The sequence below is a fragment of the Astyanax mexicanus genome, chromosome 22 (genome assembly GCF_023375975.1).
Source record: "Astyanax mexicanus isolate ESR-SI-001 chromosome 22, AstMex3_surface, whole genome shotgun sequence".
NCBI lineage: Eukaryota > Metazoa > Chordata > Actinopteri > Characiformes > Acestrorhamphidae > Astyanax > Astyanax mexicanus.
Window position 1 is genome coordinate 24371032 of NC_064429.1, and position 72089 is coordinate 24443120.

At 38.6% G+C, this 72089-nt stretch overlaps 1 protein-coding gene and 1 long non-coding RNA gene across 2 annotated transcripts in view; one reads left to right on the plus strand and one right to left on the minus strand.

Annotated features, from left to right (window-relative positions):
- Positions 1-39304: 39304 nt before the first annotated feature.
- Positions 39305-43215, minus strand: LOC125786987 (uncharacterized). The gene is made up of 3 exons (XR_007428951.1): positions 43041-43215; positions 42128-42158; positions 39305-39749 (listed from the first exon to the last, which is right to left on the minus strand). It is a non-coding gene; the product is annotated as an uncharacterized LOC125786987 (long non-coding RNA).
- A 22196-nt stretch (positions 43216-65411) lies between these two features.
- Positions 65412-72089, plus strand: part of rgmb (repulsive guidance molecule BMP co-receptor b) — a 25908-nt gene continuing 19230 nt past the window's right edge. The window contains exon 1 of the mRNA XM_007243951.4: positions 65412-65900. Within this exon, the coding sequence (XP_007244013.2) occupies positions 65795-65900 (106 nt within the window). The 5' untranslated portion in view covers positions 65412-65794. The remainder of the gene's footprint in view (positions 65901-72089) is intronic.

A 72089-nucleotide genomic window follows, 5' to 3' on the forward strand; every position in this document is an offset into this window, starting at 1 on the left:
GGCGCATCTGTGACCAAGACAGCAAGTCTTTGTGATGTATCAAGAGCCACGGTATCCAGGGTAATGTCAGCATACCACCAAGAAGGACGAACCACATCCAACAGGATTAACTGTGGACGCTGTAAGAGGAAGCTGTCGGAAAGGGATGTTCGGGTGCTAACCTGGATTGTATCCAAAAAACATAAAACCACGGCTGATCAAATCACGGCAGAATTCAATGTGCACCTCAACTCTCCTGTTTCCACCAGTACTGTCTGTCGGGAAAATAAATTATTGTGGTCGAAAACCAGGTGTTTCAGTTTCATTGTCCAACTCCTGTATGTGTTCACACATGGATGAAAAGTCATCAGTAAACACTTCTTTCGCCAAGCGTTTAGTTTTTGCTTGTCGCTCGTCTTTCGTAAAGCAGTTTGTTCTAACAGCCCTGATGGCTTGGGTTTAATCTGCTGTAATTGGGTTAGCTCAGTACAGTCATATTTGGTTATGTTTCTGAATGCTGCTCTTTGAATAACATGTTGATTGCAGTAGTTTACGATCCCATGTGATTAAACGTGACGTTGTGCAATATCCCCGAGCCTGAATGGGCCGTTTCTTCCGAGCGCAACCCGTCAAATGGGGCCCGTCACGCTCGATACACAAACAAGAGAACATCGGGCCCTGGAATGAAGCTTGACTCATATGACACTTCTCATCCAGTTTCTTTTCAAGTCAGACAGTTATATTAACACCAGAACCGCGGCTCACATCTGCTTCTGATTGCCCAAATTATGAGTAGAAGAGATGGAACGAACCTTCTCCCTGCCTCCAGTGGGTTGAGACGCTAAAGGGGGGGATGGGGAGGTGTTAATCGAATACTGCGCTGAACACAGTGGAACAGATAAAGCTCGCCGCTGAGAGAAAAAGCAGACAGAGTTCCATCCTGTTGACGGTCCAGAGGGTGGGAACTATTGTCATACAGCCACCGTACCCACCGTCGCTATCTGCCCAGTGTTGACTTTACGTAGTTTATCTGCTGTAAGGCCTGGATTAAGTTGTCATCACCGATATTCCGGAATATTCACTCAGCCTCACACAGGGATTCAGGAATGCTGGGATGTTTTGCTAACCATATTAGGCCGGAGGGCCCAGTCAGCAGAGTGCTGGAATACAAGAGTTATACAAGTTATTCTTAATTTGAGCTGGGGAAAAACACTATTGATTCTATTTGTTATTAATGTCATATATTTTATTTCACAAAATAATATACTGTTAGAAATCAGCTATAATAGGCCTAATCAAGGAGGTCATGTCAGCCCAGTTCTATTAGCACTATCAAATTCTGTATTAATTATAATAAAAACTAAATTCCATCAAATGAGTGCCATTTGCTTGTTGAAACTAAATGTATTTTTACACTTAACTCCAAACTAAACTTACTTTTTTTATCTTTTTCAACTCTGAATCTAATCAATAAATAAATTTAACTATTTAAAACATGTACTGGTCAATTTCAGGCAGCTTTACTTAAAAGATGGTCACAATTTTCTCACTCCTGTTACCAAAACTCACGCGACAGTTAAAAAGCATGTTTAAAAGCAAGTCCACTAATACCTTTGATTTTCTCTCAAGAAAGTGCTTATTTAAAAGAAATGGTTGACTGCATGTTCAAATAATTGATATTTAAGGCCAAAAAAAATCCTTTATATGCATACATATATTATATTTTTTTCTACAATATACAAAGCCATGTTTATCTTTCAAGAAGATCCAAGCTTAAAATAGATCAAATTTATTATCATGTAATTTATTAAACAAATGGATAAATGATTTACATTAATAAATAAAAAAAACAGGGGACAATACTCATTCCTGTTACCGGCACTCACTCCTGTTACTGGAACTCACTCCTGTTACTCTTTATGTTATGAGTAACAGGACTGAAAGTAACAGGTCAATAGGACAATGTACAAGACACTATGCTTAGTAATAAAATGTACTTTAAAGTTATTTAGTGTGCACATTTATACGGGACAGAAATTGCACTGATTATGTGGAATATGCCACCTGCAACATATAAATGTTCCCTTCCCCTTTTGAAACATGTTAGATAACAGGTTTCTGGCATCTGATTATTTTCCAGAATTCAGATGTTTTTAGAAAGAGGAGGAGTCTTTTCTTATAAAGCCCACTGATTCTGGAATAACCTTGCAGAAAAGGGTCAAGACTCGGACACAGTCTCAATCTTCAGGTTTAGGCTTAATCATTCCATGGACATAAGGAATTGTAGTAATTGAAGTACAGCATTAAACAGTAGTTTCAGTTTGGTTCTCCAGCACTATTTTTAGCATTAGCTGCTAACACAACTAAGCACTAGCTCTTTCGCCATTCAGAGGTGAGTATTATCGACCGGTAGCTAACTGCTGCTAAACCCAGCTAGCACTGCTGGAGCAATATTAGCATTAGCCGCTAACTGTACTAAGCGATAGCTCTTCCACCATTTAGAGGTGAGTATAGTAGACTGGCGCTTGTGTGTTTACCGTGTTAAAACAAGCTACATGGGATGAACCGCTAGATAATATCACCTTGGCTTACACACAGGGCTCCTCAGTTTACCACCATTGAATGGCACTTACTAGTGCTAACCGCGGCTAGCTATAATGGAAATCTGCAAATCTAAGCTTACTGTAAACAAATGGAATTGCTTTGCTCACCCAAATCAATAGTTTTCAGAAGAGAAATATGTGTGAAATAACATCCAGCGCTTGTTTGACTTTAAAAGAAAATGTTTTTTTTTTAGAATTATAGTTTTGTTTACTTAGCTTAGCTTTACAGGTCTCATTACCAAGCAGAGAGACCTGCTGAATTAGAAGGAAAACATGGCGACACCCATGTTGCTTACTAATGTCGCATAAAGCGATTTATAAATGCAGTGTGCCTTATATATGAAAGTAGATCAGAATATAGACATTATTATTATTATTGTACAAATAGTGCAAAAAATGGTACATGGATTTTAACTACTGTAAATATTATTTTTTTACCACTATCATTATGAGTAGTATTAATATTATTAGTAGCATTATTATATTTACAATATCACCACTATATCAGTTCAGCTGAGCATAACAACAGACTTGTTGTTATGGGATGCTAAATATTAATCAGTAGTTTACATACAAGTAGTCTAACCAAAGGAGGATGGGTCCCCCCTTGTGTGTCTTGGTTCCTTCCAAGGTTTTTTTTTTCTCCTAGAAAGAACATTTTTTTTTGTCAATGACTGACAAGGACATTATTCAGCCAATCAGCTACTTCACAATATCACAAGATCTTACTGAGTGTAAGGTTACTAGGGCAGGAGAAGCTCTAAAATCTGTACACAACAGCAAACAGCAGTGCTGACTGTGATTGTGAGGTTTTTAAAACATGCATGAGGATTTTCCATACTGTGGAGGTGGGTCTGAGCCGCTGAAGGCTAACCGCTAAGCTACAGCCACCCACACTGAGCCCACGGACGCTGTTAATCTTTTATATGAGGCCTCGCCAGCATAAAAAAAAGGTTAATCACATGTTCCTACAGCTTACAGAGATGCCAGCATGAGAAGAGAGCTATTTATAATTGAATCACTTCAGTTAGGATGAGCATTTAAAGGTTAGCTATCATGCTAACACAACATGACATCATACAGCAGGAGTGTGGGCTATTTCAGGAGAGATGTGTACTGGTAATGTACTGTATGTTCATGTTCAGTGATATACTGGACACTAAGCGTTAATGTTAAACAAGGTTTTCTACATTGTCCAAATGTATGTGGACAGTGCATCTAATGGATGTATAGAAGTATTGCCAATAAAATAGACTCTCTGGAGCAGATAAACATGAGTGGTGTGCAGTGAATATAGAGGGTACCTTCTGTAATTTGATTAGATTTTGTCCCCATGCATTTACACTTAGTAGTCTTGAGTTTTCAAATTATATCTGGATCAGACCAAACTTCCTAAAAATACAAGTGTCAACACACCCAAGACTCTTTTTAAACACTCACAAATCCAATCCCTCAAAACCACTTTGTGGTTTGTATCTGGATTGAATTCTGATTAAATTTTGTCCCCATGCATTTACACTTAGTAGTCTTGAGTATTCAAAATATATCTGGATCAGAACAACTACCTAAAAATACAAGTGTAAACACACCCAAGACTCATTTCAAACACTTACAAATTCAATCCCTCAAAACCACTTTGTGGCTTGTATCTGTATTGTATTCTGATTAGATTTTGTCCACATGTATTTACACCTAGTAGTCTTGAGTATTAGAATTATATCTGGATCAGACCAAACTACCCAAAAATACAAGTGTAAACACACCCAATACTTACAAATTCAGTCTCTCACCTTACCCCTGGTTACTTCATGTGACTTGAATCTGGATTGAATCCTGATTATCCTGATTCAGCCACAGGATTTACTCTTGGTGGTCAAACGTACGGGATGGAACATACAAATTTGCTTGTTACACAAAAGTTATCATAGGTATCACTCAAAACCCTTCAGGAGGTGATCTGAGATGAATTTGAGCCATGTTATAGCAGTTTAAACAAATCCATTTTTCCAGATGAATTGAACAAGGAAAGACTCCTCCCATTTCAACTGAAACGCTAGTAGTAATTTATGCTCTACATGATTTTTTTTTTATTTTACATTCAACACAGCAATTGAGTCTTTTAGAGTCTTTTAGTCTGACTAACTGTAAACACATTTGACAAGAAAGATGGTAGGTGGTTAAATTCTTATGAGGATACAATCCAGATACTAGTCATATTAATTGAACAGGTGTAAACAGGATTAAAGTGGTTTGAGTGTTTAGATTTTTATCTGTTTAAAATCTGACATTTTTAGTGACTTGACTTTACTTTAATTTAGATGTAAAATGAAGACACAGCTCAGTGTGTTCATATCTGATGGTGTCACATGCATCCTGCCAAGACACAAACGACAACCAACAGGCACATGATAAGACCAAACCAGACAAGAGTCAAATTCATACTTCCATCCTTCCATGAGCCTTTTTTAAGATCAGGGTTGGGGGTGGGCCTGGAGCTTTCCATAGACAGCGAAACCTGAATTGGACCCAAAACACACTGAGTATTAAACAAGATTCAAATATTTGATTTAACTGTTAATAATTTGTGGTTTCTTCTAAAATTTGCAACACTGCTGTGAGGATCTGATTGTATTCAGCAATTGTCAGGTTGTAGGCTGATTAAAACCCCACCTTATCCCAGGAGGTTTCTAATTTGACTACAGAACAAGTGTTAGATTTACAGATGTTCCACATCTAAACATTCTATTATTACTATCCACTATTAGAGTTACGTAGCAGCAATATATTTATGCTATATTTTCTCTTTTTTCTGTACATAGATGTGTTGAAAACTGTCTGTTATCAGTCTGATACAGAACGCTTTGTTTATTAACCTTTCAGTGCCTTCACAAAGCACCGAGTCTTTTTTCTCATGTATTGAATTTACGATGACCATTCAAGTGCTAAATTGGCAGACATGTAAAACTGAAATTAACATTTTGAAGGCCCTCTCTCAGAGTAATTATATGTAATTTCAAATCTGTGACTCGCCAAACCAGCCCAGCCGGCCTGATTGTTATTAGCATGTCTAATGCCCTGAAGATGTTTCTCTGAGCAGCAGATTTCACTTTCAAATCCAGAGCTCACAATGGAGTCTGCAGAGCAGCCTTTCTTCAGCGATCGGCGTGGAGAGGGTGAAGCCTCGTTCTCGTGCCGCGCTGGAGGTGTGCTGTAGGTGTAGGTCTGAGGTGAGGTCAGTGAAGCGAGCCTCTTACGTGAGCTGAAGTGGACAGCTGGTCTGGTTTAAAGTGGGCTCAGGTATTTGAATATGAAGCAGCGGTGATGGGTTTAAAACGCACTCTGGTCTGAAGAGAGATAGACAAGATAGAGAGACGCTGTGCTTCACGGGCGTCAAGCTAAAGCGCTAAAACGCTAAATGATTGCTTTTGGCAGCTGTTGTTTTCTCTCGCTCTCTGAAACGCAGAAGAATCCATCCATAAAATGATGCGCTTGGCGTTAAACGGTTTGCTCAGTGGCGGGATAATTTTTCGAACAAACAGCCTTCAGGAAAGCATGGCAAACACGGGCGGCGTGACGTAGACGACTGGAGCCAGACTTCTTTACACAGCAAAGATGGAGGAAAGGTCTGATTGGGTTGTGCACAGGGTTGCCAGTTCCAGTAAAAAAAAAAAAGATACTCAATCCAAAGTCTAAAGTGTAAAACCTGCCCTTCAAATGCTTAAACTAACACAAAATCAGAGGTTGTCACAACCTTCAAAAAGCAAATTAACTTTTGCAGGCTTTTGAAAGTACTAGCATTAAAAACCTTTGTTAATCTTACTGTGTTTTTACATTTCTTTTCCAATTTATGCTATTTTAAAAGGTACATATTATACCTCTTTTTACACAAGATAACAAAGGTCTATGGGCTACACAAAACATGTTCAAAACAAGTATTTTGCAGATTCAATCCCTTTCAGAATGAGCCATTTAAGAGCCCCGTCACTTTTATGCAAACAAGCTGTTGCTGGCAGCCCCATCTATACGTTGAGTGTTTACTATGTCTTAGTTTTTGCTTGTGCTAAATAGAAAAACACAAACAGTTTGTGCTTAAATCAAATAGAAGCATAAAAGGTATGAATGGCTTCCTTATTGTGATGTCAGAATAAGGAAACGTGAATAGAACCACCCCTCATCTGTCAACCTCAACCAGATCAAGTCTGCTGATTGAGAACTTCGAGAACAGTACACAGCAAGATTAGCCAGCAGACTTCTTCTGACAGAGGGATCTGTACCTACTGTCCCGTGCAAATCAGCAGTTGAGGGAAATGCAAGTAATCTACTTTTAAATACAGTTTAGCATGAACTAGCTTGTTCATGTTGTATCATTTTGTACAAGCTAACACTAAAGTGTTGTAAACACTGAGTATAAACATGGTGTAGCCAGTTTTATCTTAAAAGTGAATAAAAGTGACAGAGCTCTTAAACGGCTCATTCTGAAAGGGACTGAAAGTGGCAAGAAGAGCAAGAGCTGTTAAGATTTTTTTATGTGAGAGAACGATTCAGGAAGACTTGCACATGCCTCCTCTGATACATGTGAAGTCACCACCGTCTGTTTTTGAACTGCTGCTGATGTAGCATTTCCAAGTAGCATCACAGCACGCTTGGAGCGACTCGGTTCTGATACATCAGCTCACAGACGCCTTGTGCTGATCGTCATCACCCTTTGGAGTGATATGGGGATATGGGGAGCGCCACCTACCCACCCAGACAGAGAGCAAGGCCAATTGTGCTCTCTGAGGGCTCCAGTAGCCAATGGCAAGCTACATGAACAGGATTCGAACTGGCGATCTCCTGATTATTTAAAAAAAAAACAAATGCGGAAGAAACAAACACTTCAAAATGGATTTGGTGGAATTATATTTGGTGAAATATTCTCAAACAAGCCCACTTTGGCAGGAAAACCACGTACCTGGCAACTCTGTGCCTATACTACCTCTCTCTCGCTCTCTTTCTGTCTGGGACTGAGATGGAAAGGGTCTGTTTGCTGATTGGTCGTCTCAGTGAGGATTAATGTGGGAGCGGCTCAGCTGGGCCGAGGGCTTTGTTAAATAGGCACACGTCGAAGCTATCAGCAGCCTAAAAAGCCCTATCCATCCGTAATGAAGGAGCTATTGTGATCCACAACTGTGGTCTATCAAAAGCACCAGGACAAAGGAGCTAGACTGAAGGGAGGGCGGGGGGAATCAATCAGTTCACGTCATTTAATTAACATGGCTGAAATGAAAGCAATTTATTAATTACTGTTTTGCTTTATTGGAGGGAGATGGATGAAACAAAGGCAATTTGCATTGCTGCTCCATGCACCTAATTGAATATTTCTGCCGTGATTAATGAATCGACACGTGCAGATTCGCTCTGAACATCACCAGATGAACAGATTTTTTGTCCTTGTCTGTTCTGCGCTCTATTAAAATCCACCCGCTTATCCGAATAGAGACTCCTGCGCATAAGAGGTCTGTATTGTTGGACTTGGACAGTGACGGGATTATAGGAGATGTTGGCTGTGACCAATAGCAGTGAAGGGAGGAGAGAAGTACGAAAATGTATATAGATATTGTGGTGAGGTGGAAATGGTGAACTCAGTGGAGAGGGGTTTGTTGAGTCTGGATTAAGAAGAAAGCACATGGCAACACATGGAGCTGAACAGCCCACGCTGCCCTCCCCCACTGCTTAATGCTAACAGACGCTCCACGCACATAGAGCATTAAACACAATGTGACGCCAGGCGCATCACGTGTTAAATAAAACTGGTAATTTATAGACGTTAAACACCTGACGGTAACACATCCTATGAAACCTGTATTTGTACTGCATTAGAAATGCACATAAAATGCAATTTATAGCATACATACAGTAATGATCTTAAAATGACTATCATAAGCTTTAATAATATAATAATACACTAGCACAAGTAAGTACTGATATATGTTAGGGTGTTAGGGGTGGGTGATTTGGCCTTAAAATAATATCAAGATATTTTAGGATGTTTTTGGGCAATGATATTCCTGGCAATATGACAAAACACTGAATTTTGTTTTTTATTAATTCAAAGAATATACAGAATATAGACGTTTTGTGGGTTTTTTCCCTGTTTATCACTCTTTAATGTTTTTGATCATCAAACGAATGTAAAAATATTAGTCAGACAACACAAGTAAACACAAAATACTGTTTTTAAATGAAGTTTTTTTTTTTAAGAAATGTATTTTAAAAATTCAATTATTATTATTATTATTTTTTTTTTAATCCAATTCTACACACTGTGAAGGAATTTTGGCTCACTTATTTTTTGCAGAATTGTTGCAATTCCACCACATCGTAGGGTTTTCCAGCAGTTTTCCACCTTTCTAAGGTCATACCACTGCATCTCAATAGGGTTCAAGTCAGTACATTGACTAGGCCACTAAAAAGTCTTCACTTTATTTTTCTGCAGGTGAACTTGCTGGTGTGTTTTGGATCATTGTCCTGCTGCAGAACCCAAGTTCGTTTCAGCTTAAGGTCACGAACATATGGTCGGACATTCTCCTTTAGGAGACAGCGGAATCATGGTTCCAATTATTACAGCAAGTCTTTCAGGTCCTGAAGCAACAAAACAGCCCCAGACCATCACACTACCTCCACCATGTTTTACTGTAGGTATCACATTCTTTTTCTGAAATGCGGTGTTACTTTTATGCCAGACGTAATGGAACACACACCTTCCAAAAAGTTAAAACCTTTGTCTTATCAGTCTCAGTATTTAGTTAAAATTTTAAGGGATCATCAAGCTGTTTTCTGGCAAAATTAAGACAAGCCTTAATGTTTAAGCCTTTTTGCTCAGCAGTTATTTTCGTTTTTTCCCAGTCTCTTAATTATGGTGTTTTAGTGAGTCATGGATGCTGACTATAACTGAAGCCTGAAGTTAGGCCTGCAGTTCTTTAGACGTTGTTGTGGGCCTTTTGTGACCTTTTGGATGAGTCGTCGCTGCGCTCTTGGGGTAATTTTGGTCAGCCAGCCACTTCTTGGAAGGTTCACCACTGTTCCACTTTTTTGCCATTTGTGGATAACTGATCTCACTGTGGTTTGCTTTGTCACACAGGTTGTATTTAAGTGATTTTTGATTGAGAACAGGTGTGGCAGTAATCAGGCCTGGGTGTGGCTAGAGAAATTGAAATCAGGTGGGATAAACCATATATTAAACACCGGCCATGTAGGTTTGGATTTTTTTCCCCCCTTAATAGTAAAAACTTTCATTAAAAAAACAGCATTTTGTGTTTATTTGTGTTGTGTTTGACAATTTTTTAAATGATAACCTTCAAAATTTAAGAGTGATAAACCAAATAAAAAACAATTATGAAGGGGAAAAACACTTTTTTTACATCACTGTACTATTACAACAATATATATATATATATATATATATATATATATATATATATATATATATATATATATATATATTTTTTTTTTTTTTTCTTTTCTTTAAGTATACCAGTGTTGTAGATTAAGTAGAAGATGGCATTGTAAAGCCTGTCTTTAAAACATCACATACATGTTCTTAATTACATGTGTTATAAATATTGCTATAAGGACTGAATGAGTTATTATAGAAGCTTATAATGAGGTATAAGGTATGCTGTATACTGTATATAATGCATTATAAATGCATTCTTAAGGTATTATAAAAACAGGATTCATCAGTCTGTTAGTATATTTATCACCATTATTCTACCTGCAGTCTACTTACCTCCCAATAGCGTGATATACTGACAGTCATGATTCAGACGGACAGACAGACGGACGGTGTGGGCAGTGGGTTTGTGTTTGGGATCTTGGACTGGGTTATCTGGGAGCACAGATGGACGAACATTCCCCCCGAACCCCTTGGAGAAACGGCCTAAAATATGCTGATTTGACTTTCAGGCCCAGCAGCCTCTGCAAATATTTAGCTTGAGCAATTCTTATGGCGCTATTTGGCGGGAGTGTGAGAAAGGATTTAGGGAGATTTAGCAAGGCTTTTGTTTAATAGGCATGCAAATGACTCGCCAGCATGTGAATCCGTTCTGCTGAGCTACATGAGGATGGCCTGTTCTCCCATTGTATGGATTTTGGCATCCAGGCGTCCGTTTGGTGGCTATTATAAGACCCAGACTGCTGTTTCTTTCAGTTGAACATGAACTGGGTTAAAGTTATTGATATTAGCATTGTGGTTAACATTGCTGTCCTTGTTGCGTCTGACTGGGAGTCGAATCCCTGCCTGAGTGACAAAACCATGCTATATATTCAGTCTTGTCTCACATCATGAAACAGGAACTTGTATGGTGTCCCATGACTTTTGCCATGTCCAGTGTAAGCTCAAGAACTCTGCACTGACCTGTAGGATGTGTGTGTGGGGTCTCCTGCATTGAATGTGGATGTGGAGTTGCTTGCCGTCTGTTCTCATAGATGGACAATTCTATCCAGAAGCCGCCGGTCATGATCATTACCACGTTACCACTGCACTGTCCACTGTGGGGGGTAATGCCTTCTAAGATGAATTCCTGATCCACACATGACAAGAAATGTCTGTGAAACTTAAAATGTCTCAATGTAGGAATGTCCCATCCATCTGATTCCCAATTAAGTTTTGCTTAAACTTAAACATGTGAAATAATTCATGTCGCATTACCATAAGCATGAGGGCTAAAGTTCAATCCCACTCACAAGATAACACCTCACAACTTATACACCTACAGGAGTGTTCCCAAGTTGTCCCCTGAGGTAACACTAGATGATGATCAGTTTACATGCATGACTTTTGGCATCTTCGTGTTGTAAGTTGTAAGTTGCACTGAATATGATTCTTTATTGATTCTTTATTAGGAAGCTGAATCAGCTTTTGAATCAGTTTTTGAGTTAGTCTTGAATATAAAGGTGCCTTTTTTAATTAAATTTAGTGTTTTTTTTTTTTTTTTTTTTTTTTGCATTGTAGATTAACACTCAACTAAAACAAAAACTAAAATAAAAACAAAATACTCTGTAAGCATTTAGGTAGATCTTGTCTGGGGTGCTGTATACTTGCAGTTTCTAAGGCTGGTAACTCTGATGATCTTATCCTGTGCAACAGAGAAAACTACTGAGTTCCTTTTCTGGGACAGTCCTGATGAGAGCCAGTTTCATCATAACGTTTTTGAAGGTCTTTGTGCGACTGCACTTAAGAATACTTTCAAAGTTCTAGAAATATTTTGGATTGGCTGACCTTAATTTCTTTGTATTTTTTACAGTGTAGTATTGATCTACAAAGCCAAAAACCCTTTATATAAAAGTGTCTATGATAATAATTGTTTTAAAATAAGCGTACAGGTTACCCCCACTAGAACACACCACTGGCTGTTGCCCCCGGCTTATTGACCTTAGCTAGACCTTCCCACAGCTTTCACCACCAAATTCATCGTAAATGTACTTTAAAGCTGATGCCATCTAAATTCACACCCTGCTGGCTCGGCGGGGTCCCATGTTGTGGTAATTGGTGCCAATGGCGCAGAAAGAGAAAGATAAAGTGCCGTCTTTGCCCGTGCACACAGCCGAGAGGAGAAGCCTTCCTATTGGCCGCCCGTCGCCCCGAGGGGGGTCCGAGACGGCTTATGCAATACTCGATGGACCAATTAGTGCGAAGGAGGGAGGTGCTACCCAGGTGTTGGCCACTCACAAGTGTAATTTGGGTGGCTTTGCTTCATTGGAACAGCACTAATGCATGCGAAACAAGTGAAGGGGAACTCGACTTCAAAGCTCGGAGGGGATGATGTGGAATTATCGTCCTGCTCCAGCGCTGATCCTGTGTGTAAGCCCCCCGTCTCTGGGAGAGGGCCTTTTCAGAAATGCATGCAGATGTATTCCGTTTTATTAGTCAGTCCGGCCCCCCGCTTCAACAGACTTAATGCCTTCCTAACAAAAAAAGGCCATGAGCGCGATGTGTCGAGTTTAAAAAGAAGCTTAATTAAAGTAAAGCTGCATTTTCACGCCCGCAACTTTATGCTAATCCTCTTGCAAATGCGTTTGCCTGCGAGTGTTTGCTCTCAAGGTAAAGCCGGGAAAGCGTCTCCGTCGAAGGATTTCTGTCAGAGCGTTTTAATGAGGTGAAAAAGACCAAACTCTCGAACTTTTAGTCAGGATATTTAGTTTATCAAGGACTGCGTTTGAAGAAAATCTGTGTGAAAACATGCACACGTCTAACAACGCCAACTTTAATCTCCATTCTCTAGTGTGGATACAAAGAAGCGGAGAAGCAGCTTGCTCTTTTGCAAGTGAAATTGATGGCTACTGTAGCCATGGGGCTTTATTAACTTCAGTTCATTTCAGCCCTGCTGTCTTTAAAACATGTGTGTACTTTAGTTATGTTAGCTACACAGTGCAGCACTGACACTGGAAATATTCAGTGGGATATACTGCATATACTAGTGCATCTCAAACAAATGATAGAATATCACTGAAAAGTTCATTTATTTCAGAAATTCAGTTCAAAATGTGAAACTCATAAATGTATTACACACAGAGTGATCTTTTTAAGTGCTTTTTTTATTATTTTATTGTTGTTTATTATGGCTTACAGCCAATGAAACCCCCAAAAAACAGAATCTCTATATATACTATACTATATTAGATAACTTGGTACTTTTGGCAGTGTGGGCAGTGTGCCAAGTCTTGCTGAAAAATGAAATCTGCATCTCCATAATAGTTGTCAGCAGAGGGAAGCATGAAGTGCTGTAAGATTTTCTGGGAAAACACTGCACTGACTTTGAACTTGATAAAACACAGTGGACCAACACCAGCAGATGACATGCCTCTCCAAACCATCACTGATCATCAGTAAATTTTACATTTAATTTAGAAATCAAGGGACCAGAGTCTGGAGGAAGAGTGGAAAGAGTCACAGTTCAAGCTGCTTGAGGTCTAGTGTGAAGTTTCTACAATCAGTGATGTCATCTGTTGGTTTTGGTCCACCATGCGTGTCTTTGATTTTTACAAATTTAAAACCTCTGGAATATAATCAAGAGGAAGATGGATGATCAAAAGCCATCAAACCAAATTGAACTGCTTGAATGTTTGCACCAGGAGTGGCGTAAAATTATCCAAAAGCAGTGTGTAAGACTGGTGGAGGAGAACATGCCAAGATGCATGAAAACTGTGATTAAAAGCCAGAGTTATTGCACCATTTATGATTTCTGAACTCTTAAAACTTTAGGAATATAAACTTGTTTTCTTTGCATTATTTGAGGTCTGAAAGCTCTGCATCTTTTTTGTTATTTCAGCCATTTCTCATTTTCTGCCAATAAATGCTCTAAATGACTATATTTATATTTGAAATTTGGGATAAATGTTGTCCGTAGTTTATAGAATAAAAAAACAATGTTAATTTTACTCAAATATATATCTATAAATAGTAAAATCAGAGAAACTGATTCAGAAACTGAAGTGGTCTCTTATTTTTTTTTTCCAGAGCTGTATATAACGACTTAATATGGTTTAAAGACCACAGTTTGCACAGTTTGCTTACTCATGGTCATGCTCTCATTGCTAATTAGCTACATTAGCCCCCTAGCTCTACTGCAAAGCTACAGTATGTGTATGAATTCAGTAAGTCAGCATACCAGACATACTGTATATAGACTTTCTACCTCTGAGGTCAGGAGAAGGTCACGGTGTGAGGTGATGTGTTTGCCGAACTGTCATTGTAAAATGTGTCAATCCTTCAGAAAACGGCTAAAGTGGCGAGAATAATCGCAGATATGAGAGAGGAAGAGTGAGGGAGAACCGAGCAGAGCACCCTGAACCCAGCACCACCACTCTTGAGATGGCATAAATGCTTCCTTAAAAGTAGCTAGTGAATAATTCATCTACTTCCTGCAGCGCACGCACACACACGCACACACATTTATACACACACACACACCACAAGAAGGTCCCGCAGAGTTCATTGGCTAGTGAATAATGAAGCAGTGCTCTCTGGGATGGCCTGTCGCGGACGGGCTGCTTTTTATTTTTTAAATTTTTAAATGCAATGTTTGTGACATGAATCTAATTTCCTAGCCATTTTGTCTGGGTGAAATCGAGGACAAAGAGCGGCGAAGGCTGATGAGCACACGAGATCTCCTCTCTGCTGCTGCTGCTGGTTTGTGTGCGAGACGACGCTGAACGTCACACAGAGGTCATTCTCGCATCCCCTCATGGAAGCCAGGGGGAAATTGCTTTGCCAGACATTTTGACATGAACAAAAGACCTGTCTTAAGCCCATATGCTCCGTCTGAGAAATGGAAGCCAAATCCGAGCCTGGACGCAGGAGGCCCATCCTTTAAACACATCTATCCCACCATCCTTCCTCAACCTGTTTTCACTGAAGGACTGTACAATTCCAAAATTAAGGCTTAGGCTCAAGAAAAAGGCTTTAAAAGAACATTATGTAGGAATTTTACCTTAAAGTAGCAGCTTCAGTTTTGTTTTAATGCTCTAATGGCTAGAGCTGTGTATTGGCAAGAACTTGGTATCATGATTTGATATAGCTCGGTATATTAAGTAAAAGAAAAAAGTTTTATCCCATCAGAACCGAAATATTCTTACACCTCCACCACTAAGAGCGCTTTCCCATTAGAAGAACTGTGGTGCTTTTCCACAAACCAGCCTGCAATTCCACCAGTTTTAGTAGAACCACCACAACAACACTGGTGAACAGTGAAGAACCTAGTATTCTTCGGGTCCAGCTGGGAACAAATGTTCCTGGTTCTGGTGGAAAAGCGGCAACTGTTTTTACCGGTTTTACGTCAGTGAAAAAGGGCATAATCGCATCTCTGTTATTCCCACACTCTCTGTTAGCCTGAACACTGATTCTGCACTATGTTACTTCATGAGGACTGCATAAAGCTCTATAGCAGTGGCCTGCAATTAAGTTTTGCCGCAGGCCAGATATTTTCCCATATCATTACGTGGTGGCCACAAAAAAAACACTGTTTTGGAAAATGAAGTGTAATGGGATGGAGTGCAACAGACTAGTAGCTCTCCAGCCCAGAGGGTTGTTGAACCCAATTGCAGAACAGCTGATCTCAAAGCAGGTAAACCCAAGAAGAAAGGAAAAAAAACCACTGGTTTGGAAAATGAAGTGTAATGGGATGGAGTGCAATAGACTAGTAGCTATCCAGCCCAGAGGGTTTTAAACCCAATTGCAGACCAGTTGATCTCAAAGCAGGTAAACCCAAGAACAGAGGAAATAAATAAATAAATGAACGAAACACATCCCTCCTCATGCGGGATCGAACCCGTGTTGTCAGGGTCGCGGTCCAATACTCTACCGCTGCACCTGCCCTTATAAAAACGCTCTTATAACGGAGATAGGGACCTCGAGTTCGGGTGAAAAAACGAAAATGGATGGAAACTAAAGTCACGCCGAGCACCACAGAGAGACAAAACAAAAGCTCGCCAAAGTAGCATTTTATTTATTTATTTATTTTCCATTATCGTTCATTATAGTTCAAACAACCAGACAGGCCAGATGTGTCATGCTTGCCTATTTCCGACCCCTGCTCTATAGCATATAAACTAATACACCAACACCTGGGTCTTCAGCTAGAACTAGGTAGAACAAGAAGCCAGCTCAGTGTTCCCAGTGTGAAAGTACTGTTATCCTCTACACTATGCAAAAATTCTATGAGAAAAGGGTTCCTCCTTTTAGAAAAGTTATTTTCCAGAGAAACATTTCACTCTGCATTCCTTTAAAATCTTATTCAGTTAAATGCTTTCCAAACGCTGGATCCTCTACTAATCTCTAATCACACAGCTTCTATAGTCGTGGTAAGAAGTTACAGTATTATAATAGCAGGCTAATGGCAGTTATGGAGTAGATGTTCCTCCTCATCAGTTAAACTCCTCGCTGCAATAATTTGAAAGAGCCTTATAATAATGGTCATTAACATGTGAATGTGTGATCATTCAAGCTGTCTTCCATTAAAACGGCGCTATTATCATTTTGCCATTAGCACTATTTCTAATATGGACTGATCTTTTAATTATGAAACACTGAATAATGGTGGTGATGAATTATTGTTGAAAAAAGAAGAACAGCTGGCGTGGTATTTTGCATGTGCATTATCTTATGCTGAAAAGGTAATGCATGGACTGTTTCTATTTCACTTGAAATACATACATACTTAAAGACTCCACTATCTCACCATCAAAAAAACTAACAAAAAAACAGCAGCACTCTGAAGAAAGTGTCAGATTGAAATACTAAGTGGAAGGAAGATCATTTAAAAGGTTACCAGGAACAATAAATGATCAAATAAAATGGGAAATAGACTGATATAGGCAATATTTATTGAGCTACACATATACAGAGAATGTTGTAGAGGTTCCTAATGGTGTCCTGTTATAATACATCCCATGCAGCTCAAATATTTTCATGAAGTTCTCATAGACTTTGCGGTAGAGGTGTAAGAGGGGTTCATTGTGGCCCCTATAGCATGCATCCAACAATTGGGGCCACCATCAACACTTCCTACACCCCTACCACAAAATCTGCAGGAACTGCATGAGAATATTTGAACTGCATAAGATGTAAATTAGCAGAACACCATCAGGAACCTCTACAACACTCTCTGTAAGTGTAGCTCAATAATGTAGGGAATCCAGTCCTCTAGCTGGTCTCGGTCCAGTCCCAAATTAACTCTGGAGCGGTTCGCTTATGGTGAGAACGGGATTCAACCCAGCTATTAAATATGCTACTTTTATTTGAGCTAAACTACTAATAAGGCGCAGTTTAATCTGATATATTAGCCAGATAACGCTAATTACCACAGCTATGAACAAACTCTGTCTCTGCTCCATGCTGTTTACACATGCAGTCTGTGCTGCGTTCACTGCTCGCAGCCACTGACTCCATTTACTACATGTACATCATCTGCGCTGCACATCCCATTAAAAACGCTGTGTTTGAAAGCATAGCAGCAATTTATTTAGGTTTCTGTGTTTAAAGCAGCTTCAAACTGCACAGATACAGCTCTAAAAAAAAGAAACCACTTAAAAATGATGGGTTGCTTTGTTTTTATCAAATTGAAAACCTCTGAAATATAATTAAGAGGAAGATGGAGGATCACAAGCCATCAAACCAAACTGAACCGTTTGAATTTTTGCACCAGAAGTGGCATGAAGTTATCCAAAAGCAGTGTGTAAGACTGGTGGAGGAGAACATGCCAAGATACATGAAAACTGTGATTAAAATCCAGGGTTATTCCACCAAATATTGAATATTCTGAACTCTTAAAACTTTATAAATATGAACTTGTTTTCTTTGCATTATTTGAGGTCTAAAAGCTCTGCATCTTTTTTATTTCAACCATTTTTCATTTTCTGCAAATAAATGCTCTAAATGATAAAAAAAATATTATTTGGAATTTGGGAAAAATGTCAGTAGTTTATAGAGTAAAACAACAATGTTTATTTTATTCAAATATTTACCTATAAATAGCAAAATCAGAGAAACTGACTCAGAAACTGAAGTGGTCACACAGAATCTTCTCACTATATTTATTTTTTTGCTCTCACACCAGACAGCTCTGGCCAATCAGAGGAGACAACATGCTCACATGGTTTATTGGTGCACATTTTCATGTATTTCAGTTTGTTCCTGTGTGAAAACAAATTAAACCGACGGAAAAAAACACTCCAAGTAAACAAACGTATCAGCTGATCCAGACCATAGAAACCAACAACAGGTGTGTAAATGCCCAAAAGTGCCTGTAATGAAGACCACAGGTGATCTGATATTGTACAAAATTTAATCCTACATGATGAAACCAGGTCTTTTGGATGTGTGATGCAACAATAGTACGGCAATAGTAATTACACCACTGTAATTATTATCTAAAGACATGTTCTTGTCTAAATCTGATATGTTTTATTTATACGGAAATTATGTATTCATCTAAAACAAGTAAAATTCCATTCTTTTTTTTTTGTCCAACGCAGAGCTTTAGTGTTGCCTTGACTGAACCATAAATAAAAGACAACCCCCTAAAAATGCCAAGACAATGGTATAAAACGCACTGTATATGGCTTTCCAGCATGCCTCTCTCATTTTCACAGATATTGGGTCTCACCTTGACCTTAACCCCCATGATCCTTTGCAGCAAGGAGAGCAAGCACCGCCTGCCTTTGCCCTGGGAAATCCTGCCAGCAGCGCTTATTGCCCTGGGTTGATATACAGCGCCTGAAGGAGCCTCAGGGCCCACAGACACAAACCAATGACCTTCTTCTAAACCCCCCCATCAGGAAAACATGCTTTTATTTGGAGAGAGGAAGAGAGAAAAAGAGAAAGTTACTCAGGTTTTCCACTTGAGAACCTGGGCAAAAGTGGAAATGTCAGCGGCCTACAGGTCTCAAACTGTGCTTATTCCTACCAAAAACAAGTTTGGATAGTTATTTAGATTCTTCAATTAAAAAAAAATGTTGACTGTTCGATTTCAGTGACCACTATTTGAAAATTGTAACTGAAACGCTCTACACAAAGTGCTGGACACAGAAATGTGTCTCCAAACAACACAACACATTTACACTTTTGCTCACTAAATATCATTTAAAGGTAATTTTAATCTCATGTTCAGCTGTTTCTATTGTTTTGTAATAGAAGAAATCAGAGGACTTTTACGTAAAGATAAGGGACTAGATGTAAACCTAGTACAAACACACTAGACAGTTCAGTGAGAGCAGTGCAAAGCAATTTTCTGATAAACTTTGGATGCAGTGTTTCAGAATGTGACCTTAAAGAAGTCTTTAACTGTGAAGTGGGGATTTTAAAGTGTGCTTTTAAAAGGTGCATTGTGGAGCTGTCTTTTATTTGTATTTTTTTTCGAGTGGATGAATCTGTTCCTGAGTGATTTTAACTTGAACTCTTTTGTGCTTTCTTTTATCCCACCATCATGCTTCAGTTCTAATTCTGTTTTCACAATTAGTGAATGAGCAAATAAAGACTATGTTGACTGTTTTGATATCTCACTGTTCACAGTAGCTCTTGTATCAACACTATTAACAGAACTGCCGTTGCTCAGAAAACCTAAAAAAACTAGACCACTCTGTTTTTAGAATGAATATATATTTGCCCTCCTGACTTTCGACAATACAATGCTCGTCCATATACTGCTGCCAGTTAAAGAGCTTGCCTTGAAGATGCAGATATTATGCCATGACCAGATATATTTTACATGTGTGATGGATAATATTCAGGTCTTTCCTCTGCTAAAATTTTTTGGAAGTTTAAAATTGCTGAGGTCAAATTAAGCCTAATAATGAAGCATGATAGTAAATCTGAGGGTAACAGGAGGGAAAATTCATTTATTATTCTGGTTCACAGCTCTGGTTAACAAACTTCACTCATGCTAATGTAGAAATAAAACAGTCTTTAGGATGGTGCTGGAGATTCTCCCAGGGGACAGTGGTGAGGACATGTCATGAAGGTCGTTTAAAAAAAAAAAAAAAACAGCCCAGGCAGCAGGGAGAGTGTTATCACACTTTTTCCTGTGTCAAATTCTCCTTGAGCTGAACTCCAACACCAATCTGATATGGGAGGAAAATCCTCATTTTCATTATTCATGCTGCAGTGAGCTGTAGGTTGGAACATTTGAGTTTGAATGGTCTAAAACTGGAGCAGAAACATCAGCGTGGGGTTTTTCATATATGGCAGAGGAGGCTCTTAGCTCGCCACAGCTGTCATTATGAAACTAGCTTTTAAATAAGAGGTCAGCAATAAAAGTCAGGGATCCTGGCAAACGGTGGTGAAGGAAAATGAAGTCATGGTTTCCGCAAATCACTTCAATAACCGACATCATTCATGACACTGCCGTTATTAATTACAGCACACTGCATCTGCAAACTCTGATACAATCAGATCTGAGAGGAAATACACAGAATGTTTAGAAAAACTTTAATGTGCCCAAACAAATAACTAAATAGAAAAGGTAAAATCTAGTACAAATTCTATTAAATACCCTTGATTTCAGAAGAAACAATAAATGGTGTCCCAATATTTTGTCCATATATCGTATGGTTACATGATAAAATAATGTATATATGCTTTCTGAGATTGGGTTAGGGTAAGGCCTGAGAATCTTACTGCTATTGTACCACAGTACAGTACAATTATTCTTCCATATTTAACCAATCACAGCTGCCTGTGTCCCTGGAGGCCAATTAGGATAGAGGTGAATTGCTCAAGGGCACCTTGGTTCTGGATGCTGGTCCTGAGGAGAGAACAGTGACCTTGCAGTATTAAGTCTGCTTCTCTTACCTCTTAAGCTACAGCTACCATCCTATTTCAATGACAAATGGACTAGTTTAAATGGTTCTTATCTGTTTTGGGCCCTATCGCATACCCTGCTCAAGGCGTTGCAATGCTGGTTTGTATTTTAAACTCATCAACAGTCTATTTTCATGCATTTTGCTAGCATTTAGAAATAGAGTTTAGGAATAAATATACACCAGAAGTCAAAAGAGGACAAATTGTTGGTGCACGTCTTGCTGGCGCATCTGTGACCAAGACAGCATGTCTTTGTGATGCATCAAGAACCACAGTATCCAGGGTAATGTCAGCATACCACCAAGAAGGACCAACCACATCCAACAGGATTAACTGTGGACGCAAGAGGAAGCTGTCTGAAAGGGATGTTCGGGTGCGAACCCGGATTGTATCCAAAAAATATAAAACCACGGCTGCTTAAATCACTGCAGAATTCAATGTGCACCTCCAGTCTCCTGTGTCCACCATAACTGTCCGTCGGGACAATAAATTATCGTGGTCTAAAACCAGGTGTTTCAGTTTCATTGTCCAACCCTTGTATATCTAGCAGTCAACAATCTCTCACCTGGAGGTACACTACCCAAAAGAATTAACCCTCTGAGAGACTCTTTATAAGGCATCAGGGGATCCAATATGCATGTTATATAAGCCAAGTATTTGACCCTTTAACCAGATTTGACAGAACAACAACAGACCAGAGGACAGCCGAGAGTCCAGCCAACTCCACGGGCCAGAAGTACCGGATCTAAAATGTCCCAGACAGAGAATGCCGAAGATGTTCAGACTCAGACATCTGTGGTCACCCTGAAGTGACCGTAAATATTGCCGGCGAGGCTGCTAGTTGCGTCAGCAGCACCCAGGTGCACAGCCTTAGGACACAATCTAATACACACGTCTGACAGCAGCCTGAGGAAGCTCAGCTTGGGTTTCACTGAGTGGGGGAGGGGGAGGAGGAGGAGGAGGACGAGGGAGGAACAAAAACATTTCCCGCACGTCTGTCCTCTGATGTGTTGATCCGTTGTTTGGTTGTTACGGTTAAGCAGGCCAGTGCCGGTGCTGCTGTTTGTTTGCTACAGTAATGACGTGTAATGGCGTGAAATAGCCGCTCGCCTCCTCGCTCGACGCCGAGCATGAGAGATGCACTTGTGAAGCCCTCGCGCTGTAAAGCGGTAGCCAAAAAATGCTTTGAAGTGTGTTATGGAAACATGCTACAGCACATTGTGCAATGAGAACACAGGACTCTCTCTCTCTCAGTGAACAGGGGCTACACTGTGCTGCGCCTACAAATGTGTCATAAAGGCACTCATATTAATGTCATATTAAAATATTACTGCAGCTGAAAGTTTATTGTAACATGTTCACACAATGTAAAGGGCACACGCTTAACAGAAATACAGAAAACAAGTTAAAAGTAAGAGAACAGCCTTGTAAAATAAAAACGGTACATCAGAGGGTGGTCCAATTTTAGACACAATATGCAATATATATTGTGCTAGACATTCTGTAAATGTGCTGTACATGTTATTCCTTATATAGTTCACTGTTGAACACCCATAATGCATCGCAGAATACAGTGTATCACAAAAGTGCAGCTTATTTAACAGTGTAAATGTATTCTTCCCTCAAAAAAACTCAACATACAGCCATTAAAATCTACACCACTGACAACAAAAGTGAGTATACCCCTAAATGTCCAAATTGAGCACTGCTTGTCATTTTCCCTCCAAAATGTCATGTGACTCGTTAGTGTTACTAGGTCTCAGGTGTGTATAGGGAGCAGATGTGTTCTATTTTGTAGTACAGCTCTTACACTCTCTCATACTGATCACTGAAAGTTCCAACATGGCACCTCATGGCAAAGAACTCTCTGAGGATTTTAAAAGACGAATTGTTGCGCTACATGGAGATTGTGTCCTGATTGTTAAACTATTATTGAGCACAACCCCCATCTGTGGACGTCGGGCCCTCATACCATCCTCATGGAGTCGCTTGGCATTTGCCAGAGAACACCAGGATTGGCAAATTCGCCACTGGCGCCTTGTGCTCTTCACAGATGAAAGCAGGTTCACACTGAGCACATGACAGACGTGACAGAGTCTGGAGACGCCGTGGAGAGCGGTCTGCTGCCTGCAACATCCTTCAGCATGACCGGTTTGGCAGTGGGTCAGTAATGGTGTGGGGTGGCATTTCTTTGGAGGGCCGCACAGCCCTCCATGTGCTCACCAGAGGTAGCCTGACTGCCATTAGGTACCGAGATGAGATCCTCAGACCCCTTGTGAGACCATATGCTGGTGCGGTTGGCCCTGGGTTCCTCCTAATGCAGGACAATGCTAGACCTCATGTGGCTGGAGTGTGTCAGCAGTTCCTGCAAGATGAAGGCATTGAAGCTATGGACTGGCCCGCCTGTTCCCCAGACCTGAATCCGATTGAGCACATCTGGGACATCATGTCTCGCTCCATCCACCAACGTCACGTTGCACCACAGACTGTCCAGGAGTTGGCGGATGCTTTAGTCCAGGTCTGGGAGGAGATCCCTCAGGAGACCATCCGCCACCTCATCAGGAGCATGCCCAGGCGTTGTAGGGAGGTCATACAGGCACGTGGAGGCCACACACAATACTGAGCCTCATTTTGACTTGTTTTAAGGACATTACATTAAAGTTGGATCAGCCTGTAGTGTGTTTTTTCACTTTAATTTTGTGTGTGGCTCCAAATCCAGGCCTCCATTGGTTAATAAATTTGATTTCCATTGATGATTTTTGTGTGATTTTGTTGTCAGCACATTCAACTTTGTACAGAACAAAGTATTCAATGAGAATATTTCATTCATTCAGATCTAGGATGTGTTATTTGAGTGTTCCCTTTATTTTTTTGAGCAGTGTATATATATATAATATACACACACACACACACACGTATATTGCAGCTCTCTTTGTTTTTGGGGTGCGATTTTTTTTTTACTATTATTTTGTTGCTTGTTTGGTTTGGCCAATATTTCTACCCACAAGACAAAAACCAAGAAAAAACAATAAAACCAATAATAAAAGAAAACAGTCCCTCCTTCTCCTATAAAGCTACTATTTTTAGAATACCAAGCAGTGTCAGGAAAGCATGATCAAGCTTAACTCCTGATTCAGAACAGCCTCAGAGTTTTCTTTTACAGACACGGTTGGGTCTTCACTGCTATGCGCCTCTATTATAAACAGAATGAGCAGAGCTAACCTTTTTAAACACAAGAGGCCTTCTGAGTGTTTGGCAAAGGAAGTAAGACACACTGAGATGGTCGGCTCGGTCCAGGCAGGATAAATATTTGGGTAGCTCCAACACTTCGAGAATGAGCTTTTATAAAACGGCCGGCACAGAGGAGCGATCCGTCCGCGCCGAGCAATAAATCCTGACAAATAAACCAACCACCTAAAAGAAGCAATTAATGATCTATAAGAGCTTCAGAACACGGCAGTCGTGTTGCTTTCTCTCGAGGACAAAATCCTGCCCTAATCTGAACCTATTGTTACAACATTTGCCTGATTCTCTGCTGATTGGTGTGAAATTGAGCATTCAAGCACACATGCTGATGCTGGTCGCAGGGCAAAGGCTACTTAACTCCTAAGAGCTGAGAAGATCATTGATTGCTTCGGGAGTTTGGATTTCAAAGAAAATCTCGAGATGTGGGAGCATGGATGGAAGGGTCAATCATCATGGATTATGATGATCATCCTAAATAATGGTAGTCTTAATGCAAGGTACTGGTGAGAGGTAGTTTTCTGGGGGGTCTGTTTTTTTGCGATATAACAGATGTGGTCATTTTTTTGTTATGTTCACACAGCAGTTTCCATCCATCCATCCATCGTCAATACCCGCTTTATCCATCATGGTTTCCATGGGGTCTTTAGGGTTGAGTTAGGGCAGGAGCCTTTCCCAGCCAGCATCAGACGGAAGGCAGTATACACCCTGAACAGGCTGCCAACATAGCAGATTTTGAATTCCAATTTGGATCACTTCAATATGTGGTACTGATATCTGATATACCTTTCCAATTTAAGGCATGGCGACTTTGTATGAACATCCAGATTAGAATTCATCCGACAATTACATCAAGAAGAGGGGAAGAAAAAAAGCAGTGAGAAAAAAGGTCAAACGGTAGACGTGAGCAGATGACAGACCAGACAGAAAACTTGCAAACAAGCAGAGGTCCAGATATATAAATATATATATATATATATATATATATATATATATATATATATATATATATACACCCAATAATCACTGGCATGGTACACTCAATGGGGCTTTATTAGTACTATCACTTATGATGTACATCTGGTTCAAACTCTTAGATAAAAGACATCCATATAACACTGGCAAGGTTCCCTCTAGTACATAATCAGTATATTTTTATCAAACATAAAATGTACCATATAATAAAAAAGACATGTCTACACCTCCTTCCTCCAATTTCAATCCCAACAGTAACAGCTACACTGATCTAGGATCAGCACCAAACCCCCTTTCTTACCTCTACCAATTATAGAGGCAGAGGGGCCCGCAGCTGTTTAAGGCCTGATTAATGAAGCGCTGAAAGTGGCTTCAGGGGTTCTGCTCAACTTCATCAGCTCCACACAAAAGCCTGCAGCTCTCAGAAGTGATGATATCTGCTACAGATTCTATAACCAACCTCCTGGTTATCATCACACGGCCGTGTATTGTCTGTGGCATATTAGGGTTCTGGAGGTTTCATAAGCAAGAAGACTTAACCGCAAAACGATGCTGAAATGACCCTTCGCTGGAGTCAACCCAGACATTCATATATCACTCGGATGAAGCATCTCATAAAAGTGAGGTCTGTGAACATGGTTATATAGGTTTCTACTCTGCCCCCTTTATACCTGCATATTCAGAGTTCTAGGCCTACTGTAAAATCTAAACTAAGTGATATCAGCGGTCTTGGCAAAGTTTCATGTACCTGGGTCATTTAGGTGATTATAATCAGTGGCTTTATGGTTTTATTTTAAAAAGAACGATAAGAAACTAAAGGTGCTAAGCAGCCTTAAGGTTAAGAACAGGAAGGTTTCGGGTTCAGTCACCTGGACTGATGGGAAAGTAGGTGAAGTTAATTCACTGATGGCGCTTTTCCACCAAAATAACTCTGGTTTTTGAACCAGTTCTGTTAGGGCTTATAAGAACCGCCGTGCTTTTCAGCAACCAGTCCATGTTTCCACCAGTGTTAGTGGAACCGTTAAAACGTCACATCATACATCATCAACAGAGGGTGTTGCACAGCGGAGGTGAACGTGGTTTGCGTTAAAGAACCTAGTACTCTTCGATTCTCACTGCATACAGTCCTTGTTCCAGAACCTACTTTTGTTGGTGGAAATGGTTTGCGAACCAGAATGGTGCCGGTTCCTAAAGGTTAGAAAAGCTGGCTTGGTGTCAGATGGTTAATGGTTCAATTCTCTGTAGTTGCAGGAAAGAAAGTAAAGGCTAGTAGCTTTTGAGCGAGAATCCTATCCCTCAGTTATGATGCATCTAAGGATTAGAGAAGCAGGCTTAGAACCAGAAGGTCACTGGATCAAATCCCTAAAATGTCAGGAAAGAAAGTAGAAGAACTTCACTCAACAGTGCCACAACGAGGTGCCCTTAAGCAAGACACAATGTCCAATTGCTTTCTGGGCACTGAGGTACCTGAAGGCTAGAGAAGTGGGCTTGGTATCAAATGGTCACTGGTTCAATTCCCTGTAATGACAAGAAAGAAAATAATGGAACTTGACTGATTTGTGCCTACAGCTAAGGTGCATTTGAGCGAGGATCCTAACCCCCAGTTTCCAGATGCCTAAAGGCTAGAGAAGCAGACTTAGAACCAGAAATCAAATCAAATTTATTTGTATAGTGCTTTTTAGAACTGGTTTTAGCACAAAGCAGCTTTGAAACATGATCACAGGACAAAGAATCAGGCAAAACATTAAACATAGAAAATACACAATACAGAACCCCCAGTAAGCACGGAGGCAAGGAAAAACTCCCTCAGAGCTGCAGAAGGAGGAAGAAACCTTGGGAGGACCAAGACTCACATTTAAGGGGGGATAATCCTACCACTGGTCAAAATTTTACTTTTTTTTTTTTTTAAGTCTTTATACATCCACATAGATTTGATATATTCAGGAGTATAGCAGCACCACTAATGGCTTGGATGTATTCTCAAAGTCACTGGATCAAATTCCTGAAATCCCAGGAAATGAATGCAACACTTCCTTAACAGTAATGTTTAAGGTGCCTTTGAGCAAAGCACCTTAACCCAGTTGCTCTTTGGGTGCTGATGTGGTCCCCCACCAGGTGTGCACTGTCTGTGCTCATTACCTCTAGTGTGCAGTGGTTTTCACTACCACAGATGGGTTAAATGTGGAGGAAAATTTTTGTTGTACTGCTGTGCAAGGACAATAAAACGACGACTGTAGTGTTTATCCAGTTGAACCTGCTTTACTTGCTTTTCAAAAAAGAGCTGTAGTGTAGTAACTGTGTGGTAAGTGCAAGTCCTCGCCTGAACTGTGATAAAATAATGACTAAGACGGACAGATTGGAGGACTGTTATAGGAACATGTGTCCACAGATGGGTCTGGCAAAGTCACCGCACTCCTACCAATCTTAATTACTTGTCTGCCAGCCAGACAAGTGAATCTTAAGCCAAATAGCTGCAATTATGGTTCAATCAGACACCCAACATCGCGCCATTTGGAGGGAAGGATGGACGGATGGCGTCTCTTTAATTTGCATTTCATCAGGGAGTGCAGGCGTGAATGGGGTGTCATTAGGCTGGGCGAGGTTCTGAGAGGCCGTCACTTGTGTGGTAAATATTGTTAGCGCGTACCAAATATCAGCAGCTGAAATAGTAATTATTGGCCCCATTATCGCGGAGTCCAGCTTGATCTAACTGCCATTTCGTGTAATAACACCGAATTACTGCACACACACATTTTCTCCATTCACAATCTGACACTGATTCCAGAACATACATTGATGGGCTTGGTCAATAGACAATTTGCTTGTGATCAGAACAAAGCCATTATGAGCCAGGCTAACCTCTGTGATTATGCTTGACCTTTATATTATAATACTCATGAATGAAAATGGAAGACCATTTTTTCTCACAGTTTTAGAGTAATCAGCTGGGTGTCTCAAAGTATCCAGGACAGTAATGACAGTAATCAGCTGGGTGTCTCAAAGTATCCAGGACAGTAATGGCGAGGCCCAATCAGAACCTACAGGATCCGATTAAAAGGCCTTTAGATGGTGCAGGTATTACCAGTGATAAAATTACAAAGGCCAACTTATTGATCTTACTGACATTTGGAAACATTTTTCACACTGATTCCTAAATATACACTGAAGACCTTAACCAACAGATATCTAAGGGATTGTGTTGGGAAGTGTTGATTCCAAACCTTTAACTAATGCTAAATTGTGTTTATAAGTAGACAAGCAGATATTTTAATCAGAATCATGTTAATACTACATGACCACTGAAAGGCCCAGGAAAATCACTGGCTATATTTACACGCAAAACTTTATGATCACATTACGCTTAACTGCCTGCTATCCATGTTGTAGGCTGTAAGAGTAAGCATCAATTTTACTCAGTGTTAGCTGTTTACAGCATTTTCTTTTTTCCATCTAATTTTCGATGAATATTCAAAATCCATTAATATATATACAAACTGCATTAAAATATCTAAGCAAAGTCAAAGTATCCAGGCTTACAGTATACATTTCTCTCATTAAACAGAGTGAAACAATGGAAAACAGTTTTGTTAGAGATCTGCATGATGTATGACATATGGCAACATATACCAGTAGTGCTAAATGATATGACATCAAATCAATAGCATGATTAAATAAACATATGACCTCAATTACATTAAATAAATTATTATTTTAATTAACAATGGCACTTAATTTTGGTACAAGCTGCTGATGTTAATAAAAATTTACACCTAGCCCTATATATCCATTCCCTATATATTTCAGTTATTTATTAGTTAGTGGATCTTTACTCATGGGGCTTGTTTATTAGTGCATATACAGTATATACTGTGCCCACAGGAGCAAGATTAACCTAATTAGAATAAAAAAAAAAACAGATTTATTCCCTTTGGGCTTCAAGATCTGACCACCCAACTGTAAAGAAGACAGAAGGAGAAGCATGAAGGGCAAAGAAGAAATAGTAGATTAGTAGTAGACTGATTTCTTTACATTATATCAAAGCATCATATCCTCAGTCGTGTCTAATTTCATCTTATTGTAGGAGAAATGAGGAAAGCATGGAAAATGTAGTTTCCCATGACATGGACCTTGAATAATAACTGAATAATATTAATAATAAACCGATGGTTCAAGGGGTAAGGGTGAACGAGAGTTGTCTCCCACAACATGACAACCACCTGCACTGCTGACGAGCACATTCCCCAGCAAGGTCTGCAAGGGAACCGTCTTATTCAAAAGCACCCTGGGCCTTTGTTTGGGTGCTGTGGCTCATAAAAACAGAATCTAAAGTCCATAGCAAGCTCGATTTACACCGCAGAGCCTGGAGGGTGGGGCCGTGCGAATTCCAGCGGCCTGCTCACATTGTATTCATGGCTCTGCTATTTGTTTTGACATCCTTCTGACAGGACCAGAAGATCAGAAGACTGACCTGCTCAAAAACGGTCAAAATGGACACCTCTTATGTTGTCCCAGCTGCTGGGTGTTGACTCTGAAATCAGTGTGGACATATTTTATTCTGAGTATTCTGTCCATACGTCCATTAAAAACAAATATGCAACAGTGTCTTAGTCCTGTTTATTAGGACTAATTATTTATGCTCTTGCTAATGGACTAAAACGTTTATCATTGATTTTGGTAACAAATCAGTAGAAATTATCAAAAACATATGGAATAGAATGTACACTCCATGGACAAAATACTGGGATATTTGCTTATTTATTGTTTCTTTTGAAATCAAGGGTATTCAATTTTTTACTGCTTTTGTTGGAATAACTGTCTCTATTGTACAGAGGAGGATTTTGGAGCACTGTGGAGATTTCATTAAAGTTGTTGAAGAGAGAATAGTACGTCTAGCACGTCTAGCATTAGCCATGGTCTCAATAGGTTCAATAAAGAGACCTATTTTATTGGCAAAATTCTCTCTATAGGGACTAAAAACACGCAAAAAGGAATGTACCAATTCTCTTAATTAATCACGGGTGTGTTTTGGGCATAGCGTGAAATAAAGCAATCATTGTGCCAGTACTCATTCCCTTTAAGAGGCAGGTGTGCTCTGACTGGTGCATTGGTATCTTAACAGCACGGTGCTTTTACGTGTCTCAGAGACATGCTGACCTGCATGTTCATGCTGTAAATGTTTGCCCGCAGCTAATTTAAGCATCCGTGTGTGTGTGTGTGTGTGTGTGTGTGTGTGTGTAACAAGCAGGAATGTACACAGCGCTTTGCATGGCTAAGATGGCTAGGATCGGTTGGCTGACTTTTGACTGTTGTCATGGTTTTAATCAGTGAGTGGTGCACCTTCTGTATTTCCTACCGGCAAGATAGAAGTACGCCAGAAGCTTATCTGAACACACCTAAACTCAGACACTATTTTAACAGTGCGTGCGCCAAGCATGAAAATAGACTGTTGATGGGGTGTAAGATAGCAATGAGCATCGCGGCGTGCCGTGTGCTTTGCTTTACGTTAGGGTCCATAGTGTATTTTGTTCTCTGGCATTCTCAAAAGGTGTCATTTTCTGACATAGAATTAGTATTCCAGAAATATGGACACTGTACATCAGACATATTTGGGCACAACAATAGCAAGATTAGGGTAGCAGAGAATGTCCTGATTGGTCTGTCTTTGTGCTCTGTAGACTCATCAGTGTTCTCTCCACACTCAAAACCTTTCTTTCATAGTGCATCGGTTCAGTTCTGGGGGTGGCCTAAGCAAAATCAGCAAATAATTCTCAGGTATTTAGAAAAGGTTAGTATTATTTGAGAGGTGGCATCATATGATGGACATTATTCACACATACAATCATTGGTTCCTAAAAAGGATATATAAGGAACACTGGGACTGGGTGTATCGATATTCTGACAATGCAGACACGTTTCTCTGCTCGTGTACAGACATATCTGGCCATATATCACGCTCTCATATGAAGAGATGAATTGCTTATTTAGGTTAACTTGTTTTTTTTCTGTGAAAGATACAAAAGGCATGACGTCTTGGGGCAAGTTCTGGAAGATCTACACTGAAAACAGAAACAACAAAAGAACGGCAGAGCTGGCAGTGGAACGCTGGGGGAAAGGCAGGGTGCCAGCGCACATTTCACACAACTCTGCTCAAAAGTACAGCACCATAAATCAACCTGCCTTTCATTTCTGAGACAACTGCCAACTCTCCAACTTCTGCCTCTCTGCCAACCTGGATCATCTGCTTTACCTGACGTGACTGCTTCTTTTAATCGCAGTTTCTATACTCTAAAAGAACATATCAAAAGAATATATCAGTTAAACCAACATATATATATCATTATTATTTTGACGGGACAGGGTTAATGAGTGCATCGATACATTTTATAAATGCATAAACTCATAAACACAACATGTATAATAAAATGCATAAAGTACTGTATACTCACATAACAATGAAGTCGTGAAGAGAAACTAGAAATTTGAAACAAAAACATAAGCTGTTATAAAAGAGCTGTTATAAGGTTACAATGGCCTTGGGTTCAGAAGGCAGCCAACAAGCAATGATGAGCACATGTTGACAACAAAGAGGTTCAGCGCAGCGACGAAAAGGTCAAGGGGTTGTTCGTTTAAGATGGAGGCCGATTTAGTTTTGAAGTGGTCGAGTTAAAAAGAAAAAGCAACGCTATCCGACAAGGACTCAAAGAAAACGTTGAAACACTTTCTTGAGTTCATGAAGGTCTTTTGGGGAATAGTAAAATGCTTTGAATGACGTTTGTGTAGTTTTCTTTACACTGAAAATATAAAACAGTGCTTTGAATCAACTTTATATTCCTTGATATTGGCTTCCCACATATTAAATACAGTATATAACCCCATCAAGACTACTACTGTCCTTCAGTTTACCTACATTACTTTGTAAATGTCATTTAGTTTAAGATGAACTAAAGTTCACACTTGCATCAGGACAATTTAAAGCATCTGTTTTTTCAGTAGGAACAAAAATAGAAAAATAGAAGACAACTAAAAAAAATGTCAATCAAAAACTTGCAATTTCACTGCACAACAAAGTGCCTGGCAGTAAATTCACTGATCAAAAAATAGTAAAAAACCAGCAGCACTTGTTGATGGAGAATTTATTAGAGATACAAAAAAAAAAAAAAAAAAAAAATTCATCACTCTTAGTTTCACTGACACATTAAATTCATTTTCATGATTTTCTTTTTAAATCATTGGGTGTTCAGATTACCAAATTTAATTAATATACTATTTAGCAGATGAACACAGTGATATTTGAGAAGTGAACTGAAGTTTATAGGCTTTACAGAATAGGTTTCATAATTCTTTAAACAAAATTAGGCAGGTGCATAAATTTGGGCAATAAACTTTTTCATACCACTGTTATTCGTTGCTATGATGTTGCTAAGTGCTTGCTAGTTGCTACATTATTATAACGTGATTGTAAGGTTGATTATCCCAGATGGTTGCTTTAGTATCTCAGGTTGTTTTCCTTTAATAGCTGAGTAACAGCTGTTGGTCATTGTTTCTTAATCTGAAGGGTTTATCAATAAAAATAATCTAAAGATCATTATAAGCTAAGATATACTGTAAACAACATGGTCAAATTTAAGATAGATAGCTTAAATGAAGGTTGCTAAAAACTAAACAGTTATCTAACCTGCATTAGCAAGTTAGCTAAAGCTACTTAGTGAAAATATGATTGTTTCAGGCTAATATGCTAGCTAATAGGTTATTCTGTGGTATGACTTCAAATGTTTAATCCTTTACTATATTTTTCTCACTATAAGGTTCACTTAAAATCCTTTAATTTTCCCAAAAATCGACAGTCCACCTTATAATCAGGTGTGCCTTATGTATACATTTTACCAGTCAGGTATTAAGGAGCAGTAAAGCCACTTTGCTGAAGTGCAGCGTTATACAGAAGTTTCAGTTTAGTTCTCCAGCACTGAGGCTAAAGCAATATTAGCATTAGCCGCTAACCACAGCACTAGCGCTTTCACATGAGTATATCAGACTGTAGCCTGCGTGCTTTTGGCACTAAAACAAGCTATGTGGGACAAACCGGTAGCTGATAACACCCTTGGTTACCGAAAGACTCAAGGTCCCTCAGTGTAGCGCTGTAGGGAGGCTAGGGTGGCTAGCGCTGCCGCTAACTGCGCTAAAACAGTGGAAATCTAAGCTTACTGTTAATAAAAGAAAGAGCTTTACTCACCCAAATAAACCGTTTTCAGTAAAGAAAACACATCCAGTGACTTTTCTGAATTAGAAGAAAAACATGGCAACACCCTTGTTCCTTACTATAGTCGCTTGAAATGCACCTTATAATTCGGTGTGCCTTATACACGAAACTAGATGTCCATTTATAGTGCACTTTCTAATCCGGTGCTCCTTATAGTCCAAAAAATATGGTATATAGTTTGGAGAGTGTGTGCTACAGTCTAATGGTGCTATAAGCTAAATACACTTTGTTCTACAGTGATTTTTAATCACATTTCAGATCCAGCTAATCTTAAGAGCATGTTAGCTGATACTTTATAGCACCCCAATTTCTCCTAATTCAGTGATTTTTCTGCTCTCACTGATCTCTATTGACAAGTTGATTAAAAATGTATATGAATCAATTATTTATAGCGTTATTTTAGCGAATGCCTGAGGAGCTGAACTTCTCACAGTCAGCTCAGTCAGATACGCAGACTCAACCAATTTGTGTCCCAACTGTAGAGTTTTCTGAGGCTTTACGTTTACAGTAAATGAGTACAGTGCCATGAATTAGGGGGCTTTGAATGTCAGTCTGCAGTTTTCATACTTGAGTAAGATTCTCATTATTCAATAATCTGTCATTGTACTTTAGGGGACTCTTAGCACTTGTATGTCCCACTGTGTTCCAGTGTGTCCTGAAGAAAAGGAAAACGTCCATCAGGCAATTACTATGCTAATTAGCTCGCAGATTTCCTGGGAGGAAATCCCAGAGGAAAGAATGACAGACATGCTTCCCACTGGGAATCATTCCCATCGCACATGAAAACCTGTGGTAAACAGGCTGCTGTGTCTTATGGAAAAATAAACCACATTTCCAGCAAACAGGCGTCCAACTGTTCTTTAGTCTTTAAGTAAAGTGGACAGACAATTTGACAGTATGTTGATATGTTATGTATTGTACATTGTCTGAGGATACTGTATTGTTAGAGTATTGTTCATCTGAACATATGAGTCCTAATAAAGCTGGAGAAACAAGATTTTATAATTTACTTTACATACAGTAAACTGCTTTCAGTATTTGGTATTTTTAGTATCAAGTTAAATCAGAGAAAAGACATTAGGCTGTTGCTACATAAATGTTATGGTATTCCAGGTGTTTGTGTTGATTTATGTGACTAGCTTCTTGCTATGGTATGCCAGGTGGTAGCTATGGTTTGGCTTGGTGGTTAATATGGTGTTGCTAGGTGGTTGCTGGGATATCCCAAGTAGCTGCTATGACATAGCTAAATGCTTGCTAATTTTATTTCAAATGTTTTTCCCATTTTCGCCACAATTTACACAGCCAATTACCCAACCTGCTCATTAGGACTCCCCCTATCACTAGTGATGCCCCAACGGCAGGAGGGTGAAAACTAGCACGTGCCTCCTCTGATACATGTGAAGTCAGCCACCACCTCTTTTCAAACTGCTGCTGAGTAGCATCACTGTGCGCTAAGAGGAAAGCACAGGAACTCGGTTCTGATACATCAGCTCACAGACGCCACGTGCTGATTAATATCACCCTTTGGAGTGATGAGGGGAGAGAGAGCACCATCTACCCACCCAGAGAGAGCAAGGCCAATTGTCCTCTCTCAGGGCTCTGGTAGCCGATTGCAAGCTACATGTAAAGTTCGGGTTTAAAATACTACAAGGCTTCAATCGAGTGGCCCGATTTTGGTTTGCACATAACAGACTATTTTGGGACTACCACCTATAAACAAACCAGCACTATTTGCTCCAGTTAAATTGGTTTGTTTGTTCCTTTGATGTGGTTCGTTTGGGCAGGTGTGAAAACAGTAATCAGACTCAGGTGCTGACCAAAACAATCGCACAGAGACCCACAAGAGGAGGGGATCTTAGTCTGGTTCAAAAACAAACTCTGGACTCATTTGTTTGTTTGTTTGTGGTGAGAACATGATTCAGTCTCATTCCAACTAGAGACCGACCGATATGGGTTTTTCTAAGGCCGATGCCGATACCGATCATTAGTGGTCAGAGTCAGCCGATGGCCGATGTGACCTGCCGATTTTTAGGGCCGATATGCTATCGTATTATACTTATTTGGCATGCTTAAAATCATACTAGTAAGAGGAGGCACAACAGTTGTAAACTTCACACAATTTATTGAAAATAAGGTTAGCATTTTATAGTGACTTTAATGTTACTATATCACTATATGTTAATAAAAAAATATTAATTTTATTTAGATTGTATTATCCATAACATTTTATTCTATTCATTATATAACATATGTTCTATATACACTATAAACATGAATATATAGTAGAAATATTATGTTGGCTATTATATAAAATTTACTGTAGGGGCCTAACAAATGTATGACTTGTTGCAGTCTGTTAGTCTATTAATTATTCATTTTAATATGTTTAACAGAGTGCAAGAAGACTTCCATAATGTGACAACTTTAGATAGTTACTCCAAAACGGCAAAGCTCATTTCTTCTTCAACTCCATGCAGTTGAAAACGAATGGACATGGGAGGACAATGTTATAAAATGTTCACATTAGGGCTGCAGCTATTATTTTACAAAAATGGGTGACGTTTAAATTAAGAATAAAATTATAAATAATGCAAAAACAGACAGGTGCTGTAATTTAAATATAGCTTTATCTGTTTTTTTTTCTTCTTCAAATGAGCTCCTTAGCCAGAGAAACGCGTCTCATCAGCTGTACTGGAGGTTCGGTGCGTGAGCGGAAAATGAGTTGAGAAAGCTGAAGAGCGCGGACTTTATAGGTTCAGGATAAAATGAGCTTTTATCAGAAAAGTCTGGAGGGGGTTCTAAAGTAGAACCCGACAAAACAGAAAATTCTGCTCATCGTTTCATTTAATATCTAACAGCGCAAACCGCTTTAAACGGGTGAGTTTTACAGCAGAACAGCAGGAGGCGGCATGATTTAATGTCTGTTTGTAGTGAAGGAAAAAGAGATGTTTTATTTTAACTCCATTATTTTAGAAACTATTTGTTTTATTAATTCGTTTACAATAAAGCTTATTTATATACAGTGTTGGGAGTAACGGCGTTAAAACTAACGGCGTTATTAACGCCGTTACTTTTTTTCAGTAACGAGTAATCTAACTAATTACTATGACTGTAACTATAACGCCGTTACCATTTCCGACACCCCGTTACTGCACGTTACTTTAGCAGCTCTATGAACTTTTTTTTTTTATTTCGCTTTGCCCTGGTTAACCCCTCCTCTGTCCGGTGAACTTGAGCTTCTGGCCGCTGTGCCTGTGGTTTGGCGTGGTGAAGTGAGGCACAATTGTGACGATTTGCGTGCTCTAATCAATTCAGTGATTGCCGTGGACAACCCAAGTTCCGAATTAAGGACGTTAAGCTCTTTTTAGCTGCTCCGGTTTTTGTGGTGCTGCTGCTTTCTATTTTAGAGCTTAGATTCTCTGCCCGAATCCCACCTGACCTGAGGACCGACCCGAAATCAGGCTCCTATTTTTATTTTATATAAAGCTCTGGTGTGATAATCACAATGTTGCTAAGTAACCAATTATTATTGTTCACTAAAGCGAACGAAATAGCGAAAATTGAAAGTGAAAAACATTTGTGTTAACTGAATCTAATAAAAACGGTAATTAAAAGGAAAAACATAACTATCTCGAACTGTATTTTGTGTTTATAAAACTAACTAAAACGAACTGAAATTACTGATAGAATACCCTCATTTTTGTGTTTAATTTATTTATAAGTGCTGTTGTACAGCGGAGTTGTACAGCGGGCTGTGTTGTGCCGAGCGCGCGGCACTCGTGGTCCGTTAGTTCTTGTGTAAAGCACTCGCGCTAGCAAGCCCACCCTAAAAACTTACTGAACAGAAAAAATAAAAACAAAATAAAATTAAACTATAATAAAAATGAAAACTGTAATCACGTAGCTCTGGGCGCACGTGAACGCCTCCGCGTTTGACTTGCAGCATTGTGTGTAGCTGTTCTTAAAAATCATTTAAATTAAATAATAGTTCTATGCTTCTATGTTACAGTGTTAATTAACATAATTCTGATTATATTTCGCTCATTCAATCAGCCCGAAAACAGACAGTTTATGGGGCGGATCGGGTCAGGCTCATAATGACAGTTTATGGTTCGGGCTTGGGCAGAATGTGCACGGGCTCCGTCGGATTTTTTGGGCACGATCTAAGCTCTATTCTCTTTTGGTGAAGCTGTTATATTAATACCATTTTAACGGGCATTAAATTGTTGTTTTTGTCCATTATTTTGTTTTATATATACATATTTCTTTTGAGTGTGGCTTGGTTTGTTAAATTTCATCCCCAGACGCGTTTTTCCGCTTTTTTCAGTATTACAAGTTTTAGTAATTTTCTTTGGTTGTGTGGAGAATTTCGTTTTATTTTTTTGAAATTCGTTAGATTATATTTTTGTCAACATTTTGGGTTTATTTTCGTTTGTTATTTTTTGTTATTTTTCTAATAATAATAGTAAATGCATAATTGATTTCCTTTTTTTGACGGGCGAATAATAAAAAGTAACGCGATAGTTACTTTTACTGGTAACGTGCCCAACACTGTTTATATATAAGGAGAAGTACAGTCCTCTAATAATCCTGACTAACCAGTAATTATTATTTCAGCGCAGCTGATGCTGCGAATATCCTTAAACAGTTTTAGTCCTGCCCTTTTTCATTTCGTCTAAAATAATTTAAATACTGAAAATATCAAGTGTTAATTTGATTTTATTTACTTAGATTTTCGTTTCTGAAGAAGAGACGTCAGTTATTTTATACTAGAGCTTATAGATAGGGCTTGCCTTGCATAGTCAGGGCGCATTCCAAATGCACTCCTGCCATCAACGCTAAGCATAGTTTCGTTTGGAGAGAAATGCTACAACACCGATGCAGTTGAAATTCTATTCTTTTTCAGTAAATGAAGCAACATCACAGATTACTAATCATGAGAGAAAATATAGACTTTGGGACACTGGATTGTAAATATGGATGCCTTACCCGTTTAAAGTCTTGCTCACTCTTGAAACCTTGCGCTGCGTTCCAAGTAGCTGCCCGCAGATGTGCCGGATTAAAATCGGCGCGGCCAAATAAGAAAATCGGCCGATGCCGATTGATAAAAAAATAACAAAAATCGGCCGATTAAATCGGCTGGCCGATCGATCGGTCGGCCTCTAATTCCAACTCTAAATATCCTCTTCATATTTGAGTTCTGTATTTACTTTCTTGTTCTCGTCCCACACACCTGTGACCAATCAGATAAAACAGTGTGCTCAGTTGGTATGTTGGGGTGAACTTGGTGCAATTCAATTTTTGCCTGTGTGAAAACAAACCAAACTCTGGGGAAACAATCCAAATAAACTGACTCGTCAACTAATTCAGACCAGGGAAACAAACAACAAATGTAAAAACACCCTAAATTATCCTAAACCCACGCTCTTGTTGCTCAATACAATAAAATTCTCCAATAACGTTCGTAAATCTAGTTGCGAGCTTTCCCTGGACAGTAGAGACTGGGTTTCCAACAAAAGCAGGATAATTGACTTGTCCATGTACTGTATCCAACCTCAGAAAACAAAAATGAAAACAATGCTATATGGTTCTTATTAAAAATGAGGAATTTTGCTTTTTGGTCGAATAGATAAAAAGACTAAAAATAATTCATACTAAACAATGATGTTTTTGATGATGTGATTAAACTGCAACCATAATGGATGAGGTGCTCGGGCATGTTGAGGTATACTAAAATATTGTATTTTTTACATTTACTTTCATTTTTCGTGCATTTTTTTTATTGTATTGTGCTTTGTTGGTATGTCTGCTTGGATATTAAAATGCTCAAAAAATAGTTTTGTAATTTTTTTTTTGTATTTAATTAGTGCATCATTCACAAAAAAACCTGCAAAATCATACAATGTTTGGTATTCTGTATTTGGCTAGTAGCCAAACATTTTATTTAATTTTATTTCAGTTGCACTTTCAGCCAAAAATCTTCATTTCGCTGCATCTCTATTAAAAATGTAATTAAAAAGAGCGATATGTTTCCTATTTGTTAAGCCTTATTATTAACAGCCCTGAGAACATCATTCAGATTCATTCAGCTCAGTAATAAATACACACCAGCAGCCAAATCCTGGCCCACTGCACCATTCAACACAAAGAGGGGCTTCTCCTGCCCTCCACAACTGGGCTCTCTGCACGGCTCTCCTGGGCCAGCTGTGGACGGCCTGGAGGAGTCATTTGTTCACAGTGGCTTTCTTTTATGGAGGGTGCTGACAATGTGGCGAATGTTGAGGAAGTGGGCGGCCATCACTGGCCCTCATCCCTCAGCAGACCAGATGGTAGGAACACTTGTCTCACCACAAGTCCCCTGGCACCCACATTCACACACACACACACACACACACGGCTTCAGCTGTCTCTGCAACAGGGAAACCCCAGTTTATGTACATTCATATACATGTAGGTCACCAACACACTACAGTGTGACTGTATAGTACAGTATAATCTGTATACAGTCAACAATGTATGAGAGTATGCAGTCAAAATTAAGTACAGTAATGTTTTTAAAAATGGAACAGACACGATTGTACACTTCTTAAAAAAGAGCAAAACAAATAAACACACCTAAAATCTGATGCTGGCATAGAACTGGAAGTTCTGCAAATGGAAGTTAACACTTTTCACATGAGCCAACTCAAATCTAAGGTATGACACTTTCAAACTAAAGCTTACACAAATCAACACTTTTTAAAACTAGAAGTCAAATGTATCTTTTAAAACTAAACAACAAATTGTACACAAATACACACATTTTAGAGTTAAAACTAAAGCTAACACAAAAGTAGACTTTTCGAACCAGCGCTAACTGAAAAGTACACTTTTAAACTGGAGGTAACACAAATCTACACTTTTCAATCTAAAGCTAAAACAAAACGACACTTTTTAAAGTAGAGCTAGGCCAAATCTACACTTTCTAAACTAGAGCTAAATCAAAAGTACACTTTTAATCTAGAGCTAACTCAAATCTACACTTTCTAAACTAGAGCTAACTCAAATCTACACTTTCTAAACTAGAGCTAACTTAAATCTACACTTTCTAAACTAGAGCTAACTCAGATTTACACTTTTCAAACTAAAGCTAACACAAAATGACACTTTTAAAACCAAAGCTAACACAAAAGTAGGCTTATTAAATCAGAGATAACTCAAAAGTACACTTTTCAAACTAATGCCAACACAAAAGTAGTTCAAACTGGAGCTTAAAAAATAAATTAAAACTAAATCTAACACAAATGTACACTTTTTAAATGAAAGTTAGCAAAATTAGCAACTTACGTCTATTTTAATAAGAGCTCACATAAATGTACATGATTTAAACCTAAGCTAACATAAAAGAACACTTCAAACACTGAGGCTAAAACAAACATACGTTTCATACTACTGCTCACACACATGTACACTTTCCAACTGAATCTAACAAACAGAAAAATGTTAAACTGAAACAAAACCAAGTTAACATAAATATACACATCAACTAAATAAGCTAAGCTAAATGTAAACACTTAAAACACTAATGGTAATATAAAGGCATGTTCTGTTTTTTTTTTGTTATTAAAGAGTTGTGCATTTTAAACTGGAGTTAACTTGTGCAAACCAGCTATTTTCATCACGGCATGAACGGGTCCCAAAAGGTCTGAGGAATTTTGACATCTGCCCCGGCACACATGGGAACACAGATGTGTGGAGAACTTTTGAAAAAATACAAATCCCAGATTTCCTGTCTTTTGCAGTTACAGGGGATATGCGCTGCTGGTGATTGGTGATTTTGGAAGAGGTCTCGCTCGTCTCGGGGGGATAAGATCACGTTTGAGGGGATATCTGGGACACGGGCACTTTTTTTTCCGACTAGCCAATATCTTCTGCAGAGAATGAAAATGATTGGCTTGCTAAAATTACACTTGGAGGGGTAATCTGATTATTTTTTCATAAAGCAGATCTGTGAAGGAGTCGAGCTTAAGAAGACAAGTTGAGAGGTTACGGGTTAGTCTGCTCTTTGGATTTTATAAGCTGCCTTCATCAAAAATTCTGTACGGAATAGTACATTAATCCACCACTTCCACAATATCACAACACGGCATCAGTTCACTCAGCAGAGCTGTATAGAAATGAAGAAGCCAGTAAAAAACTACTTAACTCTTTAGAATCATAGCAATTTACAATTTACCTAACATTACTTTGTGCAGGTGAGCACAACTTCACTTCAGATTTCAGAGCACTGGAAGATTGAGGTTGTGTCCCAATTGCATACTTATTACTAGCCACTAACTAGGGGTGTGTTTAAAAAATAGATTATTCAATTTAAATCAATCTTCATTTAAAAGATCAGAAATTTATTCATATAAAAACTGTAAGAAGTCTACACAAGGAGCAAGAGGAGCAAGAACGTATCTGGGTATTTGTTGTATGTTTGTACTTTGTTTACTGCGAACTTCTAAACGGAACAGTATTTGGGCTGCGACTGATGACGTTTCCAGAGTCCACAAGAATATAAGCACAGACAAGAACGCAGATTGAAAAACCATTCTAGGGTCATCAGTACACATCTGTAAACCAGTTTTATGAGTTTAATGTCCAGCAAACATCGATCATGTACCAGTTTCTAATTTATGTAGTTTATTGCAAAATGCATTTTAAAAGAAAATCTATACCAAATAATGAGCCATTTAGTAAAGTAAATACACATACCTGGACTGAAGTACACTGAAGTTCAGCAAGTCTGCCACATAGCAAGCAATAAAAAGCAACGGTGTCAAAAGGATCAACACTAGGGTTAAAAATACCTTCTTTTCTTTTTTTTTACTGTACAAGTTAAAGTATTAACTCAAGATTTATACTCAAGTAAAAGTGTAAAAGTATTGGTTTCAAAACTGCGTAAAGTATAAAAAGTAAAAGTAAATGTAAAGGGAAAAAACAATTAAGGATAAAAGCTTGAAGTTTAAAACGATAAAGTTGATAAATTTGGGATGCACTAGGCTCCCTGTTTAGTCACATATATACCCATTGAAAATGAATATATTTTAATTTTAGCGCAATGGAAATTATTAAAGTACGACCAACCAAAATCGAATTCACTCTATTTGGATGAAGAGATTTTTCTGAATAGGGTTTGTATTGAATGATGAGAAGCCGGAATAAAAACAAGCTGAAATACAATAGGAGTAATAATAAGGCTGTGTTTAAAATGTAAGGAGTAGAAAGTTCAGATAATTGTGTAAAGATGTAGAGTAATAGTAAAACGTCTTCAAAAATATCCATATCCATAATATCCAAAATATTCCAGTAAAATATAAATCACCTCATATTTTAACTTAAGTAAGGTAACAAAGTATTTGTACTTCATTATTTGACACCTCTGATAGAAAACCTAACTAACTAGCTAAGTTTAGCCAGCAAGCTAGCTAACTAAATCAGTTATCTAAACAAACATTCCAACTAGCCACTTAGCTAGCAACAGACCATATCCATAAAAACTGTCAAAAAAAAAAAACACTAAACAAACACCTTTACATACGAGGACTACTATAGTAAAAGCACAAACTGGCTCAGAAAAAGGGATATCTCAGTTTTAATTATTAATAATCAGCCATTTAGCTCTCACCATTTGGAGAAGGACTCCTGAACTTGAAGCATGTTTTTCCCCTTAAGACCACAAGGGTGGCCGAGAGAACCTTCATTCTTCCTGTATTGACTCATTTAATAAATATTAATAGCATTAATTAACTGAAAAATGTTTAAATAAGTGTTTTCTCTCTTGTTGACCCTCAGCTTTCCAAGTTGCCTCCTCCTCTGAATATCTAATAGTGTACAGGTGTGCTTGCTGAGCTGAAGGAGTCTCTGTGTGCTGATTGGTTGGATTGGTGTAATCAAATCAACCAGCTAGCTGTGGGCTCCTCCTTCTTCCCACTACTTTACTATTACTTGACCAACCCGAGTAATACGTGGCAAGCTTTACATGTGTTTCTGACTAAACTGTTGTGTTACTTATTTGATTCTATAGAGTGGGATGTAAAATCTCAAAGTCTAAAGTCTGAACTTTGTAGCCGGTGAAGCTGTAGGGGGTGTGGCCTATGTTTTTTTTATTGTTTTGTCTGTTTTTCATTAGGGAGTTTTGGTTAGGTTAACTGTACTAAGGTTCTAGTGATGGCAAAAGTCTGTATTTTGGGAGATTGAATCAAATGAAGCAATTGATTCAAAAAAAGATTTGATCCTGTAAGATGTTAAGATGTAAATCATACGGAGCCCCTAAGGTGACATCATGTTAAAAAAAAAAAAAATGTGTGGCCACAACTTATTAAGGTGTGGGAACAAGATGATTAAGCTGTTGCCAGAGAATAATAAAGATTGCTTTTCTGTAAATCAATGCCCATGAAGACGACTGAATATTACATCAAAGCTCCAATCCAAAGATAATCTTTTGTAAAAAAAAAAAAAAAAAAAAAAAAAAACGGAGAATTTATTGGTTTCTTTTTATTTTCCTCTTGGAATGAATTATGTTAATATTTTGGAGTCTCTTTTGGTGAGACATGGTATAATTCTGAATAAAACACAATTCATTCTGACAGCTGCTTGCTTTGTTAGCTGTGAAACAAAAGGACATTGTGACCATGCCTTAACCATTTATTTTCGTTCCCATGCCTTAATTATCTCAATCCCATGCAAAAAGTTATTGTTACCATGCCTTAATAAGTCGTGATCATGCCTTAAGATCTCGTTCCCAAGCTTTAATAAGTCTTGGCGTGGAAACAAGGTCTTGAGTCGTGGCCACACTTTATTTTTATTAACACGATGTCTCCTTAGGGGCTTCGTAGAATCATTATCCACCACAGTGACTTTACCTATTTGTCTTTGAGTAGAAAATTATCCAAAACAGCAGACCCAGGTCTTTTTTGAGATCCTTCAATATCTCACATGCTATTGGTTATGAGCAATAAATAATAAAACTATACAATGGGTCTGTGAGAGTTTTCTCCATAAAAAAAGATGTTTTTAAAAAGCATGATCAGTCCGCTTTGTACCGCTGTACATAGCCTCGCCCACTCTTATTGCGGTTTGGGTTGTGTTTCAGCATTGATTACTTTTTGAATGAGGCACATTAAAGAACAGCCAATCAGAAAATGCTAGCTATGCTAGAAAAAATGCATTGACTAAGTTTAAATCATCATTTTATTTGCTTATTTATTTATTTATTTATTTATTTTATTTACTCATATTTACTCATACTCTTATATTTCAATTTAAAAAAGCTAATTTTTGCAAAGTTTATACAAATTTGTATTCAAATTCTCAACTTAATTATTAAATATGGGCTAAATCACACAAAAAAAAACAGTTTAAACTATATTTTTCATATTTTTGAAAACCTGCCAACACTGACAGTATAATCGTGTGAGCGCAAAAGAGTGGACAATATAGGACCAGACCAACACACAGTTAGCACCTTAGGTAACTTGCTCTTACAGCCTACAACACTGAGACCTGCAAATATATACACAATATATAATATGCAAACACACCTCCAACAGATATTAGCTGCAAGCAACAGACAACATACTGAAGGTGAACAAGGTGGAAGGACACACTCATATGCAAATATAGCATGGTGTTAGGAGCCAATGAGAAAGAGATACACAAAAACAAAATCTATTTTCAGAGTGTAGATTAAAATAGTAGAAGTGTTTGTTTAATGGGGGACTGCGTGGCATGATGTAGATCATGATCAGCTCAGTGCTTGTAGCTGAGCTCGTCTACAGAACAAGGTTAACAACAAGTCCTGCTATCTGCCTGGGAGGGCTGTGAGCTATTGCATTATATCCGCCAGAGAGAGTGAGTAATGGACATGATGAATTCACTTCATGAATAGTCTGACTGTGTGCCAGAAGCAGAGGAGACTGCAGGAGGCGTTATCAGTGTGGATATGATTGACAGGCCAATGCTTATCATGTAAATGAATATAGGAAGAGTTTGTTTAAGTGTCATTATTGTAAAAGCATAGATAGATAGATAGATAGATAGATAGATAGATAGATAGATAGATAGATAGATAGATAGATAGATAGATAGATAGATAGATAGATACTTTATTTATCCCGAAGGAAATTTAGTATTAACTAACCCCCCTAATTTTAGCTGACTCCTCCCTCAGTTCAAATTTGAAAAATGCTAAAAAAAAAAAATGGACCCTGAGTGATGTATGGGTTTAGGGGCAGGGCAGAAGGAAGAGCTGATTGGGCTAAACAGTGTGCCTCTGGTAGCAGGGGGGCGGTATTATTGATTGACTGATTTGCATATTGTGAGTATCTGCATAACACACATCATCCACATCAGCCTATAGCCTGTATGAAATGACTGTAATAAAATATATTTTTTTAAAGGTTTAAATTTTTTAAGCAGGACTGGTATGTTTTATTAATTCAAAGTAACACATTTTAGCTATTAATGAAAAATATATAGTTTAGGCTTTAGTTTCCCTTTTTAATGTGTTAAATGTGAATTCTGCACTCCTGTTCAAAATCAATTTGCATCAAATCAAATAGTTTTATTATCAAATATTTGCAGAAACACAATTAATACTAGAATATAGAAAAATGTAGAAATATAGACAATAATAAAAAAATATATATAAATATTTTACACATGGATTAAGTATGGATTATGTATGTGCAGATATGTACATTACAGTAGTAGTATTAGTAAAGTGTAGGGTGCATGCTAAATTGCACTGGGTAGAGATGCAGTGACACTGGCATGGTGGTGGTGTGATTTGTGCTGGTGTGAGAGGGAAAGAACAGAAAGAACAGTAACAATGTGGTCATAATGTTATGCTTGATTGGTATAAACTTGATTTTGCATGGCACTGTAGTCGTATTTGCGGTAACGTAGTAGATCCTGGTGTTAGATAGGATTGTTTTGTGTCTGTGAATGTACAAAATGGCTGCATCATATTATTGTATCTGAAATCAGAATGCCAGTTGTACGCAATGTAATTTAATATGATTTATGGATTCCTGACCACAAAAGTCACTGAGCTCCACTCCACCTTGACTCATTACTGTAGAATGAAGCCGTCCATAAATTAAACAGAATCAAAGGAACATTCATACTAACTTCAAAACAATATGACCCTAAAAATGTCTCTCCAACAACAACAATATATAATTTAATGTGCCAGTGATTATTATGAGGGGATCTTCAGACTTACAATACAATTGTTTATGGATTTTCAGCTACAGAAGACACTAAACTTTGCTTTACTTGTAAGTAACTGTAGCATAGATCATCTATAGGATAAATGGAAACATAAAGTCTAGGTTGAGTTGTTGTTAGTGTCCTTAGTTTACCTTGAGGCCTCTAAACTCGAACCCAACCATCATTGGAGCCCAAAGAGGACCTGGATTCATCTCTAAAGATGAGACCATTCCAGTCCAATTCCAGTCTGTAGGAGCCCAGGTTTCTTGTTCACCACACCACCGCAAGCAATGGTGACAGTGGTTGGCTGATGGACGATTTGTCAAAACCACCATCCTGCTTTGTTTAGTCTAGTAATGTACCCCCTCTCATAGTCTGTCAAATTGTAGGTCAAAACATATTGAAGTGCATTGAAAAGGCATGTCTAACAGTCAATGGTCTCAAGAGGTACCCAAAAAAGGCCTCTGAGAGACTTCACAGCAATTTGGGTTGGGTTATCTGTATCTCTCAATTGGTGTGATGGGTGCAGTAACCAAAAAAATCATGTTTTTGTGCAATTAATGCATAGTGATATAGCAAAAAGACTTTTCTATAAGGAATTTTTATACCATACTGCTTATTGTTGTCACAAAAAAAGTGACCACAGAGTGGACAAGCTTTTTCCTTAAGGACGTCTTTGTACCACACTGCTTCTTTAAGTCAACTGAGCAAAATGTCTTCAAGTTCATTGTATAGGCATGTCTAGCAGTTATTGATCTTTCACCAAGAGGTACTCTACCCGAACAAAGCCTCTGAGAGTCTTTGCAGCAATTCATGTTGTGTGTTTCTGTCTTTTTATCTGTTTTACTTGGGTATAAAGATCATGAGCCAATACTGAAATTGGCGTCTGGTTCCTAGGTTAGATTTGAATTAGATTTACACATATTATAATGTAGTGACCTCATGTTAAACTGCATTCATATGCAACTAAATCATATAAAATGGTACCTATTCAAGTGGGGTAGCTAAATAAATCATGGTTTTGTGCATTGTTGTCACTTTAATGGCCCACTTCAAGAACTGCAGAAAGCAGAGGAAGGAATAGCAGCTAAGGAATTTATGAGTAAGTCACGACAAGTGCAAAAGTGGCCCAGCTGTAGGGGCCACATGTAAGGTCTGTCATGGCATTTGATGGTTGAGCCATGTGTTCCGCATGCCACCTACCATGTGAAATGTGTTTGTTAAACCTTTCTATTTTTGGGTCAAAACTAGCCTAGCTAGCCTTTAGCCAGCACCTGCTTCTAGCACACAGATTCAGACATGACCAACAGCGTCATTCCATTGCACTGTGTGAGTGTGTTAAGGAAATAGTAAAATCATGCGGTTAGCGCCTTGCTAATTGTTTTAAATACGCTAATCGTCAAATTAAAAGATGCTACTATAGTTGTACCTAGTAGTAAGTGTCGGATTGCCTATTTTGAAGCAAGGTAAAAATTACAAGGAACCATGAATGATAAAAAAATAAAGAGTGATATGGGCAACCCTTGGTCATATTTACTGAGGTACGCATATGTAGAAGTAGTGTTTAATGCATGTGTATCTCGTGTGTGATGCAGCATGCCAGATGTCTCAGCACTGCAGTTGTAGAGGTTCCTAATGGTGTTCCTAGAGGTTACTAATGGTTGGGAGCAGTGCCCATTAGCCTCACTGTGACAGAACAAACAAATTAGTTTTCAGCCCTGTTCTGTCCCTACTTAGTGCATACATATTATTCAGCTATTTGTCCAGTTAATACTAATTCCCCCTTTAAAAGTTATCATTTTGCTAGCTTTGGACATTTCAATTGGGGTTAGGACTGGACATGTGGCTTCCTTTGGCAAAGTATCTTTGTTGTTAGCCTAGGAAAGCTCTTGAAATAGCACACCAAAGGCCTCTGAGTGGTCCAGCGGTCTAAAGCGTTGCCTCTATGATTCAGAAATTGCTGGTTCAAATCCTGCTCATGCAGCTTGCCATTAGCCCTGAGAGAGCACAATAGGCCTTGCTCTCTCTGGGTGGGTAGATGGCTCTTTTTCCCCTCATCACTCTTAGGGTGATGTCGATCAGCACAAGGCGTCTGTGAGCTGATGTATCAGAACCGAGTCACTGCGATTACCTCTGAGAACACTGTGATACTACTCAGCAATGCTGCATCAGCAGCAGATTGAAAATAGGGGGTGGCTGACTTTTTTAAATGTGTCGGAGGAGGCATGTGCTAGTCTACACCCTTCTTGTGTTGTGGCATCACCTGTAATGGGGGATATACAGCTGTGGAGCAGCTAAGTAGGTGGGACAAAATTGGCCTAGCTAAATTTGGAGAAAATTGGGAAAAATTTGAAATAAATTTATACAAAAAAAGAAATAGGGCACCAGAGTGCTATGAGAAAGATACTGTGAGAGTGCCTGCAATAAAAAGCCCAAAGCTGAGGATTCATTGCTGATGATTACCTGCTGCCATTCTAAAACTATTAATAACGCCGACCCATGAAGTTTTACTATTTTTCTGACAGGAAGTGTGCATGTGTTAGCCTGTAGCTCCATTGCAAAGCTAAGAAAACTTCAGACACCAAACATCTTCGTCTTGCTGATTGACAACATTGTCAATACAACACATCACATCTACATTTGAGACAATGAGGAAATTTTGCTTTCTATAATGTGACACACCAGATGGCTATTCAAAAATATTAGAAGTGACATGTTTAACATGACAGCAACAACAACAACATCAGCATTATCAAAGCTACAATAATGCTAAACCCTTCCTTCTTTATTCTCACAATTTATGAATGTTTAATCCCTAAATCTTTAGTCATTACTCTTACAAAGAGTCTGTTAAGAATCAACAGCACTAAGAAAAGTGTGTAAGCATCACACATGGGGGCTTCCTGGTGGTTCGGCCCTCAGCAGAAGTGACAGCTGTCTTCCTGACACCTCCGCCACCCCGGGGACGCCTCGGGATAATGAAACGGCACGCACACATTTGGCTCCCGCACTTCAAGTGAAAGCAATCCACTGCACTCCTCCAAAAAGAGCCATTAGATTTTATAATTACTACAGAGACCCCGGCCCGGGCCTCTATACGGCACTTTAAGAATGGAAGCTCGCCTCTCGCTGCTGCACTCATGCATTAAACATCAGGCTCATATGCTATGCACTTCCCCAGAGAGAATAGGGAAGAGGGTGAGGGAATACCGGGATATTTCTCTTGATGTATATGGAAAAAAACATGCAGTGAAAGCTTCAGTCAGTGCATATACTCAATCTGAAGGCATCACATGTTTGCAGATAGTGTTTTACCATTGGGTAAAGACTGTCTGTCAAAACCTGCCTTCTTCAGATATTTTCAAGCCATGCTTGCCTGGTTTTTTCTCTTGTCTTTCAGTTAAATCAAAAAATTAACTTCATATTTTGGTACAAACTTTTTTTTATTATTTATTCATTATTCGTTCATGTATATGTAGTTATAAATAAAGTTATTCAGATTGGTTTACTGTTAAACACAGACTGTAAAAATGCATTAACAGGACAATGTCCCTAAAAAATGAAGACAGCACAGGTCTGGGTGGGTGCAGTATGATATGTAGCTCCTCCCATCCCCATCACATGTGTTTCTATAACAAAGCATTGTTCATGTGTTTATATTCCCATTATCTAATTCCAGCATTTCGTCTGATAAAATTGTCACCACTTTCCTCATAAATCATTTTTTTACTCCTGAAAAGCACAGCAGCGCAGTAGTTAGAAGGTTTTCCTTCCAGCACTGTGGTATAGGGTTCAAGTCCTGTCTGAATACTCTATACCCAAAAACATAGTAAAACTAAAAAACGTGGTAAAAACACGATAAACTTGGTAAAGCATGGTAAACAGGGTAAAATTATTTAATTATGGTAAAAACACGGTAGATATGGTAAAACTATAAAACCATGCTAACAACACTGTAATACTATAATAATAATAATAATAATAATAATAATAATAATAATAATATGGTAAGTAGGATAAAAACACAGTAAACATTATAAAACAACAAAAGCATGGGAAAAACACGGTAAACATGTTAAAAATATAAAATCATGGTAAACATGGTAAAAACACGGTAAGCATGGTGAAACTATAAAACCTTGGTAAAAGCATGGTAAAACCATAAAAAAAATGTTAAAAACATGGTAAAAATTGTAAAAAAAAAAAAAAAAAAGGTAAACATGGTAAATTTCTAAAACCATGGTAAACATGGTAAAAAATGGTAAACATGGTAAAATTATAAAACCATGGTAAAAACATGGTAAACATAGTAAAATTATAAAACCATGGTTAAAACATGGTAAACATTGTAAAATTATAAAACCATGGTAAAAAATGGTAAACATGGTAAAATTATAAAACCATGGTAAAAACATGGTAAACATAGTAAAATTATAAAACCATGGTTAAAACATGGTAAACATTGTAAAATTATAAAACCATGGTAAAAATATGGTAAACATGGTAAAATTATAAAACCATGGTAAAAATATGGTAAACATGGTAAAATTATAAAACCATGGTAAACATGGTAAAAATATAGTAAACGTAGTAAAATGATAAAACCATGGTAAAAACATGGTAAACATGGTAAAAACATGGTAAACATGGTAAAATTATAAAACCATGGTAAAAACATGTAAAATGGTAAAATTATAAAACCATGGTAAAAACATGGTAAACATGGTAAAAATATAAAACCATGGTAAAAAATATGGTAAACATAGTAAAATTATAAAACCATGGTAAAAATATGGTAAACATGGTAAAATTATAAAACCATGGTAAAAATATGGTAAACATGGTAAAATTATAAAACCATGGTAAAAACATGGTAAACATGGTAAAATTATAAAACCATGGTAAACATGGTAAAAATATAGTAAACGTGGTAAAATTATAAAACCATGGTAAAAACATGGTAAACATGGTAAAAACATGGTAAACATGGTAAAATTATAAAACCATGGTAAAAACATGTAAAATGGTAAAATTATAAAACCATGGTAAAAACATGGTAAACATGGTAAAATTATAAAACCATGGTAAAAACATGGTAAACATTGTAAAATTATAAAACCATGGTAAAAACATGGTAAACATGGTAAAATTATAAAACCATGGTAAAAACATGGTAAACATGGTAAAATTATAAAAACATGGTAAACATTGTAAAATTATAAAACCATGGTAAAAATATGGTAAACATGGTAAAAATATGGTAAACATGGTAAAATTATAAAACCATGGTAAAAACATGGTAAACATTGTAAAATTATAAAACCATGGTAAAAACATGGTAAACAATGTAAAAACATGGTAAACATGGTAAAATTATAAAACCATGGTAAAAACATGGTAAACATGGTAAAATATAAAACCATGGTAAAAACATGGTAAACATGGTAAAAACACCTTTCACAAAACAGAGAAAAGCCTGTGGACTGATTACAGACTGAGGAGACAGAGATGAACTTTACCAGTGTGATGGAAAGACTAATGTGTGGAGAAAGAAAGGATCTGCTCATGACCTCAAACACACCAGCTCATCTGTAAAACACAGTGGAGGTAGAGTCATGGCTTGAGCTTGCATGGCTTATTCTGGGACGGGCTAATTAATTTTCATTGTTGTAAAGTGAACTCAGACGCCTACAGAAACATTTTGTCTGTGAATTTAAAGAAAGATGAAACCAAACTGATCAGGAGATCCTTTATCATGCAGCAAGATAATGACCCAAAACCCACTGCAGCCTGGAAAAGCATCACAGAGGAAGAATGCAGAAGGTTAGTGATGTGATTGGGTCACAGACATGATGCACTTTTTACTTTTACATTTTAAGTAGTTTTGAAAGCAGTACTTTCACCCGTTTACTTGAGTAAAAAGTAAATTTGAATGAATGTCACTTTTATCGTCTTCACAAAGGGCACACATTTCTGAGAAAATGCTCTTATATTAAATAATATTTTTATATTTATTTATCAATTTTTTTTTATATATATTTTACTTAAGTCAGTTCAATACAACATTTTCATTTCTGCAATCACACGTTTTAACTCTTTATTAACAGAGCAATGTAGAGCTTTCAGTCTGAAGACAGAATAGTTGTGGTAGCAGTAGTAGTGGTGGTGGTGGTGGTGGTGGTGTGGTGGGGGGGTCTGACCCGGTGTCACTGTGTGCTGTTTGGGTGACTGGTAGGACCCCCCGGAGGACGTGACCAGCGTTCAGGCTCGCTACACACAGACCAGGTGGACGAGGTCGAGGCCTGGCTCTCGTTCTGCATGTAGACAAGCAGACATGAGACATGAAGACAGCAGAGCATGAGACGCAGTGCTGGCGGCTCGCCAGGCCGGGCTATAACGTTTCATTTGTTCTATTCTTTGACATTCCAATGAAATTATATAACACGGCATAAGAAAGGAATCGTGCTCGCAAACACACACACACACACACACATCCCACTGTATTCATACAGTACATCACCCAGTGTCAGGGTTTAACCAGTTTGATGGGAGGAGCTATGGGAATAATTTCATTATTATATATCTAGCTTGTTGTGATGTGTGGACATATCAGCACTCAACCCTGTCATCGGTTTAAACCACCTTCGGGGAAAAAGAGCTTCAATTAAAGCAGCAAACCATGAGCTGCTTAATAAAATCCACTTTTCTTGTTCTTTGTGAAATACAGTAGGTCTGCGGTGGACTACTTACCTCTTTGTGTTTAAATGGGATCTCTGGTGGATTTTGCGTTTTACAGAGACTCTAAGACTAGGTCAGTGGCTGAACTGCGCTTTTATCAAGGCATTACACATGTTGTTAAGCAACATATCACATTGCAAAGACTGTTATTAGTGTAAAAATGTCTTTATTTTAAAACTTTTCTTACTGTTCCCTATTTCTGGCCCAGGTAGAGTATGGACGATGATTATACTAGATAGCTAGAGAAGACAACTGGTTCTAAACAAACACAATCTATATGGTGAATTCAGAGAGTGTAGGTCAGGCATCACTAAAGGACATACTTTACACATACATGTCTGGATAAGCTGAGATAGTCTGAAGTGGTACCTAAAAGTGAGAAAACTCTATCTGGAATACAGCTCTAAAAAAAGTAAGAGACCACCAATGATTAGTTCTTTTTTAGTTCTTTCATTTTGCCAAATTGAAAACCTCTGGAATATAATCAAAAGGAAGATGGATGATCACACGCCATCAAACCAAGTTGAACTGCCAGAAGCAGTGTGTAAGACTGGTGGAGGAGAACATGCCAAGATGCATGAAAACTGTGATTTAAAACCAGGTTTATTCCACTAAATATTGATTTATGAACTCTTCTGTCCGTAGTTTATAGAATAAAACAAGTCAGTGAAATGTTGTTTAGCCTCCGTAAGACATGACAAAAGTCATGGGACACAATACTAGTCTCAAATCCAATGCCATTAGGCATGTCAGTAAATAGGCTACCCAAAGTACCATCAATAAGCTATTGAGTGTAACAGTGCAAAAATTCAAGACCAGGTGTCCCCAAACTTTTGACAGCTTTATGGACGGTTTATGTTAAGTAGAAGCATGACGGCCAGCATATAAAACCTGTCCTACAATGATCTCTTTAGGACTTTAAAGTGCATTAGATACAAACCGGCAGATCACATGCCCAATTTAAATATGACGAGCATCATAAGACCCAGCATGAGATAGGTTGCATATTTCTGGTAATTGCTCGGATGCAGTGGACACGCTTCTGATTGGTCGGCTCGACTCTGAGCTTGGAGCTGATGTGTTTTGGCCAGGTGTGACTGGCCTGGCAAACGAGCATCTGTACAGGCCTGGAAGACACTGCTGTAGTGACTGGACACTGCCAAAAAACTCCCTCTGCTTCTCACACACACACACATGCACACACACACACATATACACACATACACACACGTACACCCACCCCCACACACCAACCCCAGATCTTATGATCTTCATGTGCTTCATTAGATTTTTCTGTCAGCTGTGTTCTCAAGAGGAGAAGGGAGCTGGCTTTGTGTGTGTGTGTGTGTGTGTGTGTGTGTGTGTGTGTGTGTGTGTAAACATGGGTGTGTGCCATTTGTATCCTGGTAACCGAGTTTACAGCTCTTACCCAGGAGACCCTCCAGTAGTGTATGTGTGTGTGTGTGTGTGTTTATGTACATGTACAGTACACTAATATGCCAAATATCATGGCACAGGAACTAGTATTCTGTCCCATGACTTTTGCCATGTCGCATAGAAGCTAAAGAATGCTAAACAGAATTCCAGGGTATGTGTGTAAGGGCTTCCTGCATTAAATCACAGTTAGATTCTGCCAGAGTCGCTTGTCTGTACGCGCGGACACTTCTAGCCAGATGTCGCCAGTCACGATCATTATCACATTAGCACTGTGCTAAAAAAAAGGGTTAAACAAACCAAAATACTCTGTGAAGCTTTTAGGTGGCTGTTAGCTGAGTAGTTCTAGCCATAATATGTTAAAACATTACTTATAAAGGGTTATTCACTGTACAATACTAACTCTACCTCTTCACCATCTTACAACTGATGCTCTCAAACACATTAAAAGGACATGAAATTCAAGATATTTCTTGAATTTCGACTATTTCTTGAATTTCTACTATTTCAACTGACTACTAAGTAGTGGTGCAGCAGTCTAAAGTGCTGCTACTATGATCGGGAGATCGCTGATTCGAATCCGGGTCATGCAGCTTGCCATCAGCTGCCGGAGCCCTGAGAAAGCACAACTGGCCTTGTTGTTCTTTCCCCTCATCCCCTCCTAGGCACAAGGCATCTGTGAGCTGATGTATAGAAACCGAGTCACTGCGCTTCCCTCAAAATGTGCTGGCTACTCGGCAATGAGTTGGAAAAGAGGCGGTGGCTGACTTCACATATGGCGGAGGAGGCATATGCTAGTCTTAATTTCCCCTATGATATGGGATATACAGCTGTCTGGCAGCTGATTGGGTGGGACAATTGGACTTGCTAAATTCAGAGAAAATGGGAAAATTTTAAAATAAATAGTAATAAAAAAGCTGACTGAGAAAAGATGTGAAACCATAAACCATATCCTGCTTTGTTTAAGTTAAGAACCTAATTTTTACAAAACTATTTGATTAATAGCAACAATAACTTAATATTTACAAAAAAAAGGCAGCACTTGTTCCTCTTATTAACATAAAATGTCAAAACTGTGATGGCCTGCATTTTAAAAAGAAAGTCTCTTCTTTGCTTTGTTGGCCACACCCCCAAAAATCTTAGGTCCCATTGGTCTAATGTCTTGTTGACAGTAAGGTAGAATGGAAAGAGATTGACTAAATATAGTTTGACTCATAGGTCCCAAACCTACAGTATGTCCGCTTAAGTGGACACAAAATAAATTACAGAGGATATGTGTATGTATGTATGTGTGTGTGCATCTGTGTACAGTATATTATATAGTATATGTATGTTTATGGTTGTTTTTCTATGTGTACATAATGTATGAACATCTCAGCAAGTTCATGTATGTATCTACTTAACAGTACATGTGTGTATGTACATGTGTGTACCAGTGTGCGGTGTACCTTTGTGTGTGTGTGTGTGTTTGTGTAACTAGGTTTACAGTCCTTTCCAGAGAGACCCTCCTGGAGCACAAAGTCCCGCTTGTGTGAAGGTGTCATGGAGCAGTGTGTATCAGACACAAGATTGAATGTCCTTTAAGCACGGAGGAAGCAGAGACGGAGAGAACGGGGGGGGCACGGCCCGGCGAGCCCCGCCACCAAAGAGGCTTTTGACGGCGGCCCAAACAGATGGCTGGGAATGGAGAAACAAGGTCAGAGGACAGCGCGCACTCTCTCCCTGCTGCGTTCCCGTCCGCACATCTGATACGCTGCAGCATCATCTGATGTCCGCCTCCTCGTTTTAATTAAAATGGACGGTATGGAATAAGAGCTTGCTTGTTTTCCCTGGAAGGTGCTTAGGGGAGAAGTAAAGCTCCAGTGCGGCCTTTGTGAGGACCCGTCACATGAAAAGAGCCACTGTGTCGGACGCTCGGAGCGCGACCACTCCGAGATAACCTGGACTCCATTGATAACAGCCATGCCAATGTTTGGACGACATGTATTTACATGGGACTTGATAAGTTGTGGTAACGCGAGCCGCTGTATTCACTCAGGCACAATGCGGGCACCCTCTTTCCCGTGTTTCCGTGGCCTAATCTGCCGCTATCCGATGCCTTCTTGGCCCACGTCGGATGTTTTTGCGTGATTCTGTCACAGTGCAGGTCAGTCACGCTGGAAATGGCTCCACTGGAGTGCTAAAACATTAGCCACCCCCTTTTACAATTGAAGCTTTCAAGCCACTCAGGCATTGCTAGCTTGTTTTTTTGTTGAGGCCATTTGGTTCCCAATCCTGCTCCTGCTGGGAGCGACTCTGCCCTGTTTAGTGTTTTCCCTGCTCGGATACACTCACTTCAGCTCTGTTCAAAGGCTGAGATATATTTTTTTCTACCCAAATGCTGAATTGAGCCTATTGAGTCATTTTGTTGGCTTTTGTTATGGGTCAATCTCAAAAATTGTACCCCATCTCCATGAGAAGATCAGTCACTGGTTGAAATATAAATGGGAGTTCTCAAAATGCTCATCCTGGTACATGATAAGCACATGACAAGACCCCAGTTTGAATCTACGACCGATTGTGGTCCAAATGCTCGGCTCACATCCATGCTGAATGCTCCATGTGCATATTCAATGTCTCTGTCCAATGAAAAACACTTATCTCCAAAACAGCAACTTTACAGGAGAGAGAAAAAAAACTTGTAAACTTTCAATGGAAATTAGTGTAAAAAGAGCTTATTTCAGGTCATTTTGAAGACTTTATCGAGGTCAATTCATCAAGAAAGTTTGGCACAGTATAAGGGACAGTTTGTCTGTTCAAATTATGTAGTAAACTAAAAATCGACAAAAATGGAGATAAGTGTTTTTCATTGGACAGCGATGATATACCCCAGCATTAACCAGCTTTTAGCATGTACCAAGACCCCAGTTGCTATGAACCAACACTGTGGCTACTGAGTATAATAAGATATATAATATAATAAGTGTCCAAAGCCGCATGTGCCAGCATCCTGGTTGCAGAGAATATAACAATCAACCCCAAGCTGCATGTGGCAAATCCCTGGTTGCTGAGTACAATACGACAATCCACCTGATGCACATTCTCTTACTTATGGTGGCTCAATTCCGATGCCAAGTCTCAGCCAAATCTGACAAACGACTCGACAAGTATTAAATGACAATTGGTCTGAACCGCATGTGCCAACACCTCAGTTGTTAAGTATAATGTGACAATCGAATGAAGCTGAGTGTGGCCACATCCTGTTTTGCTGAATATAATATAGCAATTCACCTGATTCTCTTGTACCAGCTCTCTCGCTTGTGGCTGATGCAGAGTTTTACCAAATTCTGCCAAACATCAGCCAAGCTCAGGCTGATTCTTTATGTGATCTGGAAGTCCTCTTGGTGTGGTGATCTGCGCATGCGCAGTAGCCAAAATCCCTTAAACCTTTTTTGTGTATTATTGAACCAAACACTACAAACTGTTCACAAGTGACCGGCAGCATCTGGCACATCCACACATAAACACTGCATACAACACATGAAAATCTGTGAATGTTTTATGCACAGTCTGTCTCTACATGACAGCTTTGTCTGATTCTGATGCAGCTGTGCAGAGAACTGTAGTCCAGTCTGAGTGGGGGTGAACCGGACTGTCCAGTGCGGAGGAGGCTGTCCAGCTGTGGGGACAGCGATCTGTAAGCGATACTAGATGAACCCCACAGACAAGAATAGAAAGTGCATCAGACAGGATAATAGAAGGTGGGTGTTTATGGGGTTGTTAAATGGGTTGTACTGTATGAGGTCAGTGTACACAGATGGGAATTTAATATGGGCCAAGTGTATGACTACGTACTTGGAAGGAATTGTCGCCATAAATTTGGGGATGGTTGATGAAATCTTGAATTCAATTCCAAGTTCAGCTTTTGTGAACATTATGTTACGTATCATCTTTATCATATGAATAAAACTTTATTTTTTGTTACAAAATGTGAAAACAGCAAAAACATAAAAAGACAAATGTACCAATAGAAAAATAGGGTAGAAAATAAGGATAAAAATACACAGACATACCATGGGATATCATGGGACAGGAACTAATAAGGTGGCCCATGACTTTTGCCATGTCCCGTGGAAGCTTAACGACAATCCACTCATATGTAGGATTGTGTGGCTGTGATTTATGCCTGACTTGTTTGTCTCTTCGCATGAACAATTCCAGCCAGATGTTGCCGGTCCCAATCATTACCATATTAACACATTAGCTGTGAATCAAGGAATGCTAAAGTATTGCCGGGACAAGGCTGACCAGTGTTCAGCCTTACTCACAAGATAACACCTCACAACTTATACAAAGGTGAGTGTACCCTAGCTGTCCCCTGAGATAAACCTTTCGGGGACCAGTTACATACATACTGCTGTCCAATGACTTTTGGCATCAGTCAGTGTAGGTGTATATACTGTATTTGAATGCACTGCTTTTTGTGACATTATAGAAACAATGAATTGAAGTTAGTTGTTTTTTTAGATTCATTTCAATAGAATTAGCTTTCCTTGGTTTGGATTCAATATTTTATATTCTATTCTAGTGAAAAATATATATTTTTTAACTAGAATAGAATTAAAAATATAGAATCCAAACCAAGGAAAATTCTATTGAAACGAATCTAAAAAATGACATTTTTTCCATTCATTCTTACTTAAATAAATAATATCTTGTATACATTTTGGTAAGATGTAAGAAATCGTATTTCTAAAGCAAATGACACTAAAAGGTTCATTTTTACTAAAGAAAAATGCTTATAAAATGAGTCTTCAGGTCTTTCCTCACAGAACACACACTGAGTAGGGCATTGGGATGCACCCGGTCATTTTGACGCCCAGATAATGTGAATTTGATGATTCTTAAAATTGCCCTGTGGCTTGCAAGGGCACGGAAGGTCAAGAGAGCAGCTAGTAATCGACCTTCATTCAAGACAGAACAAAGCCTCTGATAGCGTCCTTCTACCACGGCCTATACAGCCAATCAATAATCGATTAACACAGCAGGCGCACACATACCAACGTAATTCCTAGACCTCATAGAGACCTCGAAGACCTAAGGCCGACCTGCTTCTTTACAATAATAACTCTGAGCCAAAGAAATTGATGCAAAAATACCTTAACCCATTCAGACGGAAGATAAAGGTAAGATTAGAAATGTAGGGCCATGTTTTAGCGATCTTTAGATGAGCCGTCAACCGCACACATCATACAGCTTGATTTAGGGCGTGTCTGTGTGTCTTTGATATCGTAATGATGAGAAAAATATGCACTTTGATGCAGAGGGTGTGTTTTGGGCATAACGTGCAAAAAAAACAATCCACATGTCACTTGCTATTCCCTTTAAGAATCAGTTGGGCTTTGATTTGATTGGTGGATTGCTATTTCAATGGCCCAGCTACCTAGAGGTGTTCAATGCTTTTCCGCAGAAGTAAGTACGTAGGTTGTTGTAGGTCAGTGGCGCACCTGAGTTTTTACATTATATTATATTACATTACATTTGGCAGACGCTTTTGTCCAAAGCGAAGTACAAGGGTAATAGAAGTTACAGGTAAAAACATCTTTAGATAGGGCCTAAAGGAGGTCAAAGGGAAATAATAGGATAGGGGAGTGAAGGAGGGGAAGAAGGAAATGAGGTTAGAAGTAGTTAGTTAGTTAGACGTGTTAGGAGAGTAAGTGCTCTTGAAGAGCTCTGTCTTCAGGAGTTTCTTAAAGATAGCGAGAGATTCTCCTGATCTGGTAGTGGAAGGTAGTTTGTTCCACCATTGGGGAACTCTGTATGAGAACAGTCTGGATTGATTTGTGTAAATGTTTGGCAAAGCGGCTGGGAGGTGGCGTAAGCCTTCAGAAGTGAGTGCAGGTAGGAAGGAGCTGTTTTGTCATCACCTTGTAGGCGATTGTAAGAGCTTTGAATTTGATGCGAGCATCAACTGGTAGCCAAGTTTTCCATTGCCAAGATAGCAAGAAATGTACATGAACACACCTCATTTCCAGACTAACCATGCCCTTTAGCTTAGCTATATTCACAAGAACTGTTGCTATTTAAATGAAGCAAACATCGTAGCGTAAAAATAGTCTGTTGGTAGGGCTGTAAGATAGGGTTCATAGTCTGAAATTGGCAACTTGTTCATGTTTATTGAGCTACAAATACAGAAGTGGTGTGTAACACATGTATGACAGATGTGTAATGCAACAAGCTAGGCATCCTCTCATGATTAACTGCAATAATCCTAATCTTCTCATGCATCTTGAATATTTGAGCGGTTCCTGCAGATATTGTGGAAGAGGTGGAGTGTTGATAGTGTGTCCAAAAGCATTTCATACATTTTATTTAAGGATAGACCTCACAATGCAACTGGCTGTGGCATAGCATCTTTAGGTGTCATCAGTATGTGGACAAGAAAGGTTAGGACCACTGATTGCAGGGCTTCATTAATGGAACCTTGGGTTGTCAATTTGCCTCTATAGTGAAGACCAAAGGTCATTCGGCATTGTGCAAAATTGCACCTCACAGTATGACAGCACACCTTTTTGACATGTGACGTGAGACAAAAGTAGGAAAGTAGGACTCATCATTGAAGATTGACCTGCTGCCATTCTGCTGTCATTTTTGACAGTCTAACTATCCACGACTATCCACAGGGTTCATTCCTGTTGGTTGATTCCATCTTGGTGCAACTCTTTTTTTTTAAGTTGAGTGCACCTAATGTATACGTCCAGATCGAGCTGTATAAGCTGACCGTAACCAACCAGTTTCAGGAGCTTCAGACTGTGGTTAAGGAAGTGGTTTTGGTTAGAAATGTTATGGATTTACGGATGAAGTAGAATCTCCTACGCAAGCTGTGCCCCACTAGAGCGAGAGCCGGCATGTTTATTTGAAGTTAGATCCTATTTTGGGTCCTGACAGAGGCTTTCCCTGCACCTCGGCTGATTTCGGGCAGGCCCCTTAAGCTGTTGGAGCAGAGAGGATTAGAGTAATAAACCTCTGAAACCTCCAAACTTCCTTCAGCTGTTACTCTATTAAACAGCAGTATAACTGCAGCTGAGTGATAGACTCGTGCCTTCCCTCAGGGTGCCGAGAAACAAAATTCACTAATTTTAGTCTAGCCACAATGATTTAAAGCAAGAAAGTGGGATACTGTAGCATTATTTATACCACTGAATACATCCAAACGTATCCAGATATCTTGTCTAATAAATTATTTTATTTATTTAGCAAACAAGAGCATGTCAAAAGTCAACGGACAGGAACTAAGAATAGCTTGTCCCATGACTTTTGCCATGTCCCATGGAAACTAAAGAGTGCTGCACTGATCTGCAGGATATGCATGTGAAGCCACCTACTTTTAAGGTTTGCATGGACAGCTCTAGCCAAACCTCAATAGTCACAATAATTACCACCCACTGTGCTGTCCACTGTGGGGGTAATGCCTTCTATTTAATTTCTCTGGCATATACTGTATTTTTTGCACTATAAGGCGCACTTAAAATCCTTTAAATTTCCTTATATTCTGGTTCACCTTATGTATGAATTTTACCAGTCAGGGTTGTAAGGAGCAGCAAAGCCACTCCGCTGAAGTACAGCGTTAAACAGGAGTTTCAGTTTAGTTCTCCAGCACCAATATTGGAGTAGTATTAGCCACGGTTAGCGGTTAGCTGCTAATGCTCCAGCCCTAGTGCTGGAGAAATTCAGGAATCTAAGCTTATTGTAAATAAACAGAAGCATTTTACTCACCCAAATAAACAGTTTTCAAGAGAGAAATCTGTGTAGACTCACATCCAGTGCTCATTTTACTTGAAAAGAAAGTCTTTTTTTATTACAGTTTTATTTATTTAGCTTAGCTTTACTTAACTTAGTTAGCTAACCCCCCCCCCACCAACACTACCACCCAGTGGCGAGAAAATAGACAATCATTTATAGTGCACCATACAATCCGGTGCACCTTATGGCGCAAAAAATACGGTACTGTATGTGACGCTGTAAAATAAGAAATGCCTGCACAACCTCAGAAATGAAATATCCAGCTTTGCGCCAGCATTCACCCTAAATCACAAGATAACACCTCATAACCTATAATAGATGTGGGTGTTTTCAAGCCGTCACCTTAGATATCACTTTAGATTATCAATTTACAGTACATACTGCTCTCCCATGACTTTATTCCCATACAAACACACGACTGATTAAATGGTACATTTTGCCGTTTCCACTAAATTCATTTAAAATGATTGGTGCTTCTGCTTCAGAAAGACATGCAGGAAATGGAGATACTTTGCGCACTGTATAATATGTCGATTTTAAGCACTACATTAATTTATAGCCATATTGAGATCACAGAAAGACACGGGTACAGTAGACAGTAAACAAACAAATGCTAAGGCTAAGTTAGCTCAGCTTGCCTTACTATCCTAGTCCTGTACAGCTCATATCTTTTGTAAATAGACAGTAAACTGAGTAAAAGTGATAGCAAGTGTGAAAAGTGGTGCGGAACATTTTATTTTATTAAAATTTCTCTATGTTAAAAAAATGATCTTAAACTTGCAGTTTATTGGTAGCCTCTTTCTGCCATGGCTGCAAAATAAATTATAGTTAACATGATTTTTACAGCAATAGGTATATAATGTATATAGTGCTCTGTTATTTACTGTTATTACAGCAAAGGAAGAACGGTTCTTTTTAATGTTTTGAATTTTACTTTACTTTAATTTAAGAAGAGAAATTGGACAAGCAGGTGCTTTAAGACATTTTAACAGTGGAAGAGATGAACAGTTGTAACTCTTTTACTCCCCTGCTGGACACTGGGTGTGTTGCGACCACTCGCATGTGAAAGACACAGTCTAAAGAAAGTGTGTGTGTGTGTGTAGGAGGGGAGGGGGTTGTGGGGTTGTGGCCATTTAAACACCACTCTCACTGCAGTTATCCTGTGCAGGAAACAGGAACATATGAATGTCTTGTAAAATCTTGAGGTGTCTATATATTGCGGCTATAAAACGGCAGACTGTACCCATCCCATAATGTCTGCCTCGGCGCACATTTTCCAAAGTTTTCTTTGCCTAATTTGTCTTTTTACTCACTCAGAACCGTTCTGTGAAAGCATGGCAATTATTGTGGTCATAAAAGTAATACTGTGCTCTGCACTTCTGCACTACTCTATTATACATGTGCTCATAAGACTGCTCAGTACTCTGGTTCTGAACGCAGAGCGAAGACTGCAGTTACTTTACTTCTGTTCCAAACTACAGTTAGTGACTGTTACAGCACCCTAATGCAAATCTCACATTTGCTTGTGATTTCTGACTCATTTGTTAGATTCTAATCTCTGTACAGTTTGAAGAGTTTCATTCAAATGATGTGTTTGATACAGAGATTATAGAACCGTCACTTGTGATTATGATATACGTTAACAGTCACATTAGGATTTAAGTGATAATTGATGGATTATGCACTGTAAACTTTATACAGTCTCTGACTAGAACTATCCATGTGAACAGACGAGCGACCATGGCAGAAATCACATCCACCTTAAGTGCAGGCATAGTGTGCATATGTTATAAGCACAGGTCAGTGCAGCATATATAAAAGTAATTCATAGTTGTTATGCATTTGTGTTTATTTCTATTTAGATTCTGGACAAATTAACTGTACATGACAACGAACAATTAAAAGAACTTTTTGTATTTTTTATTAGAACTTTATTAGTTTGATTGAATTTGTTATAAATGATAAGTAACTTCAAATGTGTATACATAGTTATAAATAATCAGTTACTGACTGATAAACGTTTCAATAAAATATTGGGTAAAACTTTACAAAAAGGGAACATTAATTACCAGTACTTACAGAAAGTCTTAACTAATTATTAATAAAACTAGTTAAGACATTATTAATCATTACACTATTTTTAAACTAATAGCTGTAATGTTTGTAATCATTAAAATCTAGTCAATAGTTAAGACATTACAAAAGCATTTAACAATGTTTATTACTGTCGTTATTACTGTTTTTTGTGGTGATCCTTATTATAAAGTGCATTTGTAAACCAATACTACTTCTAATAACAATAAGTTATATAGGAAATATATACATTGAATTACAGTGAATAATTAGCCTCTTAACTTGACTTATTAAAAAAATAAATGAATAACTGTAGTTGTCAGTTGTTGTTTTATTAAATTAGTAAATACCTAGTTATATAATATAGTTAAAATTAGTTTTCTAATCATTAATATTTATATATAAATAATTTTAAATAATTAGTTACTGATTAATACAGGTTGCTACTGTTGCTACTACTAATAATAATAGCAATCAGGATAATAATAATTTATTACATTAATTACATATTTGTAATTAATGTCAATAAATAGATTTTCCACAAATATTCAGCTTATTTTTGTTTTATTATTATTATTATTATTATTATTATTATTATTATTATTATTATTATGCAGACCCTTATTTTTCTTTCTTTCTTTATTCTCATTAATATATATATGTGGGGCGGAGCCTACACACTCCAGTGGGCGTGACTCATGTACCGCCCTGGGCGTGGTCTTAAACTCCACGTGGGCGTGGTTTCCCCTCAACTGGCGATTCTCTCGTATCGATCTCCTGGAAAAAAGCAGGCAGGCTGGTCTGAGCTGGAGCTTTGTGTCCGTGTGGAGGGAGAAGCGCGATGTCCGGCTCGGACACACCGACTGCAGTCGCCCTGCCCGTGGACTGACCGCGTCTGCCCGAGTCCTGGACCCTGAGAGGGAGCGGAGCTGAGGGGCTTTAGGTCTGCTTTACTTTTCTCTTGTTTTTTTCGCCTTTTCCACTCTTTCGGCTGCTGCTGCGCTCCGGCGGGGACAGCTACGGTCCGGAGCGTTACAGCGTCGAGTAAACTCGTGTGGGTGTCCCGGGGAGGAAGCGCCAGGCTCCGGCTCCTCGGCTCTGGTCGCCCCGTGTCCCGTCCCGCTCGCTGGATGGCCGGGTATGGGGAGAGCAGGCTCCTGCTGCCCCGGGGCTGAGCGCCTCCCGCTCCCGGCCTCCCTCCTCTGCCTGCTCCTCCTGGGATATCTTTCTCTCCTGGCTCCGCTCGGTAAGCCCTGTTTATTCCTTTAATATTAGTTATCATTTTATAAGCTGTTTTTTTAGACTAGAAAAAGTGTAACTTTATGTGTTAATTTGACTTTAAATCTAAAAACCTTAAATAATAATAAAAAAATCTATGATGCTTAAAAAATTGAAAGCACACAAAATAACAGCACTTTCAACAGTAATAACATTTTTATATTATTTAAGTAGCTAATACCTCAATTAGTTAATTATTATTAATTAATTTATAGTAGTTAACATTATATACATTATTAACAATAATTATTAATAATGAATTGATTGAGTAATTTATTAATAAATAAAAATGTTGTAATAATGAATAATAATGATGTCTTAACCTAACTAGTGTACTTTTAATTAACGTACCCTTCTGTAAAGTGTTAGGTTAGGTTACCTTATTTATAAATAAAATTACCTATTCTATAGCTATAGCTACCGTCTGTAGTAATACATGTGTAGTATCCCGTATGTTAGCTAATAACTAGAAAAAATTGGGGGTTTTTTTCAATAGTAAAAAATACTTTTATATCTAGCTAGCTAACCTAGCCTAGCTAAGAATTGTGTTAAAAGCAGTTTTATAGTTAGATATTTTATAAGGAATTTGTCACATTATATCAATTAATTTTGTGTTTGCTATTTAGCACATTTAGTAGTTATTAAAAATGTTGTTAACAAAACTGAATAAACTGAAAAACAAAACTATATTTTAGTAATAGCTTTACAATGTATGCTGTTTTATTAGCTAATATAGCTAACGATTTAACATAGTTAACCTAGCTAGCTGGCTAATGTTAGACAATTGCCTTAGAATTTGCCCTAGTTTTGTTGTTTTTGGTGATAAAAATAGACATTTAAACGATTATCCGGGTATTTTTAAGTCACTGACAGATGTAATATGACCCAGCACATTTTTAGAATCTTTAGAATCTCTATTAATTGAAGTGTTTGTATCGTAAATCAGTGGTTTTAACTCTGAGAGAAAGAGCCCTGCATTTACTGATTTACTTTATTTACTCTGTGCTGCATCTGCAAAAACAGTAGACTGTAGTATCCCTACGCTTCTGTTTAATGAGGTAGCTGGCTACAAACTGAACACAGTGATTTGGAGACTGAAGAGTGTCCCTGTTTGCTTAACTGAAGCCTCTTGATTCTGCACTGCACTGGTGTTGCATTGATTTGTACAGATTTGTAACTCTGGAGTGGTGGCTGATAGTGTTCTGCTGCTAGACGTCTGCCTGCTGCAGGATCACTTTCACTCATGTTCAGACTGTACAGTGCAGTGTGTGTGTGTGTTTCACCTTTACTTGCTGACTTTGAGATAAATGCCCTTACTGATAAACAGTGGGCCTTTTTTCTTTTTTTTTGCTGGGAAACTGAAGGAAACTTCCTCTGTTGCTGTTCATACTGGTTCTGACCAGCTCTGTAATGTCCTTAGATCTCAGGAGAAGTTATGATCTAATTTCTGATCCATTTACTTCTTGAGCTGCCAATTTAGGCTTCCTTATCTCTGCAAAAATCCACATTTTCTCCAAGAGAAGAACGGTTACATGGTTCTCAGCCCGTAAAACAGAAAAAGTGGAAAAGTGGACGATAAAGAAAGTACCTCTCACTAAATACGCTATTGTGCTTTCCATTCAAATCACCATTCAGGACCTGTCAGAGAGAGAAGCAGCTTCTTTGGACGTCTCGCACCAGTTTGGAGAGCTTTTTAACGTCCTCCAGAGAAATTGGGTTGCCTGGTGAATAGGAGACTGTGAATACTCCACATTTGGTGTGCTGTTTTCACTTGGCTCTCTGACAGCTGCTCCGCTTTGGGTGTCCTGGCCGTAGCCTGAGTTCATGCCATTCTGAATTAATGGCGGTGGGAGAATACTGCTGGGTGTCCATTGAGCGGTCACACCTTCATAATTAATTTAACGTGGACACTGGGCAGTGGAGCACAACACTCTTCAGTGGTCTTGAGTGGCGAGAGAAAGGCGTTTGAGCGGGTTGACGATTGAAATGTGGCTTCCAATGATCTCTTGAAATCTTTTTTTGCATAGATTTGGTTTGTTTGAGGTTCATTGTGTATTATTAGAACTGTCTACTAGTTTTGACACAGTTTTTCTATCTGACAAACTTTATTCCAGTGATTCTTTATGTCTGTAGATTCTCTAAGTATGACCTTTGTGGGTTTAGATGCTTCACTTTCAAGACTAGTTTCAAGTGAATTGTTTAGAATGTGGTGCTATAACAGTGTGTTGTGCAATGTGTGTGAAGTGATTTTCTAAGCCACTTTGATCACTTGGCGATCTGTACAGTTTATTGATAAATTATTTAAAATACAATTAAAGTACAGTAATGGATTATGTCGGAATTGAGTCGATAATGGTAATTGTGCTACTGCTAATAATGAATAGAAAAAAGGCACACAAATTAGATAGTGGCTGTTGGCTTATTTTGGTTGTCAATTAGTATTAGCATGTAATCCTTTGACTGACACAATAAGCAGAACCCTTATAAACACACTGTCTCTTTTTTTTTCTCCCTCTCTCTCTTTCTCTCTCTCGCATGCGCTCTCTCTCTCTCCCTTGCTCTTTCCCTTTTGTCTTTCCCCATTTCTCCATTTGCTTGTGGCTGATGTTCCCCACTGTCATACAAGGCCTCGGAAATCTGATCTATTGTTATCTCTCAGCCAGACAGCTCTCTCGATTAGACTCCTTTTATATCAGTATCATTTTTTCCAGCATCGTTCAAAGCTATTTGGTGAAAGAAGCTGTTGTCAGGTGGGCTATGAATATTTATGTACATATATTAGGGCTGGGCAGTACTGTGTATAATCAGTATTTATATATTGAAAGCCACTTTATACAAGATGTTCAACACAAAATGATCTTATTGTGATATAATAATAAATGTGATTTGCAGTATTTCCAAATATTAAATTAGTTGTACATGGGTTGTTTGTGGGGAGTGGATGTTGTAGAAATATCGTAATTAAAGGAGAAGCATTACGAATTTATTTCACATTCTCAGCAGAACAACAGAATTTAATTGCACAGATAATCCAGAAACAGATACAGAAAGTTGTTTACTATTATATAAATATGTGTTTCGTATCATTTAGTATATATAGTAAAGTCATTTTTTCAGCTATCGATATATACGTTTTTAGTCATATTGCCCAGACCTAGTATATATATAAATAAATAGAAAGAGAGATCCACAGAAATCTCAGCACAGCTAATCTTCGGACCTGGAGATGTCATTCCGACACAGCGGCTTGTAACCCCCCTGCCGAACGCAGTTGTTAAAGTTCACCCCTTGGGGGGGCAGGCGGTGGAGGTGAGGGAGGGGGTGCAGTTGACCTCTCTGCCCTGGCCAAATTCCACATCTTGAAATTTCACTCGCTGCACCGGCGAGGGCCCCACTGCAGCTGAGGAGCGCCTCGCCAGCGGGCCGGCCACCCTGAGAAAATATTTCCAGCAGCTTTAATTGCAACAAGGGTGCGCTCTGTGCTCCGAAACGACACACTTCAGCCCTGCAAATTAACTCGCCCTGTGAAACAAACACCTTGTTTTCTCTCTCTCTAGCTTTCTGCCTGTCCCTCTCTCTCTCAAACTCACACTTACTCACTCTCACTCTTTCACACTCTCTCTCCCCCTCTCTGTCTCTGGTTTATTACGAGTTTGGTTTTATGGTCTTGGCTGAACCAGAAAAGAACACCAAGGACTTTGTTCTTTTTACCCTGAAGGTTCTGAAAACAAGGCCAATCGTATGTTTTTTTGTTGTTGTTGCGTTTTCGCATTTGAATAACTGGTAAAAACAGCGTTATCATATAGAATCATGCTCTGTGGAGTTCATGAGTGAATTATTATATATGATTTTGCTGTTAGAATCAAAAATATTTATATCAACTCAAGGCAAATTCCAGCCAGCTGCTTCTGACAAAGTAGTAAAGATTGAGTCTGTAATCTGTGAATCTCTCTTCTTTTCAAATTCACTACGTAACAAAGAGGAAGTTTAGGGCGGCTGGGTTTAGCGTCACTATTTGGCAGCACACTGAGACATTCTACCACAGACTGTGATAGTTTGATTTGTTCACCCTCTGCTGCTCGTAATAGTTTATGATCTGCTGCCCCCACCTGGGGGACCCCCAAAGACATTCCATTCCTCGCTCACTCTCTCAGATTTTCTCTCTCTCTCTCTTTCTCTTTCTCTCTCTTACTCTGAAATTACAAACAGCCTTCAGCTTCAGTCTTCAAGAAGTCTGCAGGACGGCCGGCCTACTTTCTCTCTCGTTCCTTTCGTTCCTCCGCTTATCAAGTGTCCCGGTGTCATTATTGTTATTGGTATGACTGTGGATCCAATTGCACGGCTCCCTCACAACAGCGTTTTTGAAACAGGAGTGTCAGGTGACGGGCTAATTGTGTTTCAGCTACCTAGCCGCGAAAAACAGCTTGTGTCCATGACTGCTGTGAATTGGATTAGGACAGATCTCAGATAAAGGCCTCGCAGTTCACCCTGATCATGCACCAACCGACCTGCAGTGACACTCAGCACACATGTGACAGCAGGACGGGGAATATATAGAAGCTCACCTGCTGATTAGGTGAAGGTCAATATGATGGCCTGTTATTGTTTTGCCATAAATCACTGTTCACTGATCTTACTGTTCAGTAGAGCTGTGACAAGACACTCATCTCAAAAGATAAGAGAAGACAAGACACAATGTTGGGTTCATAAGATAAGAACGAGACGAGATTTTAACTGAATATCTTTTTTTTTTTCAAAGTTGAAAGGTATGATTGAAAATCATTGATTTTATTTTACTAAAACTCACAAAATAAATTGTAAGTGAATTTTAAAATATTTTGTAAGTAATCGTTTTGGATGATTGGGCATTGAATGTCAATCAATTTTTACTCTGATTATGAATTATATATGATTTATCATATGCAGTAAAAGACAGAACAGCATGTAAATAAGAACTGCAGCTGGTTTTACCATAAACCCAACAACTTCGCTCCTGTATGATCTCACATGAGTCTCTTCAGACTTCTCTTCAGAACTATTGTCACAATCCCCCTAGTGAGGGTTGTATATTCAATTGGCAACCCACCCCTGAGGGTTCTCTACAGACCCGGCAACCAATGACCGAATCTCAATGCGTCGCCTTCACATGTGTCCGCAATTCTGTGTCGCTCTGCAGTTTAAACTGTTTGCTGTCCAAAATGATCAAGTGTTTGTTTTGATTACCTGTGCATAAAGTCTGCCGAGACACATTTAACAACTGATGAGAAATATTGTGCCGTTTTCGACACACCCCTACTGTTCACTGTATATCACTGAAGCTTGTTCAACATTGAACAACTGTATGCATCATAAAATAGACCAATTATCCCAGCAGGCACTGGGGCTCAAGTTGGAAAAATTAGATTGATGCCAAAACCCTGCATTGTAGAGACATTGTCTGCATCAAGTCACACATCAACTAAAAGCCAACCCCAGGGTTGATATCAACCATCAAACAATGTCTTGTATCAAGTCTAAAAGTATCAAAGTCTCATTTATACTTCCTTTATATAGGAAAATTAACTGTAAGTAAAACAAATGCTAAGGCTAACCTGCCTCAACTAAAGTTACTATCCTAGCCCTGTACAGCTCTAATCTTTCAGCTAGGAAACAGACAGTTTGTGAAGAGGCAGTTGTAAATTAAGTAGACTGATACTGAGCGTAATAAATTATGCTAAATGCAGCTTTATTTGATTTTTATTTCGTGCGATTACAGCGTAAAAATGAACTTGAACGTACCGTTTTTGATCTCTCTGCCTGCATTTCATAAATTAGTGCTCTAAAACCAATAAAATGTATTGATGTTCTTTTGCCTGGAGAGCCCATGCTAAAAAAATAATAGAGGAAATAATTTTGACATTGGCATGTGATGCTTGGAAGCATTTGAAATTCGAAGACTTAACATCATCAACAACTTAAAACTGCTGGCAGTGCATCAACGTTTTCCAGAAGTTTGGTTACCAGATATCATGACTAACATTTAACTAGAACCTAGTGTCTATCAACCATAGTAACTACCTGTAAACAAACAAAAGAACACTGTGTATAATAATTACGTAGTTATAGTTAGCTGTTTGACATTTAATTGTCTTATCTTGTTTTATTTTTTGGATACATT